This window comes from Dryas octopetala, chromosome 9, assembly GCF_963921425.1.
Source record: "Dryas octopetala chromosome 9, drDryOcto1.1, whole genome shotgun sequence".
In the NCBI taxonomy this organism is placed as follows: Eukaryota; Viridiplantae; Streptophyta; class Magnoliopsida; order Rosales; family Rosaceae; genus Dryas; species Dryas octopetala.
The window spans coordinates 4824392-4893952 of record NC_141374.1 but is presented as its reverse complement, the minus strand read 5'-3'; the positions used below and the strand labels follow the sequence as shown (position 1 = coordinate 4893952).

The 69561-nt window shown below is 36.8% G+C and overlaps 8 protein-coding genes and 1 pseudogene across 14 annotated transcripts in view; 4 read left to right on the top strand and 5 right to left on the bottom strand.

Annotated features, from left to right (window-relative positions):
* Positions 1 to 1262, bottom strand: part of LOC147273336 (zinc finger BED domain-containing protein DAYSLEEPER-like) — a 3074-nt gene extending 1812 nt beyond the window's left edge. Inside the window, exon 1 of the mRNA XM_086227943.1 lies at positions 905 to 1262. Within this exon, the coding sequence (XP_086084069.1) occupies positions 905 to 1052 (148 nt within the window). The 5' untranslated portion in view covers positions 1053 to 1262. The remainder of the gene's footprint in view (positions 1 to 904) is intronic.
* Positions 1263 to 4710: 3448 nt separating this feature from the next.
* LOC147273335 (uncharacterized) lies at positions 4711 to 5614 on the bottom strand (annotated as a pseudogene).
* A 9211-nt stretch (positions 5615 to 14825) lies between these two features.
* LOC147273334 (P-loop containing nucleoside triphosphate hydrolases superfamily protein) lies at positions 14826 to 22219 on the top strand. Of its 4 annotated transcripts, XR_015119668.1 has the most exons (5): positions 14830 to 15012; positions 15169 to 15265; positions 15702 to 17674; positions 17757 to 17811; positions 21957 to 22219. XR_015119668.1 is itself a non-coding variant. In XM_086228070.1 (4 exons), the coding sequence occupies exons 2-4, from the start codon at positions 15196 to 15198 to the stop codon at positions 21964 to 21966; spliced, it is 1560 nt and encodes a 519-aa protein (XP_086084196.1). In that variant the 5' UTR covers positions 14826 to 15012; positions 15169 to 15195; the 3' UTR covers positions 21967 to 22219. The 4 variants fall into 4 exon arrangements, 1 of the variants encoding a protein (XP_086084196.1); XM_086228070.1 differs by lacking the exon at positions 17757 to 17811 and having other exon boundaries at positions 14826 to 15012; positions 15702 to 17181; XR_015119667.1 differs by having other exon boundaries at positions 15702 to 17811.
* A 2866-nt stretch (positions 22220 to 25085) lies between these two features.
* LOC147273333 (polyphosphatidylinositol phosphatase) lies at positions 25086 to 28804 on the bottom strand. Of its 3 annotated transcripts, none has more exons than XM_086257649.1 (8): positions 28487 to 28804; positions 28263 to 28385; positions 27964 to 28184; positions 27398 to 27541; positions 26747 to 26964; positions 26284 to 26542; positions 25749 to 26134; positions 25086 to 25307 (listed from the first exon to the last, which is right to left on the bottom strand). In XM_086257649.1, exons 1-7 carry the CDS (start codon positions 28560 to 28562, stop codon positions 26006 to 26008), a joined length of 1170 nt encoding a protein of 389 aa, XP_086113775.1. In that variant the 5' UTR covers positions 28563 to 28804; the 3' UTR covers positions 25086 to 25307; positions 25749 to 26005. The 3 variants fall into 3 exon arrangements, with proteins under 3 accessions (XP_086113775.1, XP_086113774.1, XP_086113776.1); XM_086257648.1 differs by having other exon boundaries at positions 25779 to 26134; XM_086257650.1 differs by having other exon boundaries at positions 25881 to 26134.
* A 7867-nt stretch (positions 28805 to 36671) lies between these two features.
* Positions 36672 to 39660, top strand: LOC147273332 (eukaryotic peptide chain release factor subunit 1-3). 2 transcript variants are annotated; one of them, XM_086228105.1, is made up of 2 exons: positions 36672 to 36804; positions 37901 to 39660. In XM_086228105.1, the coding sequence occupies exon 2, from the start codon at positions 37910 to 37912 to the stop codon at positions 39221 to 39223; it is 1314 nt and encodes a 437-aa protein (XP_086084231.1). In that variant the 5' UTR covers positions 36672 to 36804; positions 37901 to 37909; the 3' UTR covers positions 39224 to 39660. The 2 variants fall into 2 exon arrangements, with proteins under 2 accessions (XP_086084231.1, XP_086084233.1); XM_086228107.1 differs by having other exon boundaries at positions 36692 to 36804; positions 37870 to 39660.
* Positions 39661 to 43154: 3494 nt separating this feature from the next.
* LOC147273331 (uncharacterized) lies at positions 43155 to 51610 on the top strand. Its single transcript, XM_086227357.1, has 10 exons — positions 43155 to 43458; positions 43811 to 43876; positions 44819 to 44999; positions 45276 to 45472; positions 45636 to 45686; positions 47502 to 47593; positions 47871 to 47935; positions 49172 to 49260; positions 51099 to 51203; positions 51307 to 51610. Exons 1-10 carry the CDS (start codon positions 43174 to 43176, stop codon positions 51442 to 51444), a joined length of 1269 nt encoding a protein of 422 aa, XP_086083483.1. The 5' UTR covers positions 43155 to 43173; the 3' UTR covers positions 51445 to 51610.
* A 1903-nt stretch (positions 51611 to 53513) lies between these two features.
* LOC147273330 (uncharacterized) lies at positions 53514 to 57384 on the top strand. The gene is made up of 3 exons (XM_086228539.1): positions 53514 to 55265; positions 55590 to 56002; positions 56472 to 57384. The coding sequence occupies exons 1-3, from the start codon at positions 54359 to 54361 to the stop codon at positions 57213 to 57215; spliced, it is 2064 nt and encodes a 687-aa protein (XP_086084665.1). The 5' UTR covers positions 53514 to 54358; the 3' UTR covers positions 57216 to 57384.
* Positions 57385 to 57833: 449 nt separating this feature from the next.
* On the bottom strand, positions 57834 to 59028 carry LOC147273329 (glycine-rich RNA-binding protein 3, mitochondrial-like). The gene is made up of 4 exons (XM_086228202.1): positions 58884 to 59028; positions 58713 to 58781; positions 58426 to 58499; positions 57834 to 58094 (listed from the first exon to the last, which is right to left on the bottom strand). Exons 1-4 carry the CDS (start codon positions 59026 to 59028, stop codon positions 57834 to 57836), a joined length of 549 nt encoding a protein of 182 aa, XP_086084328.1.
* Positions 59029 to 59699: 671 nt separating this feature from the next.
* Positions 59700 to 61167, bottom strand: LOC147273328 (glycine-rich RNA-binding protein 3, mitochondrial-like). The gene is made up of 3 exons (XM_086257523.1): positions 60801 to 61167; positions 60409 to 60515; positions 59700 to 60147 (listed from the first exon to the last, which is right to left on the bottom strand). The coding sequence occupies exons 1-3, from the start codon at positions 61018 to 61020 to the stop codon at positions 59914 to 59916; spliced, it is 561 nt and encodes a 186-aa protein (XP_086113649.1). The 5' UTR covers positions 61021 to 61167; the 3' UTR covers positions 59700 to 59913.
* Between the last annotated feature and the right edge of the window lie 8394 nt (positions 61168 to 69561).

Here is a 69561-nt window from a genome sequence, read left to right as displayed (position 1 = left end):
ATCCCTACTTGTGCAACACATTCAAAGAACTTTTGTTTCCTCCCAGCTGAACCCCTTATGTATTTGATACATTCACGAATCTTTAAAACAGAGGGATCAATTTCTTTAAGTCCCTCTTGAACTATCAAGTTTAAAATGTGAGCACAGCAGCGAACATGAAAGAATTTACCATTCATTAATAGTAGACCTCTAAAGTTCAATTGATTTTTCAAATGATCAACAAAACAATCATTTGCAGAAGCATTATCCAAAGTAATAGAAAATAATTTCTTCTCAATCCCCCAATCAGTCAATAATGAATTAATTTTTTCACACAAAGCAACACCAGTATGTGGAGGGGGCATATGACAAAAGTTTAAAATTCTTTTATGCAATCTCCATTCTTGATCAACAAAATGGGCTGTAAGAGTTAGGTATCCATCAGTGGTCAAAGAGGTCCATAAATCAGATGTTAAGCAAATCCTTCCTGGAACCATACTTAACAAATTACCAAGTTTAAGTTTTTCCCTTTTGAACATCCTTAAAACACATGCCTTAACAGTATTTCTACAAGGCAGCTTGATATCAGGAGATATATATGCAAATAAAGCTCTAATGCCCTCATATTCAACAAAGCTAAAAGGTAAATCATGTTTGATAATTGCTTCTATCAATAAATCTCTAAATTTCTCATGATCAAATTTTGGGGAACGCAATCCAGACTGTGATAACATTAATTGCTGCAAATCACCATGTGTTTTCTTAGGACAATTTTTCATGTGACTCAACATATTACCCGTCCCACATTGACTATCACATATATATATCACACCACATTGTCTACATTTAGCACGCTTCTTTTTATCTGGTTCCATAGGCAATGGTTCAAACAAAGTCCAAGCAGGAGATCTTAATTTACGCTTACCTACTGCCATGCCTCTTGCCCTTTTCTTTGTAGGGCTTTTATCTGCTGTATCTTCTACATGTTCAGCACTTTGACCCACATTGTTTCTCACTGAAACTTCACCAGACTCCTCAACAATATTACTTGTAGGACTAGGATTCATCTGCATTGAACATTTAATAAGCTAGTTATATATAAAAACAAAGAGCCAGATTAACAAATTCCATCAAATATTGAACTAGTAAAAACCAGGTGGCTAGCTAGAAATACTCCAATCAATTCCATTCAAATATTGAAATGCTTATATATAAACTCTGCTCTGCATATAAATATATTCATCATAAGCTAGGTAATATTCCCAATAGTAGATAATGTTCATACTCTCCATACAAATTACACAAAGAAAATAACCCTATTTTCAAAATCGTTAAAAATTAAAACTCCAAAAATGAACTCGAAAAAAGTTTGATTTGAACATTTCTTAGGGTTTCAGAGTACAAATACAAATTAAAAATAATCATCTCATCATTAGAAAATATAAAATATAAAATATCAAACAAAAAAGAGGGTTTCAGAAATCGGAGTACCTTTGAGGCTTTGAGTCGAGCTGAGGGTCGATGGAGGCTGAGGGTCGAGACTCGAGAGGGAGAGAGAGAGAGACTCTGTGTGAGATCACAAAGACTAACTGACTAAGGGTCGATTGCAGACTTGCAGAGTGAGATCGCAGAGGGAGGGACAAGAGAAAGAGAGAGATGGCAGCTGGGTTGATGAGGCTAAGATCGCAGAGGGAGAAGCTGGGTCGATGAGGCTAAGATCGCAGAGGGAGAAGCTGGGTCGATGAGGCTAAGATCGCAGAGGGAGAAGCTGGATCGATGAGGCTAAGATCGCAGCTGGGTTGTGTGGGACTGTGGGACTGTGGGGTCGATTGCAGAATGCAGAGCAGAGTTTATACTTTATATATTTGCATCATAAGAGAGAGATGTTGATTGTTGGCAGCTGGGTTGATGAGGCTAAGGCTGAGGGAGAGAATCTAAGAGGCAAAGAGGCTGATGGATCACGGAGGCTAAGGCTGAGGGAGAGATCGGCGATCGCATTTCGCAGAGATAAGGTGAGGGACTGAGCCACTGAGGGGTGGCGGCTGAGTGTGAGTGTCGAGTGAAAAAGTGAAAGTGTGAAAGTGAATTAGATTAGGGTTAGCCATTTAGCATTTTAGCCGGTTAGGAACTTAGGATATTTTGACTTTTTGTTAAGTGTAGAAAATGACTTAAATGCCCTTATTCTTAACGGGTCTTAATGGGTTTCGCGGGTTGACACGAACACGACCCGTTATCTAAACGGGTTGTTATCGGGTCTACACGATTTGAACACGACCCAATTAGCTCAAACCCAAACCCGCAAATTTGCGGGTCGTTCCGGGTCGTGTTAACGGGTCGTGATAAATTTTGCCAGGTCTAGTTATACACATATTCCTACTCAATTGAGACACAAGCTGGATGATACAAGTCAGAAAGGGATTTTTGTTGGATATGGAACTAGAGAGAAAGGTTATAGGGTGTTCGATCTCAAGAGCAATAAGGTGATAGTCTCTAGAAGTGTGATTTTTGAAGAGTCAGCAATGTGGAATTGGGATTCAAAGTCCACTGAATACATATCTGTTCCTTGGAGTGATGAAGAGGATTCTCATGCTGCAGAAACTGAATCTGAGCATGAAGTCTTGTGTCCAACTCCACAGAGTCCCTTCAATCCAATTGCATCTCCTAATGCTAATCCAAGTCCTAATACTTCACTCTCATCACCTGCTGCAGCAACTGAAGTTGACCTTGCAAGCACATATGACTCTACTCCAAAGAAGTGGAGAAGCCTTGATGAAGTATTTGCTCACTGTAAAATGAGCATTGTGGAACCAGAAACTTATCTGGAAGCAGCAAAAGACAAGGCATGGCAGAAGGCTATGGAGAATGAAATTGAAATGATAGAGAAAAATCAAACTTGGCAGCTGGTTGATAGGCCAGGGAACAAACCAATTGTTGGTGTAAAATGGATATTCAAGACTAAACTCAACCTTGATGGGTCAATACAGAAGCACAAGGCTAGGTTAGTAGCCAAAGGTTATACACAAAAACCAGGGATTGACTTCAATGAGACATTTGCCCCTGTGGCAAGACTTGACACCATAAGAACCTTAATTGCTTTATCAGCTCAAAAGGGTTGGAAGCTCTATCAATTAGATGTCAAATCTGCTTTTCTAAATGGAGAGTTAGAAGAGGAAGTTTATGTGGATCAACCTGATGGCTTCACTGTTAAAGGCCAGGAAGACAAAGTATATAGGCTGCACAAGGCTCTCTATGGTCTAAAGCAAGCACCAAGGGCCTGGTACAGCAACATAGACACATATTTGATGCAGTGTGGATTCGAGAAGAGCCCAAGTGAAGCTACTCTTTATGTTAAGAACAAAGAAAATCAGGGAACACTCATTGTCTCACTCTATGTGGATGACATAGTCTACACTGGCAGTAGCATGAACATGCTTGAAGATTTCAAGGCAGAGATGATGAATAGATATGAGATGACTGATTTGGGACTGCTACATCATTTTCTAGGAATTGGTGTAATCCAATTAGAAGGGAGCATTTTCATTCATCAAAAGAAGTATGCTCAAAGTTTGTTAGAAAAATTTGGTTTGAGAGATTGCAAGGCTGTCTCTACACCTCTAGCAACAACTGATAAACTCAAGAAGAATGATGGAAGCAAGCCAGCTAATGAAGAACAATACAGAAGAATGGTGGGAAGTTTACTCTATTTGACAGCTACAAGACCAGACATCATGTTTTCTGCAAGTCTCTTAGCTCGATTCATGCATTGTCCCTCAATGAAGCACATTGGTACTGCAAAGAGGGTGCTGAGATACATACAGGGAACTTTGGATTTTGGCATCCAGTACAAGAAAGACACTGCTGCAATCCTAATAGGGTATTGTGACAGTGATTGGGGAGGAGATGAGGATGACATGAAGTCTACCTCAGGTTATGCATTTTCATTTGGAAGTGGAGCTTTCTCTTGGGCATCTGTGAAACAACACAGTGTGGCACTATCAACAGCAGAGGCTGAGTATGTCAGTGCTGCAGAAGCAACAACACAAGCCATATGGTTGAGATTTGTGTTACATGATTTTGGTGAGGAACAAATGGAAGCAACCCCACTTATGTGTGACAATACATCTGCTATAGCTATGACTAAGAATCCTGTTTTTCATCAGAGGTCCAAACATATTAAGAGGAAGTATCATTTCATTAGAGATGCCATTAATGAAGGAAAGATTGAGCTACTGTATTGCAAGAGTGAGGAACAATTGGCTGACATTTTCACCAAGGCTCTTCCTAGAGAAAGATTCTATGAGCTGAGGAATCATCTTGGAGTGATATCAGTCAAATCCTTAGAAGGGAGTATTAGAGTTAATTAAGGCATTTGCCTGATAACCAAGTTTCATGTTTTAGCTTGTTAATTAAAGTGTCGTTGCTTAGTTGGCATTGCCTCATAGGGTAGTGTTTGTATTGTTGTAAGAGCTCATAGGCTCGTGTGTGGCAACGGTCATTTTGATTGTTACTGTGTCGTTTTGTATAACAGAATTTTGGAATGGAATATAGCTTGCTGTGTGTGTGCATCTTGCACATGTGAGCATGACTTTTTCGTGCATCATCTTCTTCCTTCTCTCATTGCTCTGAAATCCTCTATGTAACCCCAGTACCCTTCCTGCTTACATTCCTGGTTACATTCCAGGTACATTATCCAGTAAATCCAACAGTATCAAGGGTCTAGTGGATTGGCCATTATCTGCTGAGTACATAATAGCAATTATCATAACCAGCTGCTGTATTGCTTTTAACAATCCTCCCTAAAGATTCAATATCACATTTCTGAGCTCTCATGCCAGATTCAAAGTTGTTTCCACAGTGCACTTGAACATTTACTTCTTAAAAGTTGTTCTGATGGTGCACTTGGACCATCTCCTCAAAGTTGTTCTGATGCTGCCCACATACATTCTCCTCACTGCGCGCTTTCATGCTGCACCAGAACATTTTTCTCAAAGTTGTGTTGGTGCTGAATTAGAATGTTTTCATCAAATTTTCTTTTATCATGCACTCGTATATATACACTCCTCCGAGTTGGTGTTCTCCACAAAGTTGTCTCCATTCTGTAATCGAACATTTTTCCCTCCAAAACTTCCTTCTCTCCACTCAAGACGTGCATGGAGAAGTATCGTCCGCCACCAATTTTTGCATTTCCTTCTTCATACATGAAAACAAATTTCCTCTTGTCACTTTAAGATCCTCTAACAAGGAATCCATGAAGATTTTAACACCATCCAAAGCAGCAGGCTCAAAAATACTAGTTTTACTCTTTTTTTCTACTAACTTCTTTATGAGAAGCTCTCTCCACATGACTATTAGCCAAATTATTCTTTTTACTCCTACAATGCACCCTTTTGCCTTTCCCAAACATGATTGGATCCTTAGTACAGAGATTGCGCATGCCATTCTGCTGGACTCTGCAATTATCAATTGTTTCGTCACTGTCAAGTGAAATCAAACTGAAAACCGGTTTATGCTTCTTGTGAGTCGCCTCACTACTTTAGACTCATCACTTGAAGAATCAATGTCATTGTCCCTCCTCCTAAACTCCCACCTCTGCCGTTACGGCCACCTCATCGCCTATTTTAGAGCTGGGTGACATCAGAGCTTTACTGACTTGGTATCAGTCAAGAACTGTGAATGTTTCACTGCTATACAATGATTCCAACACCCTAAAAATTAAAACAGAGATTATGAGGCCCACATTTCAAAACTCCAATTGGTTTCTTGAAGCACATTAGCTGTTGGCTAACAATACTGGCGATCATTCAAATCAGTGGCTTTGGAAAAAGCACTAGCTAGAAGTCGTATTCGTCTGGCATCTTACACTGCTTTCCCTTCTCAATCCTGCAAATTTCAATTTGAATGAATAAATGGGATGGGAATAGAGTAGTCATCAGAAAGAGAGAGGGAAATCAGCATTAAACAATAACAAAAACAACCACATGATTGAAAACTCATATACTCTCGAATTTCCTACTCTCAAAGTACAAAACTAGCACAAACCTTTGATTAGTTTGAGAAATTAGAAACAGAAATGAAAAATAGATCCAATAGTTCAAATATGACCATAAGAACACTAAAATGATTCCTTTTTTTAATCTGGCACTACAGAGAAAATTGAATTACTACTCCTACAAACCCAAACCCCAATTTCTACAAAGACGCACAGTTAATACAAATAATCAAGAACAAAATTCAGATTAAGAACCCCTCTAAATCTTCTGATCACACAAGCTATAGCAGCCAAGAAAGACATGCATAAAAAAGCTCCCTTTTTTATACCATATGTAAGCCTCACCAGCTCACAGACACTATCAGGGGATTAGTAAATATCAACAGTCATATTCCAAAACTAACATGCAAGCAGAAACTTCGAAGGTGAATCAATCTCCAATAATGATCACAGAGCCAAAGATAAAAGAAACAAACCATAAAAAACAATCATATACTGTTAATAATAGTCTCCTACCTAGATAAGGTTTTGTTTCCTTCTAGTGTTAGGATTGGCTATTCCTTGTGATTGTTGAATTCTTGTACATCAAGTAGTCTGTTGCTTGCATCTTAAGTTTTAGGCTTGTATAAATATGTGTTAACACGTTTAATAGAATTATCAAATTATCAATTCCTACATGGTATCAGAGATTCTATCGAACTAAGTGGTTTCTTTCTTGCCCTCACCCTAGCTGATCCTTTCTCTCTTCTTTTTCTCTTCTCTCTTCACTCCCATGGCTGACCCCCAATGCTGCTAGCTCTTCTGCCTCTTCCTTCTCCCCGTCTGGTCCTAATGTTGCCACTTTCCTCAAGCTCTCTGAATCCAATTATTTACTTTGGGCAAGTCAGATGCGGCCCTTCTTAATTGGTCATGACTTCTTCAAATATGTTGATGGCTCTTCTTCTGCGCCTCCTGCTGAACTTCCTGCTGATGATATTGGCCTTGCTCCTGTTCGTCCCAACCCGGCCTATCTCTCTTGGTACCAAAAAGATCAACTCGTCTGCAGCTATCTTACCTCCACTCTTTCTGAGGCTGTGCTTTCTCTTGTTGTTGGCAAAACTTCTGCTCAGGCTATTTGGGAGTGTCTTCGTCAACACTTCTCTCAAATCTCGGTGGCCAATTCCACTAATCTTCGTTTTCAACTTCTTTCCATGGACAAAGGGTCCAAAACAATTTCTGAATATCTTCAGCATGCCAAATCGCTGTGTGATGCTCTCGCTGCTATTAATGAGCCCGTTTCTAATACGGATCTTGTCACCGCTGTTCTTCGTGGGTTGGGTGCTGATTTTTCAATGTTTGTCACTGCTGTTTTGAATTTTCCTCCGCTGCCTGACTTGCCAGACCTGCGCGCTTGTTTATTTTCCTTTGAGGCTCATGCTTCCCGCTCTTCCCAGGCCTCTTCTCATGCTCTCATGGCCACTCAGCAGTCTGCCCCGCCCCCTCGCGATTTCAATCCTTCGCAGTCACCACGCCCATATTTTTCCAACCATCGTGGCGGTGGCTACAACGGCCGTGGTGGTCGTGGTCGTGGTGGTCGTGGGCGTGGGCGTGGGGGTCGTGGTCGTGGCGGCTGGCAGTCGCATCAGCCGTGGCAGCAGCATCCCTCGATCGTGGCAACCGCATCTGCAACCTCCGCAGCCCGCGTGGGGTGGTGCCTCGTGGCAGCAGCCATCCTCTTCGCCTTCTCTCACCGCTGGCGTGCTAGGTGCCCCTCCTTCTTTTTGGTGTACTGTTTGGAACAGCCCCGGTCACCATGCTACGATGTGTCCTCATCGTCTTATTCCGGCCAACTCTCCTTTTGCTGGTTTCCAGACACAAGCTGCCCCTCCTTATCCTGGTCAAGTTGCTTCGTATGTTGATCCCACCTGGCTTCCTGACACTGGAGCGACTCATCACATGACGGGCAATGGTGGTGCCTTACAAGATGTCTCTCCCTATAATGGTAACAATGTTGTTCTTCTTGGTAATGGTGATGCCTTATCTATTGCCCATACTGGTTCTCTTCCTCTTACTCTTGGCTCATCTAATTTTCGGTTATCTAATGTTTTTCATGTGCCTCATCTTCGCAAGAACTTGTTATCTGTTGCTCGCTTTACGAAGGATAACTCTGTGTCTATTTCTTTTTATCCTCACAAGTTTATTGTTTCTGACTTGGCTTCTGGTCTTCCTTTATTTCAGGGCCCTTGTAAGAATGGTCTTTACCCCTTGTCTGCGTCTTCGCCACAGGCCTTCATGGCTGTTTCTTCCTCTTTATGGCATCATCGTTTAGGTCATCCATCTGTTGATGTTTTAGCTAGGTTATCTTTAGGTCGTCCTTCCAAATCTTTTTGTAGGCATTGTGTCATTGGGAAGTCTCATAAACTCCCGTTTTTATCTAATAAAATTTCTTCTTCTTCTTCGTTCTATTTGGTGCATTCTGATGTATGGATGTCTCTAGTTTCTTCTTTTTCCGGCTATAAATATTATGTTTTATTTACTGATGATTACAGTCGATTTTCTTGGATTTTTCCTATGCGTGCCAAGTCCGAAGTCTTCACTCACTTTCGCAATTTCTTTTTATTGGTTAAAAATTTGTTTCATTGTTCTATTCAATCTTTTCAAAGTGATGGCGGTTCTGAGTTTGTTAACAACGATTTTATTGCTTTTTGTGACACTCATGGCATTTTTCGTCGCTTGTCTTGTCCCCACACTCCCCAGCAAAATGGTCTAGCTGAACGGAAACATCGTCATATTGCTGATGTCACTCGTACTTTGCTCTCCACTTCTGGTGCTCCTTTTGAGCTTTGGGCGGAGGCTGCCCTTACTGCAGTCTCCCTTATTAATCTTCTTCCCACTTCGGTGCTTGGTTGGTCCTCCCCTTTCTTGCGTCTATATGGTCGTTCTCTTGACCTCTCTTCTCTTCGCACCTTTGGTTGTGCGTGTTATCCGTACCTAGGGGCTTATGTTACTAACAAATTGGCATCTCGTTCCAAAGAATGCATTTTTGTAGGTTATAGCAAGCATTACAAGGGCTATCGTTGCTTGGATCCCTCTTCCAATCGGGTGTATGTCTCCAGACATGTTCTCTTTGATGAAACGACCTTCCATATGCTCGCGTTTCTTCTACACCCGCTGCCTCTCCCACCGTCCTACATATACAACAACAAAAATTCTTGTTTTTAGCTGAAACAAAAAAAAAAAATTGTTAGCTTAGTGTATCGTTTTTCATCACTCCTTGAGGTTCGACCTCGTTAATATACCACTAGACTCGTATATTTGCGAGTAAATAAAATTTTACAACAAGGAGTGACAGAGAAAGTTATGGGTTTGTTCCCATTTCTAATAGGTTGGTCTAGGAGGATTGGAGGTGGATAAATGCAAAGCACAATCACTTAGTCTGGTCTTGCTGTTGTAAAATGTTGTTTATTTGGTAAAAAAGTTAATGATTTTTGCACTCAAATTCACAGCCCCAACACTTCTGATCCGTCTCCACCAACCCCCTCCTTTCCATGATGCAAGAAAAGTTAGCCTTACCAAGAACTTCTCTAGCCTCTCCTTCATGGTCTCTCCCTTTATTATTATTATTATTATTTTTGCCAATCTCCGTTTTTATTGTGTATGCATTCTTTTCTTTTTTTTGGTTTTGTAATAGTTCTTTGTAGGAACTGAAAAGATGGATTCAGAGAATTTGTTAATAACTTATTAATATGACCTGTAACTTATTTTTGGAGTTGAACCGTTTATTTTTTTTTATCGATTTTTAAAATTTATTTCTGTAAAAAATCAACCAAATTAAAAATCATTTGGTTATTTAATTGTTATCAAATAAATAAACAGTAAGTCTAATCGTTACTAAAATCGTATGTTTATTTGATAATATCTACATGACCAAACAATTTTCAATTTGATTAATTTTTTTTGCAAAGATGATCTTTTAAGGGTTACCTAAAAAATGAACGGTTTTGATCATAAATTTACACAATAAAACACATAGTTTTAATTTATTAATATGAGATTAGCACATAAATAATTAGTAGAGGATGCAGATCCGTTGGTCTTGTCCATAATCATTATTCATGTTATTCTAATTTAACCATTAAATAACATAGACTCGTCAATCCATGAAGTCCTCACACATGGGTACATCAACATAGGTGTAAAGATTAAATCTTCGATACTTGGGTGTCGCAAAGTTTCTAGTTTTAAAGATTCCCGATTTAAAACTTCTCAAGAAACTCTTTTTCCCTTTGGTTTTAGATAAAAACCCTTAAAACCATAAAAATGGTTTATGCAAAATCAAATAAATCAACACTTTGATTATACCAAACATAACCAAATGACCTTTACTAGGCTTATGGAATTAAGTGTATACCAGTGTGTTAAACACTTCAAATCAAATGTCTTAGTTTCATCTACTTATAAACCAAAGTAATGGGTATATAAAAATTTGATAAAACTAAGTTTCATAAAACTTTCCACGAATTCATTTTTATCCAAACCCATAAACAACCAAAACATATTAATGCTCTAATGCATCAAAAAAAGAAAATATATATATATATCAAAACCTAGATAAAATCAAACAACCAACATCCATAGGGGGTTCGGCTATCACCATGGGGTAGTGAAGCCGAAACTCCCACCATGGCCGAACACCATATTCAACACACACATGTGAGTTTCATGCTTTTTTATGTCATTAAACACTATTTTCCATGTCTAACAAAACTATTGACTCTCGATACCAATTGAAAGGAAGGATGGCCAAAACTTATAAATCAAAGGTTTTCATTTGGTAAAGCAGAATCTATATTTCATTAGCCATTTAAAACTTGATTTTAATAATTCCTTTAAGCCTCTAGGATCTAGTTGCCTAGCACATGAAAAAATAAAAACTTTAAATAAAAGGATTATAGGTTCTCACCCTTAAAGAATTGATCTTAGAGTCGGGTCTAAGTGAACTTGCTTCTTCTCTAGGGTTGACACACTAAGTTTGGCCTCAGCATGTGTTTAGAGTAAACTTTGTTTAGCAAAGTTTAGTACTCTAAGCAAAGAATCGATCCTATTAGGATAGGTGATGATATTCTTGAGTTTTTCTCAACACATGAGGATAGGTGATGATATTCTATAATGAGCTCTTCTTGGCTTATGGAAAAATGAGTTTTGAGAGGAAAAAAGACTCTTGGAAAGTTGGAGAGAATAGAGTGAATTAAAGAGAGTGAGAGAGTATGAATGCACACACAAAAACAACAAGACATAAAACCCCTTGCCATGCCACACCCTCCTAGAGGGACATGTGACTAGTGATGTCACATGTGTGACAACACTGTAATCACGATTTCTACAAAATTAAATGAATAAGAACACATGTACAAAAGAAATGTATTGTATTTATTTATGATTTAGGGTTACAATCTCTGGTTCTTGCTTTTCACAAGAAAAGACTCCTCTGATTCGATCTTCAAGGTTTTGATCGTAATTCAAGGGTGATCAACACTTGATCTTGAACAAGATAAGTGGTGAAAGAGCCGGCACTGTGTAATTGGGCTTGATGGCTTTCTCACAAACTTGATGAAATGTGTAAAGAGAGTTTTTGAGTCTTCTGGACATTTTCTTTGCCAAAAGATTGTGGATCATTCCTCTGTTGTGAAGCCGTGTATTTATAGGCACTTCTGGGCTCTTGATGGACCTTGGACTTTGATTTGGGCTTTTGATCTGAGCCCGTGTAATTTAATCCTTAAAGTGGCCCAATAAGATTTAACTGCCATGATTTGAAAATTTACAAACTAATTGGACTAATTTAGATCAAAGCCCATCAATTTAGTTTAATTGGCAAGACCCACCGAATATTGTTATGTGCTATCTTCGGGCCCATTTTGTTAGAGTAGTCACACACCACGTGTCATAATTTCATAGGTCATGTAATCCATGTAGACTTGATTTTGACCGGTCAAAATTTGATTTATTGACCACCCAACAATTGTTTGTGATTTTTTTAATCACCAAAATTCATGTGTCTACAAACACCTACTCTATTCTCAACCACTTGTTATGAATCTAAATCATGGCCCTTGGTTTCTTATCAGTCCATCAATTTCATCCATATATTCGAATCACCATATTTATTATCATACATACACACAAAAAAAGTTTCAATGGATATGGTGTGAGATTACCCCTACCTAGAATCCAAGCTTAATCTTGTGATGCAGTTTTACAACACCAATGTCCTTAGTTCCTTCTTTGGGTAATTGAAAATCTAAGTTCGATAATAATTTTGATAGAGTTTCGACATGACATTTCCTTTCGATCATATGTTTCTAGAAAATTCCATAAACCAGTTTGACTTAGATTGAGTCTTTGTATTTTCAGGGTCCCTTAAGGTTTCTACTTAAAACCAATTTTAAATTTAGTATGGAAGTTGACCAGTTAAAGTCCAACAACATGACCAAATCAAGGCATGGGAGACTGGGGGAGCTCTGACCCAGTGTTTAGCGCATGTATGCACACGCATTGACCTCGACATCACATCGTTCAGTTACTCTTACTGGTAAGGCTTTCATCCTTTATTAAGTTGATTGATTAACATGTAAGTCCGGTTTCTTAAAGTGCAAGTAAAGTAAATAAGTTCCAACTTGTTACTAATTGCCACTGTCGATCCAACTTGTTACTAATTGTTGTCCAGTAGAAATAATAATAAATAAATAAAAAAACCGCCGAGAGCTCGGTAGGGTGGCAAGCGCTCGCACAAAAAACACAGAGTTTGTTATACCCTGGGTTTATTTGTCAAAAGGTTGACTTGTTAGTCATTGCAGCCTCTTTTAGGTGGGTTTATTTATTATTCAAAGTTGTAAAATGGACTATAAGGCCTCGTTTGGAATGCGGGACAACACTACGCGAGATAGGACTAAGTCCTCTGGACAGGACAGGACTATAGAAAACCTTGTCCTATGTTTGGTGCAACAAACGACTGGACTGGATTGTAAATAAAATTTTATTTTTTTACTATACATTATTAAAAAAAAAATTCCTTATATATTTTTTGTTAAATGAGAATGTTTTTCCTTAACTTTCCATTTTGCCTTCAAGAAAGAAAAGAGATATTTTAAAAAACTAAAAAATTTTATTTTTACACCAAATTCAAAGGTCTTTTTTAAACAAATTTAAAACCTAAAAAAAAAGGGAAAAGAAAAAGTTGAAAAGTTCATCGCCTACCCCGATTAGCTCCCCCTGTACGGTTGTACTCATACCCCCTCTTTCTCTCTCTCTCTCTCTCTCCTCCTTTACCCTGATCAGCTCCCCTTGTACGGCTCTCTCTTTCTCTCTCCCCTCCCCTACCCCTTCTCCATACCCAGACCCCCCTTTGCGTTGAACCCCAGCCACCCAGCCACCCACTTCTTTCTTTCTCTTTTGCTCTCTGCCCACTACCCCCAATCAGCCCCCTTCTCCATACCTCGACCCTCCGTCGACAAAGTCCGACAATCCGGCCACTTGATTTCTCTCTCTCTCTCTCTCTCTCTCTCTCTCTCTCAATGTGTTCTTCTATGGCCTGCAACCAGATAGGGATTTGAGACAGAAACTTAGAAAGAGAGAATGGGGAAGAGAAAGATAGTCCCACACCTTTGAGCTTGGGATAGAAAATCTGAGTTATTAATTTGTGACTTTAGTCCCTGTTTGTACCAAGAATTTCAGAAGGTAAATTGAGCCCAAAGGAATTGCTAGCCCAAGTCCAAAGCCCAATTTCGAGGTCCACTTCGAGATGTCCTTAGCGAATAAAGATTTGCCTCAGCGAAAAAGTTTCTTTTCGGCTACACCAAGCCGAGAAGATTCTAAGATGGGACCATCAGTGTAGTGACACGTGGGCTTAAAAGGTTGTTAAAAGCTGAGTAGCAGTTGTCACAAGGGATAAAGATCAGAATCCTAGGTTGTTCAGGACCATACACTTGACAACAATCCAAAGTAAGGCTAGCTAAGGTTTCAGGGCCCCAATCCGAATATAAATATCAAAGCTACTGCCAAGGTGATGATCTTCAACAACATACACAAAAAAACCAGACCAGCTTCTGAAAATTCTCTGCAAGATGATTTAATCATTCTCTTTGTCTCCCTTTTATTTTTGTTTAATGCGTTGATCTTGCTCTTTTAATTACAACTCTGTTTGTTTTTTGTGCAATTAATAGCTTTATTTATTACAATTCCTCTTGCATTTATTTCTTGAATTTAATGTATTCCCTCACTTGAGAATTAATCAAGGAACCATTTACTTTCCCAATCATCAAGTGTTTGTTATTAGACTATTTTCATTCCTTTTCCTGGATGTTGCGATCTTTATTTATGGCTTGTGATTCCAATTGACTTCGTTGTCAGATCTGAATCTCCATAATACCTAGTTTACTAACTCGTTTTCTTTCATTTACTATAAACAACATGAACACGTTTTGACTTGAACAAAAGCTTTTAGTATTTAAAGTCCTGGAATGCCCAGACATATAAAAGAACTAGCCGCAATCGTTTGATCCCTTTTTATTTTTATTTTATTTTATTTTATTTTAATTATTTTTGCAATCATTCCAAGTTCGATCCATTACTTGGTAACATGCCCTCTTTCATACAGATAAATTAATATTATGGATCAAATCTAAGCCCAACCAAGTATTTTTTACCATAATAGTCCCAAGGTGAGTCTAGTCCCAAATTATTAGTAAGCTCGCCAAATATGGGACGAGGACTGTTGTCGCTTTTAATTGCTTAGGCCCGTACAGTCCCGTATTCCCGTCTTCCAAAACGAGGCCTAAAATTATTAAATTTTTCCTTCCGAGGTGAATAATAGAGAAAAGAAAAAGAGAACGGATAGTCTGATAATCGAGTCCCGACCAGACCCAACCCGACGAAAGAAGGCGAAAGAGGGGTGCTTGTGCTTGTGCTTGTGCTTTGCCCTTTACGTGTGAAAGTGTGCGACTTTTGTATTCCGAAGATCTCCATCTCCACCTCCAGTGAGTATTTCGATCTCCGGCGCAGCTCAGCTCGTAAGTAGCCTTCTACTTCTTCCCCGTGTTGTTTGTTTTTCCTTTTCCTCAATTTCGACGGACTGCCTCTCGATTTTCTATTTTATTTATTATTGTAATAACAATAATTAAAATTCTGAACCGACCTTTGGGTTTTGCATTATTCTGGTTTCGCAGTACCCATGTGAGTATCAAGCTTATACAATGGAACAAAGAAACAATGATGACCAATGCAAGAATTTAGTGGGAGTTACATATGGCGACGAAGTTACTGGTATTGAAATTGAGCTTTGTAATCATAATTTGTTTTGTAATTGTATGTATAATATTGCAATGCAATCATAAATACCCACAAAACCTGTGCTTGCTTTCTAATAATCTATTGTTGTTTCCCAAACAGGATTAATGGGTATAGTTGCATTTAATGCTCTAACCACTAAATCTTGATGGGTTATTTCTTCATTTAGTATAGTTTCGATGAAACTTATTCTGTAAAGTGGCAGTAGTTCTCTAGAGTGAAAAAATTTACTTTTAAAATTATCTTTTGATTAAATGAGGTCGCCAATCGCTCAAACATTTAGATAGCAAGCTATCTATTTGTCTGCTTGATGCCTTACTCTTCCATTAAAAGTTTAGCTGCAGCTGATGATAGAAGATCACAATCTATTCTCCCAACTTATGTATATGCTTTCAATTCTCTTTTGCTGCAGATAAAGTTAAAGAAAGGTCTAGAGACCAAAGAGAACCTGTTCCAGGGGAGCCTAAATGTGTTATATGTGGCCGTTATGGTGAATATATTTGCGATCAGACAGATGATGATGTTTGCAGTTTGGAATGTAAACAAACTCTACTATGCAGGGTTTCCAACGCCCAATTTCCGGTCAGTCTCCCACCTCCCAAAAAATTCCCTGTTGCTGATGAGTGTTTTTATGTTAGAGATTCTGGTGGTCAATCAGGATCTTCATTCTTATCTAGTGATCAGACTGAATTGCTTAGAAGAAGACTTGAAATTCATGTGAAGGGAGACTTAGTTCCAGCACCTATCTTTTCATTCTCTTCGTGTAATCTGCCTCAAAAGCTCATTCAAAATATAGAGGCTGCAGGTTATGAAATGCCCACTCCTGTCCAGATGCAAGCAATCCCAGCTGCTTTGAGCGGGAAAAGCTTGCTTGTTTCTGCTGACACTGGTTCTGGGAAAACTGCTTCCTTTTTGGTTCCAATTGTGTCTTCTTGTGCAAATTTTCGCTTTCAGCACTTTACAGATCAGAAAAAGCCATTAGCAATGGTTCTAACACCAACTAGAGAGCTCTGTATACAAGTTGAGGAGCAAGCTAAGTTGCTTGGAAAGGGTTTGCCTTTCAAAACAGCACTTGTGGTTGGCGGTGATGCAATGGCTGGACAACTTCACCGCATTCAGCAAGGAGTGGAGCTTATCGTGGGAACTCCAGGCAGGCTAATTGATCTTTTAGTGAAGAATGATATTGAACTGGAGGATGTAATGATTTTTGCTCTTGATGAGGTGGATTGCATGCTCGAAAGGGGCTTCCGGGATCAGGTAATGCAGATATTTAGGGCGTTATCGCAACCCCAGGTTTTACTGTATTCTGCAACAATCTCCCAAGATATAGAGAAGATGGCAAGCTCTATGGCAAAAGATGTTACTGTAATCTCTGTTGGCAAGCCTAACAGACCAAATAAGGCTGTAAAGCAACTGCCTATCTGGGTTGAGTCAAAACAAAAGAAGCAAAAGCTTTTTGACATATTGATGAGTAAGCAGCATTTTATGCCACCTGTTGTGGTTTATGTGGGATCAAGACTTGGGGCAGATCTCCTATCTAATGCAATTACAGTCACCACTGGGGTGAAAGCTTTATCAATCCATGGGGAGAAATCTATGAAGGAGAGGAGAGATATCATGAGGTCATTTTTAATGGGCGATGTTCCTGTCATTGTTGCCACCGGGGTTTTAGGCCGTGGGGTTGATCTCTTGGGTGTAAGACAGGTTATTGTCTTTGACATGCCCAATTCCATTAAAGAGTATATCCATCAGATTGGTAGGGCATCCAGATTGGGAGAAGAGGGTACGGCAATTGTGTTTGTCAATGAGGAGAACAAGAACTTGTTTCCGGAATTGGTCGAAATTTTAAGATCTTCTAGTGCAGCTATACCTCGGGAGCTTGTTAATTCAAGGTATGTGACACACACATACTCTGTTGGCAAAGGGCAGAAAAAGAGAAAGCATAGATGGTGATTGGTGAAATTTCTTAATGCTCTATTCTGGATCTCGATAATTGTGCTTTAATCACTGCTATTGTTACAATAGGTAAAGAATACTTTTCTCTGAATTCAGCACACGGTTAAGTTAGTAGTTGTTGTTATATACGTATAGGAGTAATCCTATGCTGTAAGGATTTACATACCCGAAAAAAAAGAGAAATGAAAATGGCTCTGTTGATATGACATTCATGCTAATACAAAATTTTGCTGGGTGGTTGCGGCTTATTTACAAGACCAGCCAAATACTGTTTCACTTGCAATGTAGATATGAAGTGTTGAAATTTGGCAGTGAATACGTGAGACACTGAGATCCTTAGGGCCTGTTACTCAGGACTAGCACCCTGGATTGGGTTTTTTGAATTATCCAATGTGGGCCAAACATTGGACTATTTAAGAACTGAATTAAGTAAGAATTCACTCTTCATATTTTATGTTCTTATTGTACACCATCTGAAGGCATAGAATCACGATCGTGTTTTTTCTCCTAGTGAGCTCGAGTCGTTGTCTCCATCCTTGCATTGTCTTCTCTCGTTCTGCATACAGGTTTTCTTTCTCTCCATTGTTCTCTCTCTCTCTCTCTGCTCTCATTTTCTAGCTCTCTTCTTTCTCAGTCAGAAGATTTCTCTTTGCCTTTGTTCTTTTAGATTTTTATGTTAAATTTTGAGATATTTTTGAGTGATTGTTAAGAATTCTTTTGATTTGATTTGTGGGTTTTTTATTTTTTTTATCCTAAACCTGAATTTGGGTTTTTGATGTTTCTGTCATTGGCTCTGGATTTTTGCTGTTTTTGTCTTATTTAATTGTTTTTTTTTTTGGTTATTATTTGGTGAATTTTTCTGTGATTATTTGGTTTCCAAAATTTTTAATTTCCAGCATATAATGGTGATTTACCATAGATGCTTTAGCAAAATTAAAGAAACTGGAATTGTGACAACAGGAGGTCCAATCATGGATTCTCTATGCATGGTATTCTACCCTGTGGTGCTTAATTATCTCTGGTGCATTTTCTCATTAGAATATTAATGTTGTAAATGAAAATGTAAAGTATAAGCAAAAATGCCAAAATACAATGGCTAAAGTACTGAGACGAAAAGGGAATGGTATATATAGTTGTTCCATTTGATCGCTTTTCCTAGTTAGCTACTGTTGAAATTTGCATGGGAAGCAATTTGGAAAATGGGAGTGTAGAGATCTGGGTTTGATTTGTTAGAGATTCACATCAGGGGGACTGAGCCAGTCAATAATCAGGGGGGCTGTTAGCATATGGGTTTGATCTGTTAGAGATGCATGTACACATCAGGCGGACTGAGCCAGTTAATAATCAGGGAGGCTGTGGAGACATGCATTACATATATGTATAGTACTCTTTCACTGGCCTCTCGTTTGGTGTCGGTTTGTCTCCCCTGCTATGTACTATATGCCACATAATCCTCACTAATGTTTTTGCTTTACCATGCAAGTAACAAGCTTCACCTTCGATATAGCCAAAAAACATTGTTGCACACCCAAGCACAATACCCCACTGTCCCCATCCCAAACCTTAACCATCTCAAACTCATGTTCGTTGTCTCCCAAACCTTCACAAAAAGACTATCTAAGCCTTCCTTTCCCCCTTAATTTCACATCAGCAGATTGAAGTGAATTAACACCCCTTGTGATCTTGTCCTTGATGTTTTCTAGAGTTAAAACAGATATAGCAAACACACAGATAATACCAGCAAAATAAAATACACAAGAAACACCAAGATTTGTTGTCGAGGTTCGGCTAACTTTGCTTACGTCCCCGCGTGATCCTTTGAGAATCACAGCTGCACTATGATTAGAAAAGAGTTACAACATCTTGTTGAAAACCCTAGAACTAACCCAACCCGCATCCACTTTTTCTCTCTACTTGATCACAAAGCTCTCTCCCTTTTTTTGGTGCTCTATCCATGATTAACAAGGCTTGTCGCAGCCTATTTATTAGTTTATAAGCTGCAGCATACAATAGGTTACAGCTGGGAATTCCTTTTCCTAATAGAATTAGGTAATAGGCCTAATAACTAATTCTAACCTTGTACACTTAGGAAAACTTAGAACTTCCTTCCTTAACTAGGAAAGCCTTGCGCAAGCCTTCTAGCATTCCTAAGAAAACTGTACCCAACTAGGAATTATCCAAAACTGCTACTTTCCTATTTTAATCACTTTCCAGAAACATTCCGGCGAGCCAAACACAACAATCTCCACCTTGGTGAGTCGGAACCAAAGCTACGAATGTTGCTCCTTCGAGATATTCTACCAGTCTTGAAGTAACCCCGAAACAATCCTTCAAGAACCCTTCACCTTGGCAAAAACTTCTTGCCTCAATGCACCTTAAGTGAGAAGGTGCTCCACCTCAATCTTTAATAAGTAACAAGATTGATCAAGCTCAAGCAATGCTTGAACTTGAGTTTTCGACCCTCTCCTTCTTCTTCTCTAGCCATATATTGCAATCCCTTTTCCAGTGGTCTAGTGCACCACACTCAAAGCAACCATATTCATCATCGGATTCATTGGATTTAGACTTCCCCTTTTTACCAGATTTACCAGTCCTTCCCTTCAACCGACCTTTCTCTTTGCCCTTAACATAAAGGCCTTGTGACTGAGAGCCTTCGGTAAAGTCATCTAGCTTGGCATATGACTGGAGGGCTTGCACAACATCATCAAGCTTTAGAGTCTCATTTCCAAACATTAAAGTAGTTCGGAAGTGCTTGAAGGAAGATGACAGAGATCTCAGTAGAATGATAGCCTTATCATCATCCTTGTAAACTTCTTCGACCTTCTGGAGATTAGCTATGCAATTCTGGAACTTGCATATATGTTCTACAACATCTCCTCCTTCTTCTAGTCGAAGCCCGAATAGTTCATCTTTTAAGAAGAGTTTATTAAACACAGTTTTGCCCATGTAAACGCTCTCCAATTTTTTCCATGCTTCTTTTGCTGACATCTCTTCCGTGATGTGAGATCTCACAGATCTTGTGAGGTGGATCTCTATTGAACTCTTGGCCTTCTTGAGAACTTTGTTCCATGCACCTTCTTGCATGTTTGCTGGTTTCTCACCAGTGAGTGCATCATCCAAATCCTGCTGCACCAACACATTTCTCATCATCCGTTGCCAATCTGTAAAATCATCCTTGCCATCATACGGCTTCAAAGCAGGCCTTATATCCCCTAAGTCCATGCTTAATCCTCCTGTAGACATCACAGAAACCTTCTAGCATAAATTTTGATACCAATTGAAGTGAATTAACACCCCCTGTGATCTTGTCCTTGATGTATTCTAGAGTTAAAACAGATATAGCAAACACACAGATAATACCAGCAAAATAAAACACACAAGAAACACCTTTGAGAATCACAGTTGCACTATGATTAGAAAAAAGTTACAAGATTTTGTTGAAAACCCTAGAACTAACCCAACCCGCAGCCACTTTTTCTCTCTACTTGATCACAAAGCTCTCTCCCTTTTTCTGGTGCTCTATCTATGATTAACAAGGCTTGTCGCAGCCTATTTATAAGTTTATAGGCTGCGGCATACAATAGGTTACAGCTGGGAATTCCTTTTCCTAGTAGAATTAGGTAATAGGCCTAATAACTAATTCTAACCTTGTACACTTAGGAAAACTTAGAACTTCCTTCCTTAACTAGGAAAGCCTTGCGCAAGCCTTCTAGCATTCCTAAGAAAACTGTACCCAACTAGGAATTATCCAAAACTGCTACTTTCCTATTTTAATCACTTTCCAGAAACATTCCAGTGAGCCAAACACAACACAGAAGCCTTCTCTACTCTACATCTTCCCTTTGCTTCTTCTTTTATTTTCTAATTTCTCTTCTCAATTAGCAACAACCGAAAGTAATTCATACAACCATTAGGTTATTTACAGCAGTCTAGCTCAAACCTCCTTTAATTCTCTCTCTCTCTCTCTCTCTCTCTCTCTCTCTCTCTCTACCTTTTTCTCTATTTCTTCAGTTTGTGTCGATTTAAACTCCATGACAGCTTACATGGAAGTAAGAGTCTTGACTCTTATTGCTTGGAGTCTGTGTTGCATGGATTATTGCTCTGTTGTATTCACTATTCAAAATTATTTCTCTGTTGTATGCACTTATGGATATATGTACAAATAAGTTATTTATAAAATATATGTATACAGCCATAAAGTAAACCATTCCAAATTTTGAAATTCTGAATCTATGTATCTAAAAAATCAAATATCCTTTGTAAACTTCCAGTGTACATATCATCCAATGTCTTGGTGGTTTAAGAAGTGTGATGACCATAATAGTTAGGATAATTAGTTCCTATGATTTGTTGAAGATAATTTGTTGTAACTGTTTGAAAATCCAATGCTAGTGGCGTAATGTAGAATAGTTGAGTACGGATCTTATAAAGAGTCATTTAGTACTTTAACACTACATAGTGATAGCCAAAGCCATCTTGTATGCTAGAGACATACTTTTTTATGTTTTTTGTCTTTCTGTAGGGTCTTCAGTGAGTTAAAAGGAAATGTCAAAGTCTTGCCTTTTTCCACTGTTGTTACTTTCTGAATTATTTTTTTCAAGTTGTCTACTGCACCAATGGTTTTATTTTCTTGTTTTCTCTTATTGAATATATGACAACTTCTATGTCAATGAATTCTAACTTGCTAGGTATGACTGTTTTGATATAACAGGTTGTACTAGGTGTTGACCGCCTTGATATGATCAAAGGGACTCCTCAAAAGACACTTGTGTTTGGAAGTTTAAACTAAGTTATTTGTGTTCACCATAGAAGATTCCTAGCAAATAATGACATAGCCATCAGTTTTGGCTAGTGTATCAATTGTTTTTTTCTTTATCCACGTAATTTTATATTTTGTTTCTTTACGTGTAGGATGTATGAGTTTGACACATATGATGGACATTTTAAATTATTTTATTAAATTGAGTTGATTTTTTTTATGGTGTAACCGTGTAACTTGTTGTAAGTATGAAATTGTAGTATAAAATATTTATAAATAAACCCATATTCTATTTTTTCTCAGGATTAAAATTTGTGACTTTTCCTTCCGTTTTTCCCCCTAAAGAGAAAGATATTATTAGAAGTTGTGGGAAAGTAGTTAAATCATCATAAACTTTGGTTTAGTTGTGTACACTAATTGCATGTTATATTATCAGAGGGCTGCACCCTTGAAACGACTTCCTAGTTCCTGTGGTAAATGAATCTACCAGGAAATCAGGAAAAGTTTTCATTTTAAGATTAATTAGAGAGCAAGATTGAATTAGTTAGAATGGTAGTAATTTCCAATTGGTGTATCCCATCTTTCATTGCTTTGGTCATGAATAGTAAGGGTGGACTTTGGTTTGGTTTGGACATCAAACCAAAAACCAAGCTAATAAAACTTTAATGGTTTGGTTTGGTCCAGTTTGTCACAATAATAGTTTGTAAATAGTATTACTCATAACCCCTGTTTAGTTAAGCTTTTTTGTGTAAAAAAAAAAAAACTTTAAATTTAACTAGTACTAATTAATTACTAAATTTGAAATAATTTCACTAAAGCATTTAAACGCACAATCTACGCTAACAAAACAATAAAATATGCAATAATATCAATCTGATAATATATATTAAGTAAACAAACAACTATGAAAATCAAATTACAATATGCCAGTTATAGAAAAAATAAAAATAAAAAAATAATAGAATGGATGGTCTAATTCGATTTTACCGATTTATAAAAATTTCAAACCGCTACCGAACCGGTTTAGGAAGGTTTGGTGCCCATTTTTATTCTAATGGTGCAAAATGCATGCACAAGGACCATCTCAATGGTTAAATTAGTTCTCACTTCTATTCTGTCTAGGTATTTACTAACAAATTGGCAAGCTGAAGTGCTGAACTGGGGATCCAATTCTAGAGTGCATTCAGATTCAAAAACCATAAAGGGACCAAGCCAAGTTCAAAACCAAACTGAACTGGGGCTGGTAGAAGTCCAAAACAGAAAAAATGTAAGTAGATTTCTGCAAGGCAGAGGTTGGAGAATGCTTGATTGCTTGATGTAAAAATTTTGTAGTAAAAAATAAATAGAGGAAAACAAAAACAAAAATTTAATGATTAATCAGGCCTCATCTCAGTGGCCAAAACAAAAAACCATGCCTCATTTCATTGTTCATATAAAGTTAGGTTATTAAGAACAGAATTTACAAAGGGGCTTTCTAGAACGAGAATGCTGCTAGAATAAGTAAAATGAATAACAGAATTTACGAAAGAGCATACCAGAATGAGAATGCTGCTTAGATAAAAAAAATTGAATATGAGAGAGAAAAAAAAAAAAAAAAAAAAAAAACACAACTCTAATATAGCACCAGTTGAAGACAACATCAGAGAAACAAGTGAAAATTGCTTTGGCAAAATAAAAAGATATTTATATTGAACCATTGACTACTTTCACCATGGTACAATGTATATGGAAAAAATAAAAAATAAAATTGTACACAAATATACAATCACTTTGACATTGTACTTATAGACAAACACAAACAATATTTAATAGTATAAATAAAAACAAACCTTTGGACATAACAACCAGGGAACTTCCATTAGCCGCACCAGCTATTGAACTAAGATAGAAATTCTTTTGGGTTAAATACAAAAATGGTCCATAAACTTTACAGTCAATTTCAATTTGGTCTACTAACTATAAAAAATGTCAATTTGGTCCACGAACATTTTAAGTTGTAACAAAGCAGTATAAACATTAACTTCTATCAAAAAAATTTAACGAAAATTGGTCATGTGCACATAAAATGACCACATTTTTAAGGGCATTTCAATCGTTCATCACATTTTCATGTGACCAATCTGTTAATTTTCGGATTGAAATTAACAATTGTACTGCTTTAATACGACTTGAAAAATTCATAGACCAAATTGACACATTTTATAATTAGTGAACCAAATTGATAATCAATGTAAAGTTCGTGAATTATTTTTGTATTTAACTCAATTCTTTTCTAAAATAACTAAGTAACAGAGTGATCAATACTTCGAGAAGTGTATACATTACTCATAGAAGATGTTGGAATACACTGCTTTCAGATGATAAACCTTATGCAAGAAGACAGTTGACAGCTCATAAACCTGGGAAGAAAAACCTGTCCCTGCATCCAAGATTAGAGCCCACAGATTTTGTGCAGGGGCTACAGAGCTGATAAACAATCCATCTTCATTACCCTAGTCAACATGCTGGTGCAGCCTTGTGTCTGCCACATTGTTGTGATATCCACATTTCCAGTAAGAGGCTTACTTAATACTCTTGACAGTACATAGGCTAACTGAGGCCACAAATCAATATGGTCACAAAAATCTTCAAGTTCATTTAAAGAAAAATGGTAGTCATCTAATTATATTCAAATTCACCCATTCCACGTCAAATCAGCTAAATAGGGTAAAATCAACGGAGTAAATAGTCATAACAGCTGTCTCTAAATTCTAAAATTAGCAGTAACAAATCAATGTAATTAATATCTTATGTCTAACACTTAAAAGACAAAATTGGACACATTGTAATAAGTATGGTCTATACCCTATCGGGAACAGGAGCCACACCTGCTTCCTCTTCAACTCCCATAATTTTGTCTGTGCTTCCACCACCCTCCATCCCAATATCCTTATCTGCTACAACTCCAACACAGTTGTAATTGGGTTCTGCCCCTCCTAAAGCAGAAGCTTCAGGAAGAACCTGGCAAGGTTCAGGGTCTAAATCTATCAACCTAATGCCCCAGCCTCTACCAGCTGCAGTCGGCCTTGTGGACCCATTGCCGGTGAAGGCCCTTTTGCTACAGCATTACCACCTCTTACCCTTCCTCCACCAGCTCTCCTCTGAGGTTTATTCTGAGCATGCAGTAGAAAATTTTCAGCTTGACCTATTGGTTGTTGTGATTTGAAGATCATCAAGCCGTTTTGATCTGCGCACTCCGCTTTGCAACTCTGGCATCCTCAACCCATGCAAATCACATTCCACCCAATAATCCCTTCAGATATTCTGCAACATAAATACCATGAAAGAAATCATTAAAAATTCTTAAATGAACACAGGTTATGGTATTTTCGTTTTTGGTAAATGAAAAACAAGTTATTGTTACAAGCATAAAACTGAAACAATATCATAAAAGGAAGACCCTTTGAGCAACCAGAATAGATACTTTAACCCCACTTACAGGAATAAGCCAGACAATATAAATTGTTGTATCATACTATACTATATTAGAAGAATTATAAAAATAAAATAAATAACTGAATAAAAAGCATTCCTCAAATGCTAAGATAAATGCTCATGACATATGACATTAACAAGAATATTACCTTTGACAAATTCTAGTATCACACTTCAGTTTGGCTAGTATAGAAGAAACAAAAATCAAAAGTTCTACAACATCAACTTACCCCCCCCATAAAGAAGAAAATTCAAAGAAAAGAGTATTACAAGATAAAAATAAAAGCTAGTCAATCATGCCTTTTCCCCATCAAACTTAGCAGAGTCAGCCCAGGTACTCAGCAGAAAAACAAACTTTTATGTGCTAGTCAAACAGAAACACCACTTTGCAGCCAAATTTACCCAAGGATCAGAAGACTGGTTACTTTATGCTGCCATTTGTGAATATCATTAAATGGCATCCTTCCTTCTTTGAATGAAATCAGCAGGTCCCCAATCATATGCTAAGCTAAACTAAGTTGAGTTAGTCAAAAATCGTACTTCGTTCTCCCACTCTTTAATATCAGACACAACATATCTGAAATGTCAGAAGAGGAACTGAAGAAGTTCCAAGACTCAAGCATCAGGCGTTTCCTCGATCCTTTGAAATGAACAACCTATATCCAGAATATATCACATAACAGAGTTAGAAGAATCATACATAACCACAATTTAAGCATCATATTTGTTTATATTTAGCTGGGAACAAATAGAAACTCATCGATCCTTATAACAGATTTTGTGTTTTTGGGTAGTAGCCGTATACCTTGACATCCAAGGGCATGCCATGAAATTGACCTGCGCCCTCTGGTGGTGTCCAATTGTATACAGCACAGGGTAAAAATAACACCGAAGCACCACCAATATCTTCTATGAAAGGTTCGTGTTTGGTAAATTTCTTTGCATCAAAAGATGGGTGTGACTTTACCACCCAGGCAAGAGCCAATTGATCCCCAAGCATTCGGGAAGCCCTCATGTACCTTGATCCATAAACTTTTAGGACTTCTTCTAAAAAAATCTTTGCCCTGCATCATTGAAGTTTGTAAGATGAGGAAAAATGGTCCAAAAGAAGCATTTTATTTATATATCCTGGTAACTAATAACCAAAGTATAGATAACATTTTTAACATATTAAACTTTCTAGTTATATTTTCTCTTCTGTAGCAATACAACCGAGCAAACATGAAAAAAAAAAAAAAAAAAAAAACCAGATAATACAATAAATACACCTTAAAATGCCATCAGGGGTACCCTTCACTGCTATAAATCCTGAATTCAGAGGTTGTGCTTTGTTGTTTCGGAAGGTGAGTGCCAGATGAAAATTTGGATGGTCATGAAATATGTGTCCTAGATCATCAACCACAGCTATATCTGAGTCAGTGAAGATGTAATGATGAATATGCCCCGGCTTCTGAGAAAGCTCCTCCATCCTTGTATCCAGGAAGGCCTGAATTATAGAAAACCAATATAACATTTAAATTAGAACATTGTTAGAATACATTTTGCCAGTGATTTCCGATGATGATAAAAAGCAATATCACATTTGGGGAACAATTATATGCCCTGACCTTAAAACGGAGAAGTCTTAAGCTAAAATTTCTCTTTCCACATCAAGAAAATAGGGAAATGTATATTATGAATAATTGATGTTAAAATAATCAAATAAAAGAGGGATGTGAGAGAGGGGAGGGTGCAGTGGATATGGGCAAAGCCTTCAAGCAAGTCTAGAAATTAAAGGCCAAAAAAAAAAAAAAAAAAAGGGAAGCAAGCCCAGAAATTGGTTGTTTGACACAAATGAAAAAACTATGTAATATTTCTAAGAAGCATAGCTATTGATGAATAACAAAACTTTTCTACTTATAATTACAACGTGCACTTACAATGTAAGACCTGACTCTTTGAAGCATCAACTTGTCTCGCGAATATTCACCTGGAATTGGATATACAGTGACCCTGTTTCTGTGCATTGACAGATCCGATTCCGGGTCGGTTAGAATGACTACATTGCTCTGGGGCATTGTCACCTGCAAGTATGAAGTAGATGCATGAATTTGGAAAATCCACAACAGAAACTAAAAATTGAACAACATTCAATAATATGTGTACTTTATTAGCATATTGATTTCCTTCTGACCAAGTATTTGTATCATATCAAATCCGTACTCCACACAGTCAACGCATACTTTGTGCTACTACAATGTAGCATAGATGCTAATACTAAACCATTCAGATCCAATCACTCATTGTACAATTCCAATGATAGATTAGATTAATACAGGTACATGCACATTCTGCTTAAAACCCACCTTAGAAAAGACACATTCCGGTAGTTCTAATTTAATTGTATCAATATTGGGCTCACAAAATCTCAAACTTTGTACCCAAAAATCTGTTACCAATTATATTACAAAGTAAAGGGTACACGTAAGAAGTTAATGAAGAATACCTGAATGAAGTTAATCATGACATTGAGAAGGGCCATTGACCTCTGGACTTTAGAGTAAGAAGCATTCCCAACGGTAACCAAGTTCGATAATTGATCATCTGCAGGCCCATTAATGGTCGAATTGTATATGGTGAACACAGTGACAAACGCAATGTTATCAGCAACAGTGGTGGTCACATTGGAAGGGGTTGAGGAATGGGTGCGATTGAGAGCTTTGATGCCTGCACGTAAGCAAAAGATTAAACACAACCCAAATCTCAGATTGATTGAATTTTGGTAATGATTTGAATAAACTCAACCTTGGCATTGGAGACGATTGGGCAAGCCTTGTCCAGCAGCAGGTCCGAGAACCAAGTGATTGAATTTGTTGCTTTGTTTCTTGGGAACATCTTCCACAGCTGAGTTATAATGCAATTCCTTCACTAAACACATGAACCAAAATAAGAGAAATAATTTTGTTTTTTGTTAAAGAAAAAAAATGAAAAAGAAAGAAGAGAGAAATAGGGGAGGGGAGGGGAATCACCAGAGAAGAAGTGAGAAAAAAAGAGAATAAGAGGGAGGAGGAGGAGGAAACGACGCCATCCACTGCACACTCTCATCGCCTCATCAAATGCTCACTCCGAATCGGAATGTAGATTTGGGTCTTGCCGTCTTGAGTTTCTTTGGCTGAAGATTTCTCAAACGGGCTTTGTAAAAGATAGAAAAGAGTTGTTTTTATAGCCTATAATCAGTTGCTGGATCGGAACAGATCTGAGAAGCCAACAGTGCTGGACTGTGTGGAGGACTGTGGCAACCTGCCCTTGAATACAGAGGTTGCTGAGTGTTCGTGAGAAAATGCAGTAAAAAGGAAGAAGAAGGTGCAAAAGAGTTGTGTTTTTTCTTTTTTGGGTTAAATACAAAAATGATGGACGAAGTTTATAATGAATCTCAATTTGGTCTATTAACTATAAAAGTATCAAGTTGGTCCACGAACTTTCCAAGTTATATCAAACCAGTACAAATGTTAATTTTCATCAAAAAATTAATGGAATTGATCACATGAAAATGTGATGAACGGATTAAAATGTCTTTGAAAATGTGGTCACTTGCTGTGAACATGACCAGTTTTGGTTAAATTTTTCAATGAAAGTTAACATTTGTATTGCTCTGGTACAACTTGAAAAGTTCACGAATCAAATTGACATTTTTTATAATTAGTGGACCAAATTGAGATTCACTGTAAAGTTCGTGAACCATTTTTGTATTTAACCCATCTTTTTTCTTTTCTTTTTTGTTAATGACTTAATGTAAGAGGAAATAATTAAAAAAGGCTTTTGATTTATAATTTCATGGCCTATTTATTTAAAGAAATATGGGTCACATGGGATTTAATCTCAACCATTCAATGTTAAGAAATCTAAAGGCCAAAAAATATGTGTTAAAACATGATTATTTAGGAGAGCTGTTATTTGCATATTTTTTTTTTCTTTTTACACACCTCATATTTTTTTTTTAAATTTAAAATATTTTTTTAACACACCTCCCTCATTACTAAAGAGTGCTGCTATTTGCACACCCTTTTTTTTCTTTTTGCACACCTTTTTGTAAAAAAATAATAAAAAATTAAAAAAAAAGACACACTTACCCTCACGCAACACACCCCAACTCCATTTTTTCTCTTTTGCACACCCCATCAACAGACAAAAAAAAAACACACACACCCAGCCACACACACCCCCCTTCATCTCCCTCACCTGACCACACCCACCCACCCACGCAGCCCTCTGTTTTTTTTTCCTTCCAAGCCCGGCAGCCCCTTTCTCCTTTCCACTCGCCCAATCACCACCGCGCGCAGCACCACCTTCCTCGCAGCACCACCACCGCGCGCCACCACTAACCACCATCTTCCTTTCTCTCCGCATGCACCATCACCACAGCACCCCCAAAACAGCCACCACAACCAGCCCGGAAGCCCCCTCCTCGGCTCCTCCATCTCTCTCTCTCTCATTCCCTCTCTCCTCTCTCCCTTCTCTCTTCCCTCCCTTTCTCTGTCGCTGCGGTTGGTTCGGTAGACAACCACCGAACGAAACTAATGGTTTCGGCAAATGACTGCCGAACGAAACTAACAGCTTCGACTGATGGCTACCGAACGAACCCGCCGGTTTCGGCGGATGACTACCGAACGGCCTGCGCGCGAGGATGGTCCGGTGGTGGAACTGCTGCGAGCAGGGTGGTGCAGAAGGTGCTGCGCGGGTGTTAACAGAGAAAGAGAGAGAGGGAAGGAGAGAGAGTGGGGCCGGGGCTGGGTGGAGGGGAGGGAGGAGGTCGGGCTGGGTTGGGCGCTGCGCGCGGTGGCTGGAGGGCTGGGGTGGTCGGGGCTGGGTTGGGCGCGGGGAGGGTGGTGCAGCAGGGAGGAGAGAGAGGGGTGGTGCATGGTGGTGGGCACGGGGAGAGTAGTGCAGCAGGGTGGTAGGCGCACGGTGGTGGTGCTGCGCGCGGGGAGGGTGGTGCAGCAGAGTGGTGGGCGCAAGGTAGTGGTGCTGCGCGCGGGGAGGGTAGTGCAGCATGGTGGTGGGCGCGGGGAGGTTGGTGCAGCAGGGTGGTGGGCGGCGCACGGTGGTGGTGTTGCGCGAGGGTGGTGCAACATGGTGGAGAGGTGGGGAGGGGGTGTGTACGGGGGGGGGGGGGAGATGGGGATGGGGTGTGTGAGTTTTGGGTGTGTGTGTGTTTTTTTTTTTTTCTGTTTAGGGAGGGTGTGCAAAAAGAAAAATGGATGGGGGTGTGTGGGTGAGGGAAGGGCCAAATGGTCTTTTCTCTTGAGTTTTTTTTTTTTTTTCAAGAAAGGGTGTGCAAAGAGAAATTTAGGGTGTGCAAATAGCAGCACTCTTACTAAAATACTCCAAATTAAACATCTCACCAAATTTCTCATTGCACAACCACTTTTATCAAACTCCACACACCCCACCCAACATCCAAACAATATACACCGGCCTCCTACTCAAAATCACCAAACACACTAGTCCTTCTACCCCAGCCACCCGCACCATCGCGCAGCACACCCAACCCCACCTCTCTCTTTCTTTCCTTCTCTCTCCTCTCTCTCTTTCTCTCTCTGGCTTATCAACTCCCCACCTCGCAGCCACACCTGAACCAACTCTCTCTCCTCACTCTCATTCTCTATCCCGAACCCACTCTCTCAATTGGCTTTGGTCAATGCAGTCTACGTTGGAGATTACGGATTGGCGACAACCCAAGCCAGAGAAAGTAGAGAGAAGTCGGAGAGATGAGAGAGACACCGGAGAGAGGAGAGAAGCCGGAGGGCTTGGGCTTGGGATCGAGGTGGTCGATAAGAGAAGACAAAGACAAAGAAAGAGAGATAGGAGAAAGGGAAGAAGAGAGAAAGAGATGGGGTGTGTGGTTGATCGGACCAGACAAAGATAAAGGAGCGGGGGCTATTTTCTAAGTTGGTTTCCCGACATGTGAAGCGCCTGGCCGCGTGGTGGAAGGAGGGTGGGGGTCTGCATCGTTGAAGGAAGCCGGTGGTCTCTGCTCGCCAAGAGGTGGCTGGCGATAGCTGGCTTGGAAGGTGGTTGGCGATGGGAGGGCTCGGTGCATAGGGTGTGTGTAAATGAAAAAGGCTAAAGAATGAAGAAGATGGGGTGTGTGTAAATGAGTTAGTCCTTTAGGTCTTTTCACATTGGGACTTTAGAGTAAATTCACTAATTAAGTGATTGAGGATGTGCAACAAAAAAAAAAAGTGTGCAAATAACAACTCTTTTAATTACGTAGACCTCTTCCCCAAAAAAAAAATGTAGCAAAATAATATCCAAAAATTTCGGGTTTATCTACGCTTTCCTTATAGCCAAACAGAGCTTAAGACCAAATCTGCATCTAAAATTTTCAAAAAGCCAAACAGAAACTGGCATAAATAACTTTAGCTTGCAAGCCAAACATAAATTAAGCACTTATCACTACCCTCCAATGCACATGAATAATAAAAAAAAAAAAAGTACTTTAATAAGAAATTACTAAAGGACATATGCATGCACCATGCAGATGTATCTACATCTGCACTATTGAATGAATGTTGTATGCACTGAGGTGTTGACAAAAAAAATGAGAAAGGCGAAGAAGAAAGCAAAAATTACCATCCGAGTAGGAAAATTATTATGACTCACTCAAAACCAATTATTTAGCTCACCAATTTACCAAACCTTATTGTGAAAAAAGATCAACTTACCAAACCCGAAATATACCAAAAGGAAAAAAATACAAAATAAAACTGGAAGAGCCACATTTGAAAACCATAAGCTAATGTGAAACAACAAAAGGCCCAAAGAGAAAACCATTGTGATTGATTGTAATTCATGAAAGCTAAAAATTTTACCCCCACAATGCAAACCAGCCATTACTCTTGGAATCAAAATTAATAACTCCTACGATACTATTCACATTAAGAAAGCAAAAGCAAAAAAAATAAAGATAAATTGAAATTTCAAAAAAAGTGGCACATAGTACATACCATATTGGTGGGTAGGGGTGGGCATCAACCCGTTCGACCTGCGGCTCCGACCGCACCGCCGGCCGTTTAGCCTCAAGTCGACCCACCCCGATAGAGGCGGCTTGGGTGAAGGGTTCCGTCCTCTACCGCCCGCTGAAGCCGAGCCGAGCCGAGAGAGAGAGAGAGAGAGAGAGAGAGAGAGAGAGTTGTAGATGAGAAAGAGAGAGTTGCAGGAGGTTTGGACTTAGGGAAACCTCTCTCTTCTCTCTTCTCTCTTCTCTCTTCTCCCTTCTCTCCTCTCTTCTCCTCAGTCTTCTCCTTCTCTTTCTCGACCAAGCCGTTTTCGACTGCTTCCGACCCGTCCCCGACAAAGACCCGAGCCGACTCTCACCGACCCGTTTAGTCGAAGATGGGTTGGGCTCCAAGCCGACCCACCCGCCCGATGCCCAGGCCTATTGGTGGGAAGAGATCAATAGGAGTAGGGTTGGGTTTTTTTCCTGATTTATCGAAAAATAGTAAATACCGATGTCGTACTGGTACCGTATCAATCGGTGTGGTATTTTTTTTTCGATATAGGAGTAAATACCACACCGTACCAGCTAAAAACTGTATTAATATACCCATACCGACGGTATACTTATTTGTACCAATACTGTATCTCATTCTCTTCTTCTTCTCTGGTTTCAAATTTGCAGAAACTAGTATTGTTCTTCTTTTTTCGATCTGGTTTCTGTGTTTTTTTTTTTTTTTTGCCTTTATCTTGTTTTTTTTTTTAGCCTTTTGTTTTGTGTTTTTTTTTTTTTTTTGTAGTCAAGCCCAAAGTCTCACACACCCACACATACTTTAATACCCAATTACCCAGCCACCACGTACCATCCATTCGATCCCAGCTCTCTCTCTTTTTGCAATCCCAGCCACCACCACTATCTCAAACTCCCACCACCATCTCAGACCCTCACCACCACCACCATGAACTCCACCCTTAAACCATCGTCGCCTCTCTCTCTCTCTCTCTGATTTCTTTAATTTGGGGTTGATCTGTCTTTAATTTGGTTGTTGGTGTTGTTGTCGGCAGACCCAATACCGCTCGACACTGCCCCTCTCCAACTGGTACCGAAGTGAACGGTTACCGACTATCGTCGATATGGTATCGGAGCCAAAAACTCTCATCTTGACCTTTATCGGTTGGAATTTGGTATTGGTGTTTCGGTATGGTAACCGTATTAAACCCACCCCTAAATAGGAGAGTAGACAAGTCAAACCACATGCCTAACTCGTAATCCCACATCGCAAAAATTGGTGGAAACCAAACCACCCTCTAACTACAAGTTTCGTATGAGACTAACAAGCCAACCTTACCACATGAAGAAAAATATGCAAATCATTTTAATTCTATTTCAACTTTCACAGGACTTTCTGAGTTGATTACAAATGACACTTTGAATGACTTGTCTTATCTTTTTTTCTTTATTATTAAGAGAGCGATTTTATTGAAACTATCAAGAAATTGCAAGATCATAGGCCAACTGGTATGAAGGGGCTTCACCTACCCAACTAACCATGGTACCACAATGTAAAGCATGTCGAGCTAGTAAATGAGCTACTCGATCGATTACAAAGACATGGTACAAACTGACAAGTAGAATTAGAAAATAAATACCAAATTCTCTTAGCTTCATCTGATAGATGGCCATCACCATCAAGAGATAAATCTTCACCAAGCATGCATGTTAAGTCGAGAGATGAGGGTTTGAGCATCAAATTCAAGGCAAATAAAGCTAAAACCAGCTCCCAGTGTAAGCTGGAGTCCATGAAGGATACCCAAAATTTATGCTTTTTTGTGGAGAGGCGATGCTACTAATTAAGAGGAAGAACCATAGCCACCATGACCTCGCATGTCCGGCCCGGCCATTACGAACGATAGCACATGCACCACCAAATTCAGTCACCGAATACTTCTTTGCAGCCTTGCATTCCCAAAGAACATGGAACAAGGTTAATTTCGAACCCAGCATTGCAGCGAGGACACCATGCATGCGTAGTAACTTTACGTGCACACAGGTTAGTCATGCAGGGAAGAGTGTTGTGAAGCACATGCCACAAAAAATACCTTAACCTTACCTGGTATTGTCGCAGCCCAAAGCCAGCGCCAGAAAGAGCGTTGTTCAATGGATCCAAAGAAGACCCATTCTTTCCCGCAACAGCCTTTGTTCTACCTTTTGGACTAAAGAATGCACCTAGCTAGTATATTTCAATGTAAAATGGACCAAATTTTTTTAAAAATATGATAAATTTTGTAGTGTGCATATATATGAAATTTTAGTACATAGCCAAAGTAAATTTGAACATAGAAAGCATTTAGAAACTAATTTTAGAGAATTCATAGTTACCGGTATAATTATTAGTAAAAATAAGATAGTATTAGAGAAGTCTTATATAAAATTTTTAGGATAATATATAAAAATAGGCACAGTTAGCCTACAACCTCATATAGCAAAAAAAAGTTAAAATTTCATGATAAATTAGAAAAAAAAACAAAAACAAAACAGTTGCAAGCATTTTTAGGATTACTAACTTATATATGCTAGGAATTAACTTTATTCCTAACTTATGTAGAAATTAAGATTTCAGTATTACATAGCAAGAAAAACAAGCAATATTTTAATTATGAAGATATTAATTAAGGTCGTAAACAACTCAAACCCTTAGCACTTACATTAGGAAATTACTCTAAAATAGTATAAACATATACCCCAACACTAGCATGGGCAAGTATACTTTTTCAAAGACCTAACAAAGAATCACCTCATAGTTTAGAACAATTATGTAGATATGCAACAAGAAAATTTAAAGATCAAATAGAAAAAATTCTTTCAGTAAATTTAGAAATTTTAGGAGTCATAAATTCTTTAGAAGCTTTTCAATTAATTACTATTAATGTCGATCGAATTTACCATTCGAACTGATTTTCAAAACATAGTTTCTCATTATAACAAAAGCAATTAACAAACTCTCTTCTATAAGATAGATAACATCTGTAGATTGTATTTAGAGAATATAAACCACAATTTCAACATACTAAAGGATCTGACAATTTCTTAGTAGACATCCTCTCTAAACCAATATATTAATTATGGAATTCTTCACCGGAACTCTTATAACATAGTTAGTGGTTTTCCACAAACAAATACTAGTATGCAAGCAAGTGGCTAGCTCAAGTAACAATAGCAAAGCATGTGGGATGCCACAAGCACCGCTATCATATAGCAATACCAGTAACATAGCAATTACATACTCCTTTAATGGCATTAAAGTACAGGTTGTGCAAAACACTCTTCATCGTTTCAAGATTGACATCCACCTTATAGAAAAGTATCATCAAAAGTTTATTATAACACTTGAGCAAGAATTTCTAAGTTATAATTTTACTTCTCAAGCATTACAAAAACGTTTCAAGCACTCGATCACTAGTGATCATGATACCTTGATAAAGCATAATTTGACCATTTGTATCCTTCTAGTCAAATCCCTTGTAAGTAAACTGCCCATAGAATTTCCCTTAATAATAACGTGTTAATTACCTCACTCATCTTTAACCTATTTGCTTACCAAAAATCTTGGGTTCTTTAACTTCCATGCATAAATTACTAATTTACTAACCTAGCAGCAAGACATCGGCCGCTTGCATTATTACGTTTCAGGAAAAAAAAATTTCCATCGAATACTGGGCAACTGCATCTGCTTCTATTAACCACATTTGCAATTACAACTTGCAGCTATATTATATATATTCTCAAGAAAAAACACTATCTTTAAATTTTTAATCAATAAATCCCCTAAAGCATTTTAAACACACTATAATAAAACTTAATCAATCCCACAAATATTAAAATTCAAGTAAAATATCAAGAAAAATATCAAGCAGTAATTATAGTATAAATGTAGATATAGCTCAATTGCTTATGTAGCTGTCAAGTGCTCGACAAAAACATCGAGCGCTTGGTGATATAACACATTTAACGTGCACATATTATATTTAATTATGTTATTAATTGTTTTTATGTTTAAAATTTTTAATTGTCTGTTAGTAGGGAGCAGTAAACTTTAATACTCTTTAACCTATTCATATCTCTTTTCCAACAAAAAAAAAAAAAACCGAAAAAAATATTTTTAAATTATTCACAAAGCAACGAAACAGCCGGGAAATGGTAAGCTATAGACAAAGCACCGAGGATCTAGCAATAATATCAAAACCCCACAACACACAAAAAAGAGAGCAAAAGAAGAACAGAGCTGAACCCAGAAACCCTAGACGCCACACAACTGTAAGAGCAATTGGCGCAGTCGCGATCTTCAAAAAGGTTTGTTTTCTTCGTTACCTGTTATCACCATAACCCCGACCCCCTCTCAATTTTTCTCATTAAGTAGTCGCTCGATTGTGCTAAATTTGAGGACTTTTAAAAAAAAAAAAAAATTAATCAGTTCTCTTCAATTTGGATTTGATTGCTGAGGCAAATTTCCCAGCTCTTTTTCTAAAACGTATTGATTAGGTGAAGAAAAAAAAAATTAGGCATATAGGTTCAGTCTTGCTAATTAGATGGATCTTCTTACTTATTAATAACATCTACTATAGATCTATCGATTACTTGAAAAAAAAAAAAAAAAAAAACGAATCTAATCTGTTTTTTGCTTGGTAATAATATCAAGTCTTAAGATGGTGGTTTCTACTAAAAGTTCACCAAAATTTTGAAAAACAAGTCAGACTTTATTATTGCCAAGTTTACGGTGGTAAGATTCTAGGTTCATGATGAGTTTGGTAAGTTTGGGCCCAATGATGACTGTCCACTTAAGAGCTGGAAAAAAAAAGAAAAAAAGAGCTGGATTAACAGTCATAGATTGATAAAAAAAAAAAAAAAAAAACAGGTCTTGTTAGAAAAATCTTATTTTCATGTTTTTAGTTTCTAAGTGGTTAACTTGTCAACCATCAAACCAAAACGATTTAAAGCTTTAGCCTTTTTACAAACCTTAAATCCTAAACCCTCTTTTTGCGCCTTTGAATTTGAACCATAATTCTTTTCTAAACAAGTCCACCAAAATAAAGGGGAAATATTGAATTGTTGGGCAACATTTGGCCAATTATATCTTGTGTCCTTTTGTCCAAAGCATCATGTCCCAAGTCCCAACATGTTTGAATTTATAGATATCTGGGAAAGTTGTAATGTAGATAATTCAGAATGTGAGTGAATATATATGGGAACATTGACTTAAAGTGCTTCTATAATCTATGGTCTTCTTTTGTATTTTTTAAATTAACTCTATAAATTGTTGGCATTTTCTTACTAAAAGCTTTCTTTTTATTTTTATATTTATTAGACCACTGGTTTTAACTAACTTTCAATTGGGTTGCTGGTGAATGGTATCTGTAGGTAATATTGTTGTTTTTGTTCATTTAAACAGTAACTAGCAATGTCAGATGGTCATGAATCAGATAAGAACATTGAGATATGGAAAATCAAGAAATTAATCAAAGCATTGGAATCTGCAAGAGGCAATGGCACCAGTATGATCTCTCTTATAATGCCTCCACGTGATCAAATTTCTCGGGTCACTAAGATGCTGGGTGATGAATTTGGAACTGCTTCAAACATCAAAAGTAGGGTCAACCGTCAGTCGGTGTTGGGTGCCATTACTTCTGCTCAACAGAGGCTGAAGCTGTATAATAAGGTTCCTCCCAATGGGCTGGTTTTGTATACAGGAACAATTGTTACTGAAGATGGCAAGGAAAAGAAGGTGACTATTGACTTTGAACCTTTCAAGCCTATAAATGCTTCTCTGTATCTATGTGATAACAAGTTTCACACAGAAGCTCTTAATGAACTTTTAGAGTCTGATGATAAGTTTGGTTTTATTGTCATGGATGGAAATGGTACCCTCTTTGGGACATTAAGTGGAAACACACGAGAGGTGCTACACAAATTCACTGTTGACTTACCAAAGAAGCACGGAAGAGGAGGGCAGTCAGCTCTGCGTTTTGCCCGTCTTCGGATGGAAAAGCGACACAACTATGTGAGAAAGACTGCAGAGCTTGCCACACAGTTCTACATCAACCCTGCCACCAGTCAGCCTAATGTTTCTGGACTCATACTTGCTGGTTCAGCTGACTTCAAGACTGAGCTGAGTCAGTCAGATATGTTTGATCCTCGTTTACAAGCGAAGATATTGAATGTGGTTGATGTCTCTTATGGGGGTGAAAATGGGTTCAATCAAGCGATCGAGCTGTCTGCAGAAATTCTATCTAACGTGAAGTTCATTCAGGAGAAACGCTTGATTGGTAAGTACTTTGAAGAAATCAGCCAAGATACTGGAAAATATATCTTTGGTGTAGATGACACCCTGAAGGCTCTGGAAATGGGTGCTGTAGAAATCCTGATTGTGTGGGAAAATCTGGATATTACTAGGTATGTGCTGAAAAACAGTGCAACTGGTGAGATTGTCATAAAACATTTGAACAAAGAGCAAGAAGGCAACCAGAGCAATTTTCGGGATCCAGATACTGCTGCAGAGTTGGAAGTTCAGGATAAGATGCCATTGCTGGAGTGGTTTGCCAATGAGTACAAGCGCTTTGGTTGCTCACTTGAGTTTGTAACCAACAAATCCCAAGAGGGGTCCCAGTTTTGCAGAGGATTTGGTGGCATTGGAGGCATCCTTCGCTACCAGCTTGACATAAGATCATTCGATGAGCTATCCGATGATGGCGAAGTGTATGGGGATTCTGATTAAAACTGCTAGTGGTGGTTCAAGAGAATGGTGTGAGAGGCTTTAGCCAGTATGGTAATCTTTGTTGCTGCTGCTACTGGGGCTTCAAGTTTTGATTGCTTCAGGCTTTCAAAACTCTGCATTGGATATGTCATTGTTTCTGGTAACATACTCTCTCACTTCCATTCACCTTTACCTTTATCATCGTTTGAAGCAATTGGGACTTTTTGTTATGCATGGTTACACTTCTTCACAGATTTTACCATGGAAAACTCTGATTGGTTTGCTTGAGGAAATTGGGTAGTTCTCATGGGTTTCTTCCATGACCCAGGTTGTACTTTTAATGGTTGCTTGAAGCTGGCTGTTATTTCATGTACTTCTCTCAACCAAAAATACCTGTATATGGTATTGAAACTTGTCTGCTGTTTTTTTATTCTCTTTTTGCATAATTATTTTGTCCATTGTTGTGGTTTTCTGTGATGATTTCATAACCCAAACCAGGAAATCTAGCTAACTTGAATCCAAATTGACGAGTCAAACCTGGATCTGATATACCCTTTTTTTTTTTTTTACCAAAAATATACCCACCGTGAGATGGCCATGGCTGATGGCCCCAATTCATGAAACCATAGGTGGATACAAAGGATGTGTAATCTGCCTCAGCCTCACTAAGTAATACCTTGCAGGGCACTCAACACTGCAGACTGCGTATCGGGTTCAAAATCAATTGAACCATAATGCTTGAATCAACTCGAGCCTTGGATGATCCAAAGCACCAGAGCACTTAAAAAGTTCCCTAACTTTGTCATTTTATCCTTACTAAATTCAAATTTTCAATTATACAATTAATTTTTTGGGGGGAAAATATGGCCATAGGTTATATTGACCTTTAACCATGGCTGAACATCCAGGTGATGGGGCTTTGATGAGGTGCTGGATGGGTGATGTCAAGTCAACGCCAACGTTGGCCTTGCTGCTGGCCCTATAATCAACCATGACAAAGGTTATAGTTGTGCCTGGTTAGCTATGGCCTATGGTTTTTTTTTTTTTTTGCCAAATGGTTAGCTATGGTTGGAGTAAGGAAAATGGGTGCAAAATTATATTTTTACTGTTTGTTTATTTATTTTTCTTTTCAAAAAGAAAAACTTTATAATTTGAAATAATTAAAATAACGGCAAAATGGATGTTGTGAAATTGGATGGGTGTGTTTGAGAAACGAATTGGGTGCAAAGAGAATTATCCTTCGCCAATTTCGTTAGAACTTAAAATGCATCTCTTATGTTTCTTTTCTGAGAACTTGCCCACCCCAATCACGAAAAATTATCCCCTTTCAACTTTTTTTTTTTTTTTTTGGAAATTCCTAGTTTATCCTTGAACTCATTTAAAAAATTAAAATTGATAAAAAATAAAAAATAAAGAACTCAGGCCAACCCCCGTCCCCTCCCTTCCTGACCGCTAACAACATCCTCCCATTCAAGAGTGAGCAGTCTCTTTCTTCAGTCTATTCAAGAATCACCCAGCAAAAAATTGGATATATCGGAAAAAATGAAGACATATTTTGTGATCTAATGAATAGATGAATATAGTGGTAAACACTTCAAATCATTAACATTTAATTAAATGGTTAAAACAATTTTCGATTTGTCAAATTTTTTTGTAATAATGATATTTTGTAAGTAATGTTAATATTAAAAAAAGTAAATACAAGTGATTCACTTTAAAAATTTTTTTATAAATATATGTGATTCAATTTAGTAAATTTATGGAATCAATTAAAAGAAAAATTGGAGTATTTTTTAAAAAAATTAAGAATTTTTTTTTTTTAATGTGAGTTTTCAAAATCAATTTTTAAAATTTGAAAACTTGTTTGATATGAAATTTGAAAACAAAATTTTAAAAATGATCGCTGCTAAGGAAGAATGAAGTGTAAAAAACAAAAAAGGAGAAAAATGATGTTTTATCGTTTTAAAAAGATGTCTGTTTTTGAATTTTTTTTTTCTAAAAACTGTTTTTGAAAATCATCTACCAACATGTTTTTCTGTTTTTTAATTTTTTTTTTTTAATAGGATACCAAACAGGCCCTTAATAATTTCTAGGTAATTGTGTGTGATACTCTAAAAATTTTAGAATCTTTTTTTGAGTTATTTGATTTATTGGCGATTTCTAGAATTATTGTGAATTTTGGTGAATTATTAGAGGTCGATAGGAATTATTTTGACTTTATGAATTTTAATTTGAGGAGATAGATCGAATTTTCAAAAAAATTATGGAGACCAAATAATTCTTGAAACATAGCACTCTTCGATAAAAGTCCTTAGCAAAATTTGAAACATTTTTCAGAGTTCTAAGCAATTTTAACGAAATTTCTAAGTTGGGAGAATATTAGAAATTAGGGAATTATGAAAAATATTGATGTGGACAAACATTGGTGATGTGGCACGACGTGATTGACCTGAAGTTCGTGCCTCGACCCTTTGCGTGTTGAATTAGCCTTTGATTGTGGTTTTGAACAATCTAACCGTCCTGGTGATCAGATGTGAGCCATCTAATGGATTCCACTGTAGTCATCGCTTTTTTCCTTCAAACGGGGGCTATTTAATCGAACTTTGGAGCTATCTACCTGTCCATTTTCACCCAAGAGCTTATAAATAACCCAAGACATCCCCAATTTCAGCACTTTTCTCATTTGAGTTCTCCCTTCTCCCTCTCTAACTTTCTAGAGGGAGTCCCTTTAATTTTTGGTTAGTCTAATCAATTGCCTATTAAGTTTTGGCAATTAATTTTCTAATAAGAAATAGTGACTTCCTAAGGGGAGACTGTTAGTTTTGGAACTTGACCCTCAAAATTTTGGATAGGTAGTCTTAGTGGATGTATTTTTGAGACAAGAGTTTTGCTCTGGCTCGACACATAAGTTAGAGTTATTTTTTTCTAATAATTTAATTTTAACTTTCACAAATTAAGTAAGAAAGGTGTGTAATGAGAAGTATGAGCGTGCATATAGACTATAGTGGTGTGTTTGGATGGAGGAAAAAAACTCGGAATTTAAACAAAACTCAGCATTTAAAAAATTACATGCTCTAATTTCTTTGTTTGGGTCAATAAATACAAAATTTTGTAAATTCTAGGTGGAAAAAAACTTGTGATTTGAAGGCTGTAAATTCCAACTTTAAATTCCACCTAAATTGGTGTCATTTTAAAAATTCCAATTTTTACAAAAGAAAAATAAGTCGTATCGACTATGTTGACACTACTATTACTGCCGCCAACGTCACCACCACTAACACCACCACCCCCGCTGCCGCCGCCGCCACCACCACCAACACCAACACCAAGACCGCCACCATCGCCACCACCGCCATCACCGTCGCCACCACCGCCATCACCGTCACCACCACCATCATCACCGTCACCGCCGCCACCACCATCTCCGCCATTTCCAACACCACCACTGCCACTGCCACCGCCACCGCCAACACCCCAATTTTAGCCACCACCATTTCTCCTACCGCTTGTGGGCCATTACCCCTACCAATATGGTCAACTCATCATAAACATCATTTTTATTGTTGCCACCATCACCATCACTCTTTTGAATTGATATATCAAAAATTAAAACTACTATAAATTCCGTATTTAAACTCCATTATATTTACATGTTATCCAAACAAGAGAATTTACATATTCTAGAATTTTAAATCACATCATTTTAAATTCCGTCATTTGTGAATTCCTTAGTAATTTCAAACTACTTCATCCAAACGCACCATAGTAGTATTTAAATTGAAAAGACCGAATTTATGATCAATATTTTTCTAATTTTTTTAGTCAATATTTAATATTATAATATAAAAATGTGAGATATCTAGCACTACTGTTTATCTAAATTTGCCAATCGACAAAACCCACGCTAAACCCTTCACCGGGTTTAAAATTTCAAGCACTGTTGCCATTCTTTCCCCTTGTACCAAAACACGATGACTACTCGATTCCTATTCTCAAGAACATCCCATAAAAATCTGAGTCACTTCCTTCAACCTCCTTTCCATGTCCATGATTCCCCACCCCTCTGTCAATTCCTCAGAAACCTCTGCTCCCTCGTTTCCCGGGATTTCAATTCCCGCAATCCCAAGAATCCTCGTCCCGGATATTCCAGGACTATCGTCTCTGCTTCAAACTACACTCCCCACGACGATGCAGCCTTCGGTCTCGATAACCGTGTTCCCGCCACCATCATTACCGGCTTCCTCGGTTCTGGAAAGGTTTCTTTCGTTTTGTTTTGTAAGATATATTTTTTGGGTGACGATTTTGCTCACTCAAATTTCGTTCGTTTGCACTCCTTCCCTTAATAAAGGAAGAAAAATAAGGAAGAGGAGTGTGTGAAAATCGCTACCCTATTTTTTTTATTCTGTGATAAAAAGGAACATGTAACTTTTTGATGGGAAATAATGGAGAAAGAGAAATGGGTTCTTTCATTTTAGCTCTCACATTGGATCAGCTTGTTTTTTTTGGTGTGGGTATTGGTTGGTTTTTGCTAAAAACAAAGAGATAAGCGTTCATGTAATGTGTGTGTTTTTTATTTTGATTTCAACGGATGTGTTGCCTATAATGCAGACTACACTACTGAATCATATTCTAACATCTCAACATGGCAAGCGGATTGCGGTCATAGAAAATGAGGTATTTTTTTTTTTACTCGATAGAAAATGAGATCATTGAATAATCGGTTTTACTATCCACTATTATGAATTTATGTTGCACCATTACTTGAGTCGATGAATGTGATTTTGTGGATGTTTGCTCTATAAGTTCTCATTTGATACATACTGGCTTCACCTGATACGCTTAAATTCATCATTTGCTAAAGAAGCATTCTAATTGGTTTTAGAAAGAATATTTTGGCTTACACAATAAGATAATTTGATTAAACTATATAAAGTTGAACTCACATCAAAATCTGTTGAGATTTATTATTATTACCCCATCTTACAGCTATATTATGACACAGAATGTGAATATGTAGTACTTTCACATGGGAAGCCGCATACCACAATATCTGTCATAATCTAGTCTGGACAGTAGATGTAAATTAAGTAATGAAGAGAAATTTCTGTCAAAACATTCCCTATTCAACAAGATTTAGTAGGCCATTGGCTTAGAGGTGTATTGAATTTCAAAGGAAGAATGTAGGGAGATTTTTTTTTTTTTTTTTTTTTTCCACTACCGAACAGTCTGTTTTATTGTTAGAACATAGAAAAATTGTTAACTCACATCCTAATAACTCAACCTTTTGAGAATAGTGATGAACCAACAAAATACTTTGTTCAAATCACTCTGCTTCATTTCCTTCTCATTTGATTCATCTACTCCATGTTTTGTGCCCCACACATGAGGGGAGTCGGGGCACCTGCGCTTGAGGGGGCATGTTAGAAGATTGAATAATTTTGGTCTACATCTTATAGGTTAAGGTTTTTTCTTTCTCTCTTTCTTTTATTTCTGAATTGGGATTTTATAGGTTAAGTTTTTAGAAGTGATAAACTAACAGCAATTCACATATATAATGGATATGTTTTTTGGTTTGTTCTTGCGTTTATGTTAATAATAGGATTACTGTGAATGCAGTTTGGTGAGGTGGATATTGATGGATCATTGGTTGCTAATCATTCATCTGCGAATGAAGACATTGTCATGATTAATAATGGCTGCCTATGCTGTACAGTTCGGGGAGATCTAGTTAAAATGCTCTTGGAGTTGGTTAAGAAAAAACGAGACAAGTTTGATCATATTGTTATAGAAACCACAGGTAGGTTATATTAAATTATTAATACCTCTTTTTATGATTTCTCATATTTTTCTCTGTAGTTGAGGTGGTGGTGTAAGTATTACTCAAATTCTAAATGATTTAAGAGTTTGAGTCCTATGTATGAAATCCATTGAACACAATTTAAAGAAATTCTATTCCAAATTAAGTTTTTTATTAAAAGGAAAATAAGGAAAAACAGAGAGAAAGGGGGGCAGAAATGGTGTTTTCATTTTAGGGTGCAAGAACTCAGAGCTTGACATGAAATTTTTTCTGCAGGCCTCGCTAAGCCGGGTCCTGTTATAGAAACATTTTGTATGGATGAACTAGTTTCACAAAATGTGAAACTGGATGGTGTTGTTACTTTGGTTGATTCCAAGCATGCAATGCAACATCTGAATGAAGTGAAACCAAGATTTGTGGTGAATGAGGCGGTAGAACAAGTAGCATATGCGGATCGTATTATATTGAACAAGGTGAGTTTTTATTCCTACCCTGAAATTCTATGCCTTTTCTTTTTCACCTTTTGTGTTCTTTTTTCTGCTGTCTAATTTTATCTATATTCCAGACAATCACTTCACAAATAGAAGGCTAATTTGTGCTTCGAAACTTATGAGATTCTATCAATTGTTTTGGCAGATAGATTTGGTGAGTGAGACTGATTTGGAGATACTGACCAAGAAAATCAAGGTATGTTGTTCCACTACACATGATTTATCTAGTTGGTTTGTTAGTTTGTATAAAGAATAGAAGAGAGTATAATAAAGAGGAAAGTATTTAGATGGTAGGGTGGACTGAAAAGTGAAAATAACTCCTAGCAAGGCCCATTCAAATTTGCATATTGGATGGAGCAGGGTGGGGCATTGGTGGGGAAGTGTGTGGTAAATCTTCATCGGGAAACTGATGTCTAGTGATGTCTTGCACACATTTGAGTGTCATGCCCATGTGTGTCAAGCTGAAAAAGGGTTGAGGTGTTAATAAAGATGCCAGTAAGCTCATTATCTTGATACCTCTTGATGTGGGATGCAATAACTTAAACTTCATAGTTTGATTTCTGTCACAAAAGACAATATACTAATAATATTGTTCAATAAATGGCACCAATTCCGAGTAATTTCTTTAGATGTCTTTAAATCCACATCAGAATGAAGCAAACTAGCAAATTATGCTTCAGTAAGGATATCATGTTTAGGTTTTATCAGGGTGCAAAAAGAAAAACTAAACTTAAACACATTAAATAGGTGTTTGGATGCGATTTCTTTTCAAGTCAGATTCAGTTGTCATGAACTCGATGGACTCAATGCATGAGATGAACCTCATTCCACCCTAGATGAGATGCGAACAAAACCCCTCTTCTTGGTTCATCTTATCTTAAAATCATAAGGGCTAAGTAATCGGGCTGCAACTGCAGCAAGATTAAAGGGGACCTGAAACATAAGGACTGCCAAAATAATAGTATTGCTTTCAGTGGTTTAAAGAGAGGTCTTGGTCTTGGTTTGACTAATGTTTTGTGGTCTCATTTCTCAAAGATGGTTACTGGTTGCTCATATTTCTACTTTCTACCAATTTCACACTCTCTTAATTAATAATTAACAGCTGTCACCTTACATACCTGTGTGAATAGTATATAACATTGTCCAACTAGTTTAAATTTTGGGCTTGGACTTAATCATTGTTAAACTCATGGAATCATGGATATCAATGGGTCCATTATCCAGTACACACTAAACCAAACTAAGAAAGAGAAATGGAGGAAGGAAGAGAAAGAAGAGACATGAAGAAAGTTAAAAGAGAAACTCAGGTTTTGTTCAACAATCAAGTCTACCAAAAATGGAACACAATGGCCTTATTTACAGAGGCAAAAAACTACTTGATAAACATAATAATTAATTTAAGATAAACCCTGAAGTTGCATAGATAAATACCTAGATAAACATAAATGAAAATGCAAAAAAATCATAACAAAAATAGACATGAAAGTGATAAATGTCCAGGTGATGGATGAAGTCCAATTTCTATCCAAAGGTCATAAAAACCTTGACTAAAACTGTAGATGGGTGAGCAAGTCAGCCTATGTGCAACAGTGCAAGGTGATTAATCTTTAGTAGCTGAAAGGGCTCACATCTTGTCACTTTCTGAAAAAACTTGTCCTATGGTATGGGAACTTGCAAGCTGCAATTAGTAAATTCTTAGTGAATAACATGTAATTGGAAAGTATTGCTGAATAGTGCATGGACAAAGTACATGCATTATTCTTGGGAACTTGTACATTTTATTCATAATTTGAAATGTGGGACTATTCTATTAGTGCATATAGTTGGATACGCTAAATTTCATGAATCACTTAACATGGACAAAGTATTGCTGAACTTTAAACTAGATCGGCAATGTTTCATTTCTATTTGTATTATGCTTTTGTTGCATATTTGACTTCTTGAGATTCCCCATTAAAAGAAAAGAAAGGTCTAATTTTACAAATTTTGTTTGGTGCATTGTTGTTGCTAGCATATCAATGGGATGGCACAAATCAAGCTAGCTAAATTTGGATCTGTGGACCTGGACTTTGTTCTGGGTGTGGGAGGATATGATCTAGAAAGGTCATTGTCTAATCTTTTTCTTGGCATCTTAAGTTTGTTCATACATTCTTTTCTTAACAATTTTCATACTCTTGTTCCTTTTTTGCTATGTTTTCTTTTCTTGAGTTTTGTTAGAACAGAGAGCTTTGCTTATTCATACGGTGCATACTATTTCTTTCTTTTCTTTTTTAGTTCCTTTTTATTGATGGCTAAGGAATGAAGTTCCTATCACCACACACACACACACACACACAGTGTATGCTCATCCTTGTAACATGTTAAATACCTTGATCTGCAGGATCGATAGTGAAGTTCAAGTAGATAGTTCGTGTGCTGCATCTCATCACCATGAAGCTGGACACGGTGCCTATTTCTTTCTTTCTTCCTTGTTTGTTTTTTCCTCCTAATGTTCTGTATCCTGGTTTCCCTTTCCCCCCTTGTTTGGGTTAGCAATACAAGTTATGATTTCAAAAAAGGGACAAACAAATTTTCTGAGGCAAACTAAATAGTCTGTCTTCAATTTAAACTTAGTAATGAATTTGGGCAGGTAAATTTTTGAATTTGATGCAATCTTTCCATCTCATGTCACAAAGCTTTTATTTACATCTTGAAATCTTCTTTGTATGTTGCAATGGTTTGGCAACCAGGAATTGGTTGTATGCCAATACCTTTGTTGTGTTTTTTTTTTTTTTTTTTTTTTCAGAAAGAAAGAAATGTTTGTTAACCTAAACTTGAGTTTAGTAGAAATAGTCGACAAGGAGTCCACTTCTATTATACAGCCCAATACAACCAAGAGAAAATCAAAACTAGCCTCAAAACAAAATAAGAATAATATCAGCCTCACACATAACCAATTGGTTCTTCTCAATTTCCATCTCTTTTGTTTCTTTGCAAAATAATAATATCAGTCCCACACTTAACCAAGTGTTGCTTCAATACTCTTCTTTTTCTACTACCTCCCAGCCCCCATACGTTCCTGCTAACAATCTTCATTGATTACATATTTGTTTCCCTTACTTTTTCATAGTTCCTTTTTCTCATAATTCACCTCAAAGGTCAAATTTTTTATAGTTCCTCTTCCTTTTATTGCCCTTACAACTTCTACTCATATCTTTGGACTCCTCCTTTTCCATTTATTACCCTTTGTGGTTTTGTTAAAGATGTTTTAATTTTTTATTTTCTTATCTGCATGATGTTTTCAATTGTGAAGAAATTCTCTCTAGTTAATGTCCTAAGGTTCCGCTCAATGTAGTTTCATTTATGTAGGTGAAGCTTCTATTTCTAATAGGATCTAGATGATTTTCTTTTTCTTATAAGAAATAGAATGATCTTATGAATATACGTTAGAAGCTGAGTGACCAAAAATCATTAGAGGCTACATGGGGTTTTCTTCAAAATGCCCACTTAAAATTGTTTGTTTTTTATTCCTAGTGACTTTTCTCTGATTACTCCATTATATTTTATCCTATTATTTGGTCCTTGTGAATTTAATATTCTCCTATTTCTTATTTGAATGATCTACTTAGGCTTTTCTCTACAGTGACTTGAAGCTTCCTCTCTTCTGTTCCATTTAATTCTCACTTGGTTTGGATATTACAGAAGACCACAATCATCATCATGACCATGTACATGATTCTACTGTCTCAAGTGTCAGTATAGTTTCTGAGGGTACCCTTGATCTTGATGAGGTAGATAAATTTGATTTTTGTTAGAAGCTTCTATTTGATTTGTATTGTTGGTTTTGTTACTTTTGAATGTGTCTGTATGTGTGCAACTCACTTTAGAAACATAAGCTCATCTTGGAAGCCAATACAAATTTTAGTCATCAAATATTTGCCACTATTTTTTGACAAATAGCTTGTATTTCAGAGCTCTCTCTCTCTCTCTCTCTCTCTCTCTCTCTCCCTCTCTCTGTGTCCAGATAAGGTAATTTCAGTTTGTTAGTATGCAAGGTTCAAGGTGATGCACTTCAAGATATGTTCTCTTTTCACTTCCAACGATGGCTAATTATAGAAGAAAAGTCAATACTTATTTTAGGCATAGGAGCAAGTTTAGAAGGAATTTAATGGCATACTGTCTTAGAGATAATTGGAATAAGAATGAATCAGAATGGGAAAAAATCGGAATGGGGGATTCCCATTAAAGTGTTTACTAACAGTCTAGAAACGAAATGGGAATGAAGGTGATTCGTGTTGAAATATTTACAGACTTTCGGTAATCAAAATCATTTATAGTCTGGTTTCCAAAACCAATATGATTACTAAAATGCCCATGTGCAAAATAATTTATATTCTTTCAACTACTTATCAATAAAATAGTTCAAATGTCAAAAATTATGTTACTAATAATAAGGTTATCACAATATTTTAAAAAAATGTTTTCTTTATATTTGATTATTATTCTTACAATATTTTTAAAAAGCAAAAAGAAGTATTTTGCTAATAGTGGGAGTAGGTTTGAGTATGAGTAGGTTTTTGGTATTATCACAGATTAGCTTAGGTAATTTGCTTATTATATGGATGAAGGCGGATCTCTTTTCCACTTATCCTTTATAATTTGTACGATGTTTTATGTTTAATAAATTTGTTTCTCATAAAAAATTGTTAAAAAAAATTGCTTATTATATGATCGTACTTAATGGACTCATTCACATGACCAAGTCCCCCTTTAGGAATCCTGATTTTATGTAGGGCCTAAGTGGGCTCCACATGTTTTTTTAATTCTAAAGGTAAGCACTGGAATGGGCAGGAATGAGAATGATTCCCATTCCAGGTAAGCAGCCATGCCAGAAGTGTTTCATTATTTATTAAAATTAGGATTTAGAGGTTAATTTTCTATTTAGTTTTATTTTAATAGATTAGGGTTAGTTATTATGTTATTTCCCTATCAATATCTGCAAAATTCCTACTTGCAAAGCTTCAGCCGTGTTCTTGAACAATCCTCTCGTTGGTATATCTTTGGTCTCTTCTTGTACCTCTTTCACCTTTTTAGGCTTCTCTCTTTGTCGAAAAACAACCTTAGGTACCTTGTTCGTGAAGTGTTTGGTTGTAAGTGATTTAAGCTGGACTACCCTATATAATTGTTTGCTACCATGTAGGTCAAACCGTCTGTTTGGATAGTAATTTCATATTCAAGAGTAAAAGATTTGGTACAGAGGCAGTTGGGGTTGTAGATTTACATCTTGAGATGGAGATGCAAATCATAGTTACACAGTAGTTCATGACCAAAATCAGGACCAATCAATATGAATTGAATGGATAAGTTGGGAATACATTTATTTTTTTGGCTTATGTATGGAATGATCATAATTCTAGGGTGAGAGGGTGTTGAAAGTTCTCAACTGCCACTTCCCTTGCTAGGAGATGCTTTGTTTAAGAAATTAAAGAAATATTTGAAAAAAAGAAAAGAAAGGGAACTCCAATTCTGTGTTCAACTGTTTCTTGACTTGCCAATAGCCATTAGCATTGCTATTCTTCTGACCTATTAAAATATCTTTTCACCTTTGTGTAATCAAATGGATGGGCAGGTGGATGATTGGTTTGAAAGACTGATTGAAGAAAAAGGAGAGGACTTGTACAGGATGAAGGGTGTCTTATGTGTAAATGGTTCTGATCAACGTTATGTTTTCCAGGTTCTCATTTCTTCGTTTGTTTCTTTTTCATTATTTGATGAAACATTTAGGATTAATTTAACTTTTATTTATGGCCTTCTTCCATTATGTTGTTTTTCTTCAGGGTGTGCACTCCACATTGGATGGCTGCCCGAGCGGTACATGGGGACCTGATGAGAAGAGGATTAACAAGCTTGTGTTCATAGGAAGGAATTTGGATGAAGCTACTCTTAGAAAAGGTTTTAAAGGTTGTCTAGTATGATCAAAAGTTGGCACATTAATTGTCCCATGTTCTGATTGTGGTAAGGAAACATAGTATCACCACTGAGAACTTACAGAGTTTTGGTCAAACGATTTACAATCTTGTTCAGACTTGTGAATCATATTTGTTGATTTACACGTTAACTGCCAATTGTAGCCATTTTTATGTAGCATATAAACAAATAGCAAACTTTTACAGTTAACTACTATTCATTGTTTATTTTTGTGCTATTGTTTCTCTAGTGGGCTGCCTGCATTGTTGCATTATATAGTTACATTATTCTTATTTTCCACAAGGTGACATGTTTTTCCTGTGTATAAAACTCATAAGAAGATGAATAAAGGAGAGGAGTGGACAAGCAAGTTTGATTTCATCCACTGGGCTTGGGGTACTTAAAGTTCTTTTTAAGCAGATGCTGGTGGTTGGCCAACTCATTGAATTGGTCTAGACTGTCTAGTCCCAACCTCATTCATTCAAAACGTGTCACCTTCAAAAAACAAAAAAAGATGTACATGTTAAATATCAATATCATCATGCATTTTTTTTTTTTTTTATAGGGGAGGAAGAGAGAGGGTTCGAACCTCGGTGTGCAGGGTGGAGGTATTATCCTCGGCCAACTAGGCCAATCCCATTTCACAATATCATCGTGTATTCTGGTTTTCATAATTTGTGCCAAGTATGAAATAAATGGCTTATAATTAAAGGGTATATCAAGTGTATATCGACAAATATCAATATCATCGTAATTTAAGTGCAATTTTTATAATTTTTTGCAACATTAATGTTAAACTGTTCCTTTCATTTTGTTTGCTATGTGAAGCACTTCTAAGTGAGCTGTTTAAGGGGTCCATCCATGTGGATTGCTTGGTCTGAGGCTTAGGTACTAAAAGTTATGAACAAGTCTTAACTTTTGTGTCCTTTCCTTTTCACATAATCTAATTCTGTGGTGTTCTTTGCCTTTTGCCCACTTGTGGCCTCCTACACTTTAACATAACATTGTAATCCTCCCCCTCCTTTTTTCTTTTTCATTTTTGTTTATTTTCTCCTTCAATATTTACTTTGTTTATACTTTATACTCCCAACAAAAATTCAGTTACAAAAAGTATAAGAAATTAAGAAGTTAACAAAGAGGATGTGATTTTTCTCTTATGATTATGATATAACTTGCATTTAAGCATTTAGTGCAATCCCCCAAGTAGAAATGACAATCTGATCAATTACCATGTTATCTTAAGAAGAGTGGGTGAACATGGTGGTTGGTGATTTTTTCATTTAATTTTTTTCTTTTCTTTGGCTTTGTCAATGGCGATTATATCTAAGAGATGCCATAAAAAAGCCAACCCATTTCTTTTCAAAGAATGTACCTAATTTGGAAAGCATGTCATAAGTCCAAAAGCCAAAAACCAAACCTTATCTATGCGAGGTGATTACTACCTACCCGCCAAAAGTGAATAAAAGGGCTTATAAATATTGCATTCATAGCTCATCATGAAACTAAATTATTTTTGGTAAATCATCAAAACAAATATTACATTCATAGAATTTCACCAAGTGATTGAGTTATGTGTCCAACTCAAATATTACAATGTAGGCATAAGCATACCATATACTAGATAAGTCTTAAACAAAAAACGCGTGATAAATTATGTAAATGGTCAAATAATAAAATAAAAATAATTCTATACAATATTATCAAAGGCTCAAAGCTAATATTTTTCTTTATATTATTATCATTCCACACATACCCATTGACAACTCACCTACAAATTAATGTACCAAACAAAAAAAAACTTACCTACAAATTAGAAGTGAACAATATTGTTTACTTTAAACTTAAGGTAGTATTAATATTTCTTCTAAGAAAAAAGTAGTATTAATATTAATATTATAATGTGAGAGGTGATATTTTAAATTTTGCAAATATTAAACCAATTTCACATTTTAGAAAGACTTTTCTTTCTCTTTTCTTTTTTTCCTATCGAGACGATAGCAACACATGGTAGAATTTTTATTTTTATTTTTCTTAAAAAAACCTCGTTTATCAGAAGTAAGAGAAGTTGTGGGGTTGCATTCTCTTTGTAGATAACAGAGCAACGGGTGTTGTTCCTCCGAGGAATCCAATTCTTCAAGATTCAGCAAAATCGTCTTGGAAAGTTGGGTTTCTCTTATATTTGCTTTACAGATTCTCTACAAGTAAGCTTATTTTTTTTATTTTTTGTTATCTCTCTTATCAATCGTCAAGCTCAGCCACTTTCACATTATTGCCAATGGTGATTAGTGAAATGAGTTTTGGTTGCTGATGGGTTTTTGTGGCCAAGAGACTGCTTTCAAATGGGTATAGCTTAGACCTTCGATATCTATGCAGCAGTGGTCTTTTTATTGCGGTTGTGGCTGGGTCAAGCACTTTTCTTAGGAAATGGGGTTCTTTCTTTGATGGGTTTTAGTGTATGTAGGTTGCTCTCAAGTGGGTAAAGTTCAGATTTTTGGCATTCCTTGGAAAATGGTTCTTGTTTCCGATATGCTGTTTTTCTTGTAGCTCTTGGTTGATTTCTTTTGTGAGTTTGAGGAATTCAGCTCTGCAGTTGTTTCTTGCTGCAGAAAATTTGAGGCTTTTTTCAATTGTTTGGGATTGGAAGTAGTATCCTTCAGATTTTGATGCTGAGAATTGACAGAGAAAATTCTGTTTTGTTGAATCGAGCAGCGTGTTTTAGTTTGAGTTGGCATATCTGTGATCTATTACTGCCTTGAATCTAGGAAGGGTGTCTGATTCTTAGGTTCAAACATCTTTTTTCCTTCAAATTTTGCTTCATGGAAATTCTTGGTTATGGATTGTTGATCTTGAGAATTGAAAGGAAGAGGAAAGCTCGCAAGGCGGAATCCAAGTAGTGCTTTTTCCGTGGAAGGGATAGTGGATATGGATTTGTGGGTTGTTGCAGCAGCTGCCGGAGCTGGATATTTGACCAAGTATTGGCAAAATATTTCAAGGCAGAGGGATAAGGATGGCTTGTTACAGTTGTCTTTCGGCGATGCAAATCTTGAGAAATCTGAGTCCCCAAACCATCTCTTTCACAGACACGCACAGAGAAAGAAAGTGGATGATGATGTTTCCACAGATAGAAAAAAGGTTTCAGGTGACAGACTTGCAGATATTAACCTGTTGGAAACTGCTTCTGGGATAGGAGTGGCTTCTACTAGTGGGTATGATGGTGAAAATTTGGGAAGCTTGGTGAATTACCAAGACTGCAGTGTACTTCCTCTATCAAATATATCACCAGTATACTCAGCAAACAGAAATGAAAATGGGGATGGAAGTAGGCTATGTAATGATATTGATGACAAAACTGGTGCCCTGTTGCCTAAATCTTTGAATGGAGAAAGGGGTTCTTTTCATCTTCCTCTGAGGAACAGAAGCCCTTTCAGAACTGAACGGTCATATGGGCATGTTGTTAAGCCGCTAAGTTCTTTAGAAAGTTGCCTTATGGTTCAATTATATAAGGAGCATGCTGAAATGGAAGAGTATGTGCTTACCCTTCCATCACCATCCGCTCCAAGTATGAGGCCATTATTTGTGACCGATGGAAGCCGAATAATCAGCAGAGCAAATGGTGATCATGTCAGTGCTCAGATTGGAATTGAGGAAAATAAGCTGCATAAGGAAGCCTTTTTAGAAACAAATGAAAATGTTTGTGGGGTTCCTCCACTACCAAGACTTGGTTATTTGGATCTCCCCAAGAGGATGAAAACTAAGACAGGAAAGGGGCGGAATGGAAGAGTGAGTGGTTCCAGTAAAATGGTCAATGGAAAACACTTCCATTCTGAAGGTGATACTCTTCTTATATTTTTGGGATAACTTTTTTGTGGTTTAATTCTCAATATTGTACAGATTTTTCTGGACTAGAAATTCCACTTCCTAAGAGGAACATGTATGTTTGTTTTAGAGGCTATTCAAGTACAGCTCTTTTCTTAAAACTTTCTGCGTCCTGTCCTTGCACTATGTTATACTTATGCTCTATTAATTTGCACTATGTTATACTCATCACAATCTAGACCTTGTATCAAATACTTTAATTTTTACTTTTTTGTTACTTGAATGGTATTTCTCTCACTGTTTCATAGTTCATGCTCTAATACTTTACCTTCATCAGGTTCACCAGATGGAACAGTTGTGCTTTGTCTTGGGATTTCTATTGGCATAATCTCTTCTTTTATAGCAAATAAAAAAGAAGTTGACAAGTTGAAAGTTTTATTGAAGCAGACCGAGAACTTGGTTCAAGATCTAGAAGAGGAACTTGAAATGAAAGATTCAGTAACAGTGAAGGAGCTAGCTAATGAGAATTATGAATCACAGGATACTTGTGACAATTCCTTTTTTGACAGGGCACCAAATTCATTTTCTACTGAACAGAATATGGACAAATATGACGGTAGAGATTCATATGACCAGAAGGCAGATGAGAGTTCAGAGTCCATGAGTAAAATAGAGGCAGAGCTTGAAGCTGAACTTGAGAGGTTGGGGCTAAACATGAATACTTCCACTTTGGATGGAAGATTTTCTGAGGTGAGTCTATGTTTATCTTTGTATTCTTATGTTTAAGAAGCTCAACAGCTTTATATTTTAGTTTTACATTGAATCTGTGTTCATTAAGTCCCCTATTACTCAAATGACTTTCTGTACTGAATCTTCATGGTTGGAATCATTCAATTAATTTACTTCCAACTAAGTGAAGAAAACAAATGTTTATTGTTTTTGCTCACAAGGCTTCAAAATGTTCATTTTGTTTTGCTTACTACTATTTTCATGTCTTGGACCTTTCCAATCTATAAAATGTACTAAATGCTAAGATAATTGATTGCACGTTTCATTGTTGGCTCATTTAGGTAGTTATAATATGCAAATAAGTTTTTCTCTCTTTTCTTTTCTGTTCCATATCATGCCTTTTAGAACACGAATTTTAATGCCATAGGACCCGCATGTGGTGATCTCATCAAATTTTGGTTAAGTGCCAACAGAGTTAAACTTTGTGCAGCTTGACCCAGACTTAATGGCAGATTTTGCTCAAGGCGAGTTGAGAGCTGACATGGTCAGTGGGCAAGCCGTTGCCCAACCTGAGTCGAATGAAGATGCAAGCAACACCTCTACGGCTCATCACTGTGGAAACTATGCAGTTTCCCCTAGAGCGCTTAGCTTGCGTCTGCATGAAGTTATCCAATCAAGACTAGAAGAACGTATCCAGGAGCTTGAGGGAGCACTACAAAACAGCCAAAGGGAAGTACAAATTGTGGAATTAGAGCAGAAGAGTTCTTGGAGAGATTTCTCAAACAGTGATATACATTCCACAATCCAAGAAATTACAAATTCCGAAGAAATATGCAAACCCATGGCAGAGCCTTTGGTCATGAATTTATCAGGGGAAGCTTTAGATGCATACAACGAGGCTTACGAAGAGTTGATGAAGATCAGTGAGTCGGAAGAGGAGGATTCACCTTGTCAAGTTTTTGAAACATTCAGGGCCCAAATACCCAGTCAAAATGACAATGTAAATGGTCACACAGGAGATTTTGCTTTCAGTGAAGAGAAAACGTTGGATGAGCAGATTTGCAGGGTTCAGGGTTCAAATAACACCTCTGTCAATGGGGAGGAGAATAGTGATTCTGATGCTGAGATGGAGAAACAATTGATAAAGCAGATTGTGGAGAAGACCAAGAAAGGTTCTCCTGTAGTACTGAATGCACAAAGGTGGTTGTTTTCAATGGATGAGAATGAGAGTTGAATGTTACAGAATTAAGTTTTGCAGTGTATAGATTAATACAAAATATAGAAGAGATTAGGTATTCATTCTATAGCTTAAACTAATCTGCCATTCGTTCTAACATTGTTGTTTATAAGCTTTTAAAAGCTCTTTCTATCAATCAGAATAAACATCTTTGAATAATTGTTAATCTTATGTGAGTCATTTTTTTTCCGTACAAAGTCTTTTTCATCATTCTCATTATCTCTTCTTTCTTTTACTTTCTTTAATTCCTCTTGAAAACAAAAAGGTTATCAAAAGGATCGCAAGGTTCTGAATTCATAAATGTATATCAGTTATTAATATTTAGAGAGATATAAAGAGATTGAATCACAGTTGTTTCCACAATTCAGGTTCTTCGTTGAGAAAGCACACTCAAAGGTGCATGAAGTTCACAGAGCCAAATGCAACACAAATGAAATAAAATAGTTTGTAACAAAAAACAAACTACTTAATGGTAACACTGTGGAGAAGCAAACTAATCTGCTCATTCTGCATCTCCACCACCATCAAAACCACCTCAACCAACATCAAAACTGCCAAAGCTATCAGCAGCAGCACCAACACTACCAAACAGTATCATCATCAGCACCACCAACACTACCAAACAGTATCATCATCAGCACCTCCAACACTACCAACATCATCAGCACCACCATCACCTCCACTGCTATCACTTTCAAAAGTGTTTCCACTGTCAGAGCTGTCACCTCCACTGCCTTCATAATTCCCAGTAGAACCACCACCATATCCAACACGACCATAACAGCACATAGGACAAGCATAATAATCACTACATGCGAAGTTACTGCAAGGCCTATCAGTAGCATAATTCACTTTTACTCGACGGCCAAAAAGCTCCTAGAGGATTTTCAGACAAAAATTTCACAAGTTAAAAAAAAGTTTTACGAGGTTACAATTGAAAAACAAAATATGTAACCACATAGAAGAAACAGATTTTGTTTCATCTGCGTATTCAAAACTCAAATTGTTTTTTTGTCTCCTGTTTGCATCAAAAACTAACATTCAAGACATTACTCCGAAACTCTACATGTAAAATTGCTATTGCAATTATACATTAAGTTGAAATGTACATGTACATATAAGTAACAAATTAAAGTATTCCCAAGTCTATAACTTCCAAATTCATTTCACTTTAGGCGAGCAAAATATAATAACTAACAGCAATTACCTTCCCATCCAAGGCCTGGATGGCACTGGATGCCTCCTCGCTAGAAGCGCAAGTAACGATCCCAATGATTCTTGCTACAACATTTATCAGGTCAAAATCAGCATTAATTTATTATTGCATACAAATTCAAATTCTCCTAAAAATAAAACTTGGATTGAAATTTTAAAGTGGGAATTATCTCAAATCCACACTCAACCAAGTCTTTCAACAAGCCCATCAAAAAGAAGAAAACCAAAAAACAAATTCAACAGAAAGTATATGTTTGAAAATTAAAGCTAAGTATATACTGTCCTGAACTTGACCATATTTTGCAAAAGCTTCCCTCAGACCCTGCTCATCTGTCTGATAAGAAATACCTGCATTACAGAAACTGTGAACCATCTTAACAGAAAATAGCGCCGAGCAGGGGATGGAAAAAAATCATATTTGAAAATCTCAAGGTATTCTGAAAGCACCACCTTCAATAAAGAGTTTTGGACTTGGCTTTGATGACATGCATCTTATAGCTTGATGGATGGATAGTTTGAAAGGAAATAATTCAGGACTGATCTGCTTGTTTGCAGTCTGCCTAAGTATACTCCCAACTTTGCTTAATAAAGTCATTGCTTGCAATAACCTAAGAGAAAGTGCAGAAAAACAAGTTCGAATAACTAGTTTTATAGTTTCTTAACCCTACCTCGCCTTGATGAACAAGGAAAATACCAAACCCCTAATAAGGCAGTATATGAGAATGGGCAACTGTTAGTAACACCGCACCAAAAAATTTCTTTATATCCGCTTATAAAAAGCTCTCTTTTAATGCAAACAAATTTTAATTTATATATCTTCCTTCCTTTCGTTTTCAAAATTCTTCTCTCATCTTTTTTTCCTCTCAACTTTTTTCTTAAACAATAAAGTTATGAAAAGGATCCTAAGATCATAAATAAATATGAGAGAAGAGACTTGTGTAACAATATGAACTTGATAGGAATTTTAGAGAGTTGCTTTCTTTCTTTCTTTTTTGGTAGAGAGAGAGAGAGAGTTGCTTTCTCTTTTCTTTCTTTTTTGGTAGAGAGAGAGAGTTGCTTTCTTCATTCCATCAGTTATAGACCAAAATTTGTAGTAGAGCCAAAGTTTAACTTTTTAGGAGAATAAGCCAAAGTCCCCTCATCTATGTTGCTCATATCCTGTACATGGATTCCAACATTTCTTTAACATGGCATTCGATTCAAGTTCTTTTGTGTGCCGGTGCGTGTAAGAGAGAGAGAGAGAGAGAGAGAGAGCTTGAATCACAATTATTTTCACAATTCAGGTCCTTTGATGAGAAAGCACACTAAATGGTGCATGAAATTCACAGAGCCAAATCCAACACAAATGAAATAAAATGCATTCTACTTAATTGTACCACTGCGGAAAAGCAAACAAAATTGCTCCTGAAATCTAATATTAGCATGCCCTTTTGAGAAAGTCGCCTGTGCCATCATCATCCCTGTCGTTTCTTCCAATGGATCATGCACCACCACCACCATAACCTCCGCCGCCTCCAGTGTAACCGCCGCCACCACCACCATAACCACCGCCACCACCACCATAACCTCCGCCGCCTCCAGTGTAACCCCCATCTCCACCTCCGGTGTAACCGCCATCACCACCATATCCACCAGCACCATAACCACCACCTCCGAAGTTACTGCGAGGCCTATCAGTAGCATAATTCACCTTTACTTGACGGCCATGAAGCTCCTAGAGGATTTTTGAGGCAAAAATTTCAAGAGTTACATAAAGGTTTATGAGGTAACAATTGAAAACTAAAAGATTCAAATACTAATGTAAATACAAAGAACAAACAGATCTTGCATCATCTGCATTATCCATTTCAAAACTCAAATTGCATTTAATCTCTTGTTTGCAACTAAAACTAACATTCAAGACATTACTCCCAAACTCTACATGTAAAATTACTCTTGCAATTATTTATACATGAAATTGAAACTATGTAATTACCTGCCCATCCAAGGCCTGGATGGCACTGGATGCCTCCTCGCTAGTAGCGTAAGTAACGAACCCAAATCCTCTAGACCTTCCACTATCACGGTCAATGATGATTCTTGCTACAACATTTATCAGGAAAAAAAATAGCATCAATTCATTGCATAAATCCAAATTTTCCTAACAAATAGAACTTGGATTGAAATTTAAAGTGGGTATTATCACAAATGAAAAATGGGGAGACAGCGAGACTACACAACAGCAAAAAGGGGAAAAGAGAAGAAAAGAAACCCACATCCACAGTCAACCAAGTCAAGTCTTTCAACAAGCCCATTAAAAAGCACAAAACAAAAAACAAATTCAAGAGAAAGTTTTGTCTATGTTTGAAAATTAAGGTAATTACATACCGTCTTGAACGTCACCATATTTTGCAAAAGCTTCCCTCAGACTCTGCTCATCAGTCTGATAGGAAATACCCCCAATGAAAAGTTTCGAACTTGGCATGGATGACATGCATCTTATAGCTTGATGGATGGACAGTTTGAAAGGAGATGATACAGGTCTGATCTGCTGCTGCTTGTTTGCAGTCTGCCGAAGTATGTTCCCAACTTTGCTTAAGAAAGCCATTGCTTGCAATAACCTAAAACAAAGCGCAGCAAAACAAGTTTCAATAAGTAGTGTTTTTTAGTTCCCCTAAACCCTAAACCCTAACCCTGAATACCAAATCCCCCAGAACCCTAATGAGGCGGGTTTCAATCCGAGGACTCTATTAGTGATTTTTTATTCTTTTTTCTTTTTTTATCACTTGTTTATTACTCTTTATCCGCTTATAAAAGCTCTCTATTAATTTTTTTTTTTTTTTTTGTGAGGAAAAGTTGAACTTAGGTGTGGATAATTTTAGGGCTCTTCCAACTTGACTATCCATTAAAACTGCCACTAGCTATAAGCCTATAATTCAAATAGTTTTTAATTTTCGTGCTTGAATATTAAGGGTTCGACGACATTACAACGTAACCAGAGATCCTCCAAGCCCATTTTCAAAGTTGCAGTTCAAAATTTAAATTATGTTGGTACTGCTTCAGTGCTTTGCCCTGTACATAAATAAATCAACTAGGATAATATAATGGCCAATGCTATTCAGACCACCCTAAATTGCTAAGTTGACCACCCTATTTCAAATTTCCAACTTTACCTTTAAAACAAAAAAAATTCAATTTTGTTCGTTGGGTCATTCGACAGTTATCTACCGAAATATTTATGGTTATTCGACAGTTATCTGCTGAACATTGGTGGATTATTCGGTGGATAACTACCGAATGGAAATGAAAAAGGCATTCGACAGTTATCTGCCGAAATATTTGCATTTATTCGACACTTATCTGCCGAACATTGGTGGATATTTCGGTAGATGACCACCGAATAGATCTGGGTGATTTTATCATGTTTTTGCAATAAAGGGTAAAATAGGAAAAAAGTTGAAAAAAATTTATTAGGGTGGTCAACTCAGCATAAAAGGGTGGTTTGCATAGCCTCCATCTAATATAATTTCAGGCATATCCTCAAAAACACAGATCCTTCACTTATGGCCCAACAACTCACTCATTTAACCTGCAACTAAATTAATAGGCCCATCCTAATAAATAGAACCCAATGAAACTACATAACCCCAGCCCAATTAACCACTAAAGAAAAAGCCCATCCAACTATGGAAAAAAAATGACCTTTCATTTGCAAAGAAAAAAAAACCTATCATTATATTTTCACCTCCTGTCTTATTTTTTTACTCACTTTATTTTTACACCTATTATTAAATTTGATAAAAATATTAAGAGTTAGTTTGGTATTACTGTGAGGAAAAATAGCTGTGACGTAAAGTCAGCTGTAAAGTAAAGCAATTTAGTGTTTGGTAAACAATGTTTTCAAAAGTGTTGTAAGTGCAAAAAACAGTATCAAAGTGTTTGGTAAATGTTAATGTAAAAGCGTTGTTACTATGTATAATTATTAAAATGAACATGATGCTGAAAGTGCTTTTCACTTATTTGTTTGGTAAAAATAAATTTTTTTTTTTTACTTATTTTTGAAATTTTTGGCTACAAATTTGTATTAGTATTAATTTTTATAAGAACAAAATTATTAAATAAGTATCCCTATTATTTTTTTAGATATATTATAATTTTAATCGTACAAATAAAATATCATAAATAATGATCACAATATAAAATATAACTAACAATAGACATATTTTTTAATTTAAAATAAATAAATAAAAATTATAGACGTTTAAATAGGGATAAGAGATGTGATTTTGAAAAATCAATGAGGGTATTATAAGTAAAATAAAATATTAATTGTTGTTGTGATTCACTATAGTTTTCAAAAGCATGTAGAAACTTGTTTTATGTTTTTACTGTGAGAAGTTGAGAATTGTGGGGAAAAACAATTTTTAATTTTTTTACTAAACACCTTAACTGATGTAGGTGATTGAGAATTGTCATCCATAACAGCTTTTTAGTGCTCCACCGCAATCTCAAACGGGGCCTAAAACACTCTTCACACCCCTCATTATTCCTATAATACTCTTTGATATACTAACTGAAACACACACTCAATAAACACTCTTCACACCACCCTTAATTAACTATTATCCCACAAACTTTTTTTTTTCTTAATTTATTTCTTTCAAAATTGCTCCAATTATATATGACATCATTGAAAACAATTTATTGATAAAATAGAATTATACTTCCATGTATTTGTCAAGAATTATATATACACACATACGCACATATATCAAACATTCGATAAATCAAGTAATGTCTTGATTATTTTATTGACTTTTTTTGTTTTGTCAAATGACTATTTTATGGACTAAATCTCTCAACTTGCTTGGTTTTCTTGATAAATCCAACTACCATTGAAACACTTACAGATTGGGTAATAATTAATCCAACTACAGAATAATAAGAAGTTACATGAATGGTGGACATAGCAATTATAAATGGAAGTATTGCTATGATAACAAATTATATTATTCATGTATAAGAAGTTGCGGATTATTATATTTAGCAGAAGTTGCAGATTATTACATAGCAATTACTCGTCAATAATATAATCACATGGAGGCCGTGTTTATTTATGCAAAACCTAAGTCCCAGACTATTTGATTTTATAAGTTTTGGTACATGTCCAGGCTCACATATCTAAGCAACCACTAAATAAGATCAAGTTTGATCCATTCCTCACCCATATTGGATTGAAAATGAGGTCCTACTAAAAAAAAAAAGCATCTCACAAAAAGAATTGTTTTGCTAATTACTTTTTCACAAGATGAATTCTCTCCAACGTCAATTTGATTGTCCATCACTAAAAAATAGTATAAGGAATAATGAATATGAGAAAATAAGAAAAAAAAAATATTTTAGAGTTTATGAAGTTTAAGCCATTGTAAGGAGGTGGGTGAGTAGGGAGGGGTGGGGAAATAAGATTTATTTCTTTTTTTTTAAGTCAAGTTCTTAGAGGTCATTTTACAAAAGGATAAATTTGTCATTATCTTTTTTATTAAAATATGGGTGAGGAAATAAGACGATATAACCACTCATTGAGAAAACCCCTTAAAGGGATTTAGACAAATCGACTTCTATGTTACCAAACAACTCCATTAAAATCCACCTTAGTCAATTCAATCACTATTCCAAACTAATATTTGTTCTAATATTCTTCAACAAAATCATAAATGAATTCACCCTTACGTTGAATAGCATGCACATAAGCAAATCCCTTGAATCCAATTTGTATTGCAACTATTATCAGAAATGGTATAACAATATAGCTAATGCCACATCTCCTAATGAAAGTAATAATGATAACAATAGAGAAGGAAACAATTGTGACAATTCAAAATGACAAGCTACAACGAATGTTAGAGGCATCAATAAGATGTTTGTTAGATCGTCCCCAATTCTAAAAGATCATTATGAGGGGGTTAGATCTTTTGTAATCATAGTTTGCTAATTAATTATATACACTCTTTATTAACAATTATTACTTACTTGATTTATACCTTTCATTATATTGGACTTGATGAGAATCGAGCTCTAGATGACACAACATCTCAACAAAATATATATAGAATCTAATCCTACAATAAACTCTCAAGGCACAAAAAATGAAGTTGTTTCTATGTCTTCAATCAATTTAGATGAGGTATGATATTTAATATACATTATAAAGACCTTGTTAATTTGATTACCTAAGCTTAGTTCTTTTTAGATTTATAACTAATTTTAAATTGCTTGTTTAGAGTATAAACAACCTTTGCAAAAATCATGAGGCGTTGGCAGATTATGATAAAGAAAAAGAAAATTATATTGGTGATTCTGATTATCCTATTTTTCATTCTCTTTTTATCCTTAAGTTTGTAGCTATTAATATTTGAATAAATGTTTTATATGGTTAGTTATTTTTTCTCATGCTACCATTATTAAGTGATGCTAATCTCCGAAAAATATGCAGTGGACTGTAAAGGTGAGTCACTCAAAAACTCATGACAATTTTCTTTTTGCATGTTCTTTTAGCTTTGATATTGAGAACTTGGATAATTAATTTCTTTTAATATACCAAATGTGTCAGAATATGTATGTGATAATTATATATGTCTAGCTGATCAATGATTTCAGTAGAACATTCCATATATATCAAGGGGATACGGATTGTGATAGAAAATCTATATATGTGTTGAATCTATAGCTTGGTGACATTAGTGTCATGCTATGGGTAAATATTTTCCAATCATTCTTTAACTTTTTATATTAGTGGTCCCAAATTTGGTAAATAATACATACAATGAAGTGAATAGAAGTATAAAGAATATGCCTATAAAGAGGATTAAGAAAGAGGCTTTAGGGAAAAATAAATAAAACACTTTAATTTTGTTCCTATAACTTATAAAAAGAGTGCTCCTACTCATGCTCATTGCAATGCTCCTCGTGCTCACTGCAATGTCCCTTATTCTTATCGCAATGCTCATACCCTTAGAGAACAGGTGGCTAGTCAGGATCAACATTTCGAATTTGTATTAAAGTGCACTACTTCAACTAGAATGACATATTGCAATAGACATTGTGTTTTTGGGCTTTTTGCTTCAAAAAGCGAAATCATGAAAGGAATCAAAGCCAACACAGTATTGTTTTTGTTTGTGTTGATACCCAAATTCTCAAAAGCCCAACGCAAAAATTGAGATTAAACGTCTTGTTTCAACAAATCTCATCTCGGCCTGCAAGCGATATGCTAAGCCCACGCTTATGCCAAGCAAATCCTCGGCTGAAAGGAGATATGCCAAGTCTTAGACAAGCTTACGTCATCACACCTAAGACACACAAGGACAAATATGAAAACCTTAAGACCAAGTATTCCAAAAGCACATCCCAGACCAAATTAGTCTTGGATAAGCAAATTTGGGCATTCCGGGCCAAATTTGCTTGGACAAAAAAAATTGGGCATCCTGGGCTAAATGAGCATCCCGAGCCAAGTTGGTATTGGACAAACAAGTTTGCACATCCTAGGCTAAGCGGGCATCCCGGGTTAAATTGGCTATGGACAAGCAAAATGTGCATCCCAACTAGATTGGCCTTGGACAAGCTAACTTGTGCTAGATCAAGTGTGTCTTACGTGTTCAAGCCTTAATCTTGTAAAACATCATGTTTCTCTCCTTTCTAAGGTCGTGCACCCTATGACCATTTGGGAGTCATGCCAACCATATTCTTCCAAGCTCATACTCTTCATGCCCAAGCACTATCCCTTGGTCATTATTTATTTGTAGTCACACGCATATGTCATCCAAGTGCAAACCTTAGACATGCCCAAGCATGGCTACCATGAGACCAAGTCACCTACATGTTTATGCCAAATCATATAGCCAACACAAGTGAACCAAAGTCACAAAGGTCAGTGGCGCTTACAAGTGGGCTGTGGTGTGGAAGGTCACGGAGGTTCGCAAAGCGCGCTAAGTACTCAAATGGTGGTGGTCTTAGGGCAACTTGTGGGCCAGAGACCGAGTCCCATTATTTGATTTCCTCAAGTGGGTTAGTAATAGATATTTTTCTCAATATTTCTTATTGGTTTGGTAGGAACCTTATGTCCAAACCGATGACACACCCTACCTTCTACGCCTAAGATCTCATATGTCCTAAGCCAGTCAAACAACGACAAACTCGTATGCCAAATGATTTTACTTCTTCAGTTTAAGACAAAAAGCAAACCCAAGCCCGATACATGACCTTTGCTAGATTTCGATGAACTTGAGAAGACAAATCCATCCATCCAAAACATGTGAGGACAAAGGCAGCATGGAGAATTAAATGCTCTCGCTGCACCTTTATTTCACCTTCCTAGCTTAGTAGAATCCCTTTTCGGACAAGACCCGAGGCCTTTGATCTTTACTTGTCCAAGAGGCTATATAAATCGAAGCTACCATGACCAAACGCATCAAGAAAAAAGCCTAAGAATAATTGGGCACGACACTTATTCTCTTGCCAATCTCCCATTGCTCTCTCTCAACACTACAAGCATCTCATTCCAACATAGACATCTTCCAAGCCATTTTGACCATAAACATCACCTTTTAGAACACCACCCATCCACCCAAAACCTCAGCCATAGCCTTTATCTAACCATAAACCTCTCCAAGCCAGATCATCAAGAAATGTCAAGCATGCTTATATTGCTACACTTCAAGCTTACTTTTCAAGCCCAATTCTTTTGGAAAAATGTTATTTTCCCCAAGCTCACTTGCCAAGCCTCGAGAAACACTTAAAGCCCCGGAAACACAACAGATTTTTCCCTAGATACTTTACACTCTTCAGAAAACTTTAGGCCTAGTCTCGCTAACTCAAAGGGGTGCTCGGACCAACCTCCAAGCTCAACAAAGGCAAACCTAAACTAGTCTCACCTAAAGCACCCCAACAGTTTGATTATGAATTGGACCTTCTTAATGGTGTCTATATATCTACCACTAAAGCAGAACTAGTATTCGAGCTAAATAGTTTTGGGGGAAGTATTATCCTCATGTTAGTCCCCTTATTCAATTTTCTACTTTGCCTTTTCTTACATTGTTGTAGTTTTTGGTTAGTGTAAAACCTCAACTTCAATGTAGTCCATTATTTATATGCACTCGTTAAAATGAAATTATGATACCAATTATGGCTTTCAAAAAGGAAGGAGAGAAAAAAAATTATCTTATATTTATGTGGAGTGTGTATGTGGTGATAAATTCTTTGTATAATTATGATATTTTTTATTATTTCTTTTACAATTATAAATAAGTAAGGTTTGAGATACACATGGACTGTTCCCTTTTACCTTTGAAAACTACTAAACACTTAATAGAAAGAAGTAGTTATTGGAGAAGAAACAACTTCTTTGGAGAAAGGCTTAGAAAAACAGTAGTAAGATGTGTAATATAGTTTGTCATTGTTGTTGTTATTAACATCTGAGTGCTTAATAATTGTTGCATCTCATGCAATATAGGTTGATCATCTGATTCAGTTGTTTTCTCCAAGACCCGTTCCCCCTGTTTTCCTACACTTTGTACACTTACCATACTGCATTCCTCATGCTAGTCAAACATTTGACATTGCTGGTTTGAAACCAACACTGCCTCCTATGTCTCGTTTGTTGGAGCTTTTCCAACCCTATATAGAAATTATTGAGGGGGTAGATTTGATTTGATAAGATTACTTAAAGTTCATTTTGATTAGGTGGGTTCATTTCATAGCTAAGTTATTGTTTTATACTTTAGTGTACTAAACAAATAAGGTTTGTACTTTTATAGGATTTTTTCCAATCCCTAGATGACATTTCATACTAGTATTTATAAAAATGGCTCTGGCAAACATGCAAAGGGGACCACTTCCAATGGTTTGATCAATTTGCAAATTGTGAAGGAAAAAAGAAGCTTGATATGATAGAAAAGACTAATCAGTACGCTGATGATATAATATTGAGTGGGTTGACACTTCAGTTGGGACTTGGCAGCACTAAAATGTAATTTGCATTGTTAAGGACTAATGACAGAGATGAGTTATTCAAATCTCCTATATGAATGCAGCATTATATTCTATGAATGTGAATGACTTTTTACTTTTAAGAGACTGACAACGGGAATTTGATTGGGGACAAACTTTCATCAAAAATGTTCTTTTAGGATAGGCCCATATATAGTCTTCATATCCTTACAAAAAAAAAAAAAGGTCTTCATATCCTTATCAACTCAGTCTAATCCAACCACTTTTTTTTGTATTTTCAAGGTCCAACCCAACATGTTGCATTTCATGAGGTGATAAATGATTTACCGGCCAAAGAAAAAGAAGGTTGATAAATGATTTCGATAAAAACAAAAAAAGGCAAATCGATAAATGATTTCTCAAAAATAAAAACTGTGCTTGTATAATTAGGGCTCGACAACATTACAAAGTAACCAAAGGTCCTCTTTGACAGTGAACACCTTATCCTTTGACTCCAAACCCATATCTCCAATGCATGGACCAACTCTCAGGCGTTGACAATTCACAGAATTTCAATGTGTGAACAACTAATCCTTTAAATTTTTCAAATGCATATCCAATCCTTTAATTGCACCAGTAGTCCACTTATTATTCGCGTAGTTTCATATTGGTCCAAGAATTTTTTAAGTGTCATATTCGTCCACGAACTAACTGATGTGTGATATGTTGGTCTAATCTGTCAAAATACCCCAAACAAACATCAATTTTTGTAACATGATCCGCAAGTGGAGGGAAAAATCGATCAGTTCATGTTCTAATATGATCCCCCCACCCAAACAGTGGCCTTCCTCCTCCTCCCTCTCCTCTCTTTCCTCTCTTTGTATTTCATCATTTCATTGGTTTGTTTTCAAGATTGTTTGGATTATGGTAAATGGGTTTTTCTGGGTTTTTTTATTCTGAGTGGGAAATCAATGCTTTTGAAATAAGTTTCAAAAGAGTGAGAGGAAAAAGAAGAGAAAGAAAGAGATGGGCAGTAGAAAGGGAGAGGAAGGGTAAGGAGTGGAGATTAGGGCTGCCCATTGGTTTGGTATTCACCGAACCGACCGACTACCAATTGAAATTTTTTGGTTTGGTAAATCGATTTTAACAAGCTGAAAATTGAAAATCC

Bases quoted from the DNA above. Each gene is read 5' to 3' on its own strand.
- LOC147273334 (XM_086228070.1), top strand. From the start codon at position 15,196: ATGGAACAAAGAAACAATGATGACCAATGCAAGAATTTAGTGGGAGTT. The intron at 15,266-15,701 runs GTATTGAAATTG...CTTTTGCTGCAG, and splicing joins ATATGGCGACGAAGTTACTG to ATAAAGTTAAAGAAAGGTCT.
- LOC147273333 (XM_086257649.1), bottom strand. From the start codon at position 28,562: ATGAGAGTGTGCAGTGGATGGCGTCGTTTCCTCCTCCTCCTCCCTCTT. The intron at 26,965-27,397 runs GTAAGTGCACGT...TCTATAATTCAG, and splicing joins AAAGAGTCAGGTCTTACATT to GCCTTCCTGGATACAAGGAT. The intron at 26,543-26,746 runs GTGTATTTATTG...TCAATGATGCAG, and splicing joins ACCCCTGATGGCATTTTAAG to GGCAAAGATTTTTTTAGAAG.
- LOC147273332 (XM_086228105.1), top strand. From the start codon at position 37,910: ATGTCAGATGGTCATGAATCAGATAAGAACATTGAGATATGGAAAATC.
- LOC147273331 (XM_086227357.1), top strand. From the start codon at position 43,174: ATGACTACTCGATTCCTATTCTCAAGAACATCCCATAAAAATCTGAGT. The intron at 43,877-44,818 runs GTATTTTTTTTT...CTGTGAATGCAG, and splicing joins TTGCGGTCATAGAAAATGAG to TTTGGTGAGGTGGATATTGA. The intron at 51,204-51,306 runs GTTCTCATTTCT...GTTTTTCTTCAG, and splicing joins ATCAACGTTATGTTTTCCAG to GGTGTGCACTCCACATTGGA.
- LOC147273330 (XM_086228539.1), top strand. From the start codon at position 54,359: ATGGATTTGTGGGTTGTTGCAGCAGCTGCCGGAGCTGGATATTTGACC. The intron at 55,266-55,589 runs GTGATACTCTTC...TACCTTCATCAG, and splicing joins AAAACACTTCCATTCTGAAG to GTTCACCAGATGGAACAGTT. The intron at 56,003-56,471 runs GTGAGTCTATGT...AACTTTGTGCAG, and splicing joins TGGATGGAAGATTTTCTGAG to CTTGACCCAGACTTAATGGC.
- LOC147273329 (XM_086228202.1), bottom strand. From the start codon at position 59,028: ATGACTTTATTAAGCAAAGTTGGGAGTATACTTAGGCAGACTGCAAAC. The intron at 58,782-58,883 runs GTGGTGCTTTCA...TCTGTAATGCAG, and splicing joins TCCAAAACTCTTTATTGAAG to GTATTTCTTATCAGACAGAT. The intron at 58,095-58,425 runs GTAATTGCTGTT...AAAATCCTCTAG, and splicing joins TCCAGGCCTTGGATGGGAAG to GAGCTTTTTGGCCGTCGAGT.
- LOC147273328 (XM_086257523.1), bottom strand. From the start codon at position 61,020: ATGGCTTTCTTAAGCAAAGTTGGGAACATACTTCGGCAGACTGCAAAC. The intron at 60,516-60,800 runs GTATGTAATTAC...TAAATGTTGTAG, and splicing joins ATATGGTGACGTTCAAGACG to CAAGAATCATCATTGACCGT. The intron at 60,148-60,408 runs GTAATTACATAG...AAAATCCTCTAG, and splicing joins TCCAGGCCTTGGATGGGCAG to GAGCTTCATGGCCGTCAAGT.